Raw genomic sequence first — 65,042 nt, forward strand, 5'->3', positions numbered from 1 at the left:
CAAAAATAGAGGATGCTAGTCAAGAATCTACTGCGACTATTCAAAAAAAAAGTATTGCTGCTAGTCTAACCTCAATTGGAAAACCTGTAACAATATAAGATGCCCCTACTTCTTTTTCTTCTTTGGCTCAAAAAACCGCTGTCGGTCAAGGCCTGCCAAACACACTTGTGGGGTTGGCTTTCAGTGACTTATTGATTTCACCCCATAGCAGGATAGTCAGTCCTACGTATGGCCGGCACGGTCTATTTGGGGCTTGAACCATGACGGGCATGTTGTTTAAGTCGTACGAGTTGACGACTGTATCATTAGACGGCCCAAGATGCCCCTACTATCAATGAGAATAAAAAAGCGTTCGACTTCAGGCGAGGGGCATGTAGAAGCAGGGAGAAGACGGTTGGAAATACGCGGAATTACGCGGAAAGCGCGAGCGTGTTTTGGATTTTACAGTTTTGCACTCACACAATCACTCATGTTGTAAATGTGTTCGTTCACTTTCAGCCTACGTGCTCAGTTGGTTTTCTCGCAGCGGCATGCTGGTATCGGTGTTTCGCCGGCACTAGTGCAGCGAGTGTTCCTCTGTGCGCTCCCTTTCTTGCCACCACACGAAATCATCAGTTCAGCTCAAGCGTTCGCCGTAAAAGGCGCGTGTTAGCCCAGTCCGGGTGATCGAAGTTTCGCTAAGTGTTGAAGTGTTGTGCACATTGAAATGAAGCTGCGCTTAATTTCATCATTTATCAAAATGTGTGATTTGCGCCTGCTTTATTTCAATGTTTTTTTTCTGTATTGAACATCAACAACGGGATCCATGCAGTTAGGCGGCTATTTGAAATACGAAGTTTTTTAAAATATAGAATGTGTGTGGTTTTCAGCAAGATTGTGTGAAGCTATGTACAGGCGGTCCCCGAGATACACGGTTAATGGGGACCGAAAACGGCCGCAAAATACCGCGTATCTCGAATTTCCGCGTAAGTCGAATCTCGTGATTTCCAGCCAAAAATATCACTAATTTTCGTGCAAATTTGCAAGTAGGGGGCGTTTTTTAGTCACTTTATGAATTATTTGCTATGATTCTGAATGAATGTGACAGTTTTAAACCTTTTGGAAATAGTTTAACATTCGATCAATAGGGAAGTTATCAGAAATTTACAATTGATGGTCAAATCAGTACAATCTGCTCAAAGAACTGTCAAATTTAGAAAACGCGTACAAGAGGGTACCGTGTATCTCGGGGACCGCCTGTATTTAAATGTGCTTTATTTGCAATAAAAGTGATAAAATATAAACCAACTTAATGTGTACAAGTTTTGTTTTGATTCGGGTGCACCAAGTGTTTATTTCTTGTTCACAAATAATTATTTCTATTTATTAGCTCAATGAAACGATCTAGTTCCTCAGTTAGCTGTCTCGAAGCGAATGCCCGATGTCGTCACAATCTCGTTCGGTGTCGGCGCCTTGGATAACGATCGAGGTGTATGTACGGCTGGTGCCCTGTACATCGGTGTATATAGTTTGGCAGGTGTGCCCATCAAACAGTGTATACACGCTGGGTGTACATACACAACGGCTGGTTTTGGGCTCAAAATTAAAAATGGCGGATGGAGCGCTACGCCGAAGAGAATGCGCTGTCTTGCTGCCTTGAAAATCAAGGTGGATTTAAAAATATCAGGTGGTGGACTCTAGTGCTTTTTGACAATTCGTCACTTGACGTAAGGTCCCCAGGATTCAAAACTTGTTTACATTATTAAATTTGTTCATATATATTTATCCATCCCATTTTTTCGATTAAAATTCTTTAAAAATATATTACGAACTTTGCGAGTTTCATTTAACATTAAAACATAGATAAAAGTGTGTTATTTTGGTTATTCAGTGAATTTATTCTATAATTTATGGTGTTTTCGACAGTTTTGATGATAAAAACTAAGAGAAATCATTATTTTTTTCAATCTTCACATTAATTCCTCATTATCTACTAGGAGCATGGACAATTTACACGAGATTAGAACTCTTACTCACATGATTTTAAATTTGTGCATAAACAAATCATCAAATCTTTTGTTAATATATCTCATTTTTCTATAAAATCAATAGACACACAAAAATGCACATAATAATAATGAAATCTGTTCTATTTGCCAAGCTTGTGTGCGTAAACTAATGGTAAACGGTTTTTAAAATGACGTAAAGTCCCTCAACTATGGCGACCCCAAAGGCTCTTCTGTGGCCCCAAAGGCCAAAGGTGGTGGACCTGATATTTTTAATCCACCTGTTGAAAATACAGAGGCGCTCTCGCTGTGAAGAACGCTCGCTCGCGTTGTTTCATCGTATTTCCTCATGCCCCTTCCTTCCAGTTTCTTTCGGCTTGCGCTGCGCTGTACTGGTACCCCATCCCACGTGTTTTCAGCGAATTGCGCTGCACTGGACGACACGGACTTGGTGCACCCGTATCATAACAAAAACATGAACACATCAAAGTTTGGTTTATATTTTATCACTTTTATGCATATAAAAGCACATTTAAATACATAGCTTCACACAATCTTGCTGAAAACCACACACATTCTTTATCTTTAAAAAAAATCGTCGTATTTCAAATAGCCGCCTAACTGCATGGATCCCGTTGTTGATGTTCAATACAGAAAAAAAAACATTGAAATAAAGCAGCGCAAATCACACATTTGGGATAAATAATGATGAAAGATAAGCGCAGCTTCATTTCAATGTGCACAACACTTCAACACTTAGCGAAACTTCGATCACCCGGGACTTAGGCTAACACGCGCGCATCCTTTTACGGCGAACGCTTGAGCTGAATGATGATTTCATGTGGTGGCAAGAAAGGGAGCGCACAGAGGAACACTCGCTGCACTAGTGCGAGCGAAACACCGATACCAACCTTCCCTTGCGAGAAAACCAAACTGAGCGCGTAGGCTGAAAGTGAACGCACACATTTACACATATGTGATTGTGTGAGTGCAAAAACTGTGTAGAAAGGCCGGATCCCCAACGCGTGTTTCTACCTACCCCTCGCCTGAAATTTTTTTTCTCTTAGTCTGTCGGGGTAGAAATGAAAAGGAAAAGGTTAGGTTCTCCCACATCAAATTTAGACAAAATCTGTGATTTTCGGTAGGAAAAATGAAAAATCGGTAGTTTTAGGGTATTTACAGTGAACCCTCTCTTATTTGACACCTCTCCAATTTGAGAAACCTCTCTTATTTGAACATTTTTCACAGTCCCTTGATTTCCAGGGCATTTTTGTCCCTCTAATTTGGAAAACCTCTGAAATCTGTATCCCTCTTATTTGAGTATGGTGTTGCCATGGTTATTGAAAAATGTATGCTCAAATTAGCGATTCTGTTCGCAGTTTCCTATAGCAACAGTTAAGGCTGCATACTAAATGTTCTGTCTCTTTCTTGTTTGTATGGACCTCTCATTCACTTTAAACCTCTGTAATTTGAAAACCCCTCTTATTCGACAGTCCCATCGCCTCTCAAATAAGAGAGGGTTCACTGTATCTGTGAATCGGTAGGCTAATCAAAAATCGGTAGGAATACAGATAAATCGTTATTTCTGGTCACTCTGAACATCATACACCATTAACCTTTAACCCGGCGCTCTAGCACCAATCGAACACGACATCGAACATGAAAAATGTATGGGATTTGACATGTTTGTCTTGTTTGTTTGTTTGTGTCTGACAGTGCACCTCCATATGCGCCGCCTAAGTTGGCAACCGGATACCCGGGTATTTTTTTCAGCTTCGAACTGCAATAACTCTTGATTCATTGCTTTTATTGATGTTGGATCCCAGTTACCACAGGGATAATGGAACACATAGCAACACTTAGAAGGCATAGCAACCATGCGGTATAAAAGGAGCCGATAGCTCATCACCGCTTTACTCTTAAGTTGACTTTCAAATACAAAACTTTAACTAGAAGCTGTGTGCAATAGTCCGAGTAGTTCGGACATATCAATTGACCTGAAATTTTCCGTAGCCTCCCAACTTTTAATTTATGATTTTTTGGTGCATAAGTTGTAATTTTAAACAGCCTGTAAGTATTTTATTTTTATTTTTTTTTAACTTTACCACGTAAGTTGGCTACCAGCATACCCGGGTATTCCATACATTTTAATGAATTTTTTTAACGGGTATTCTTAATGAATAAATGAAATAGAAGAGAATATATGGTCGGCATTACTTGCTTACAGCATTAAAATATAGAAAGCATTGTTTACCTATGAAAATCGTGATTTTTTTACATCAAAACGTGTGGAATATCCGGGTATGCCGGTTGCCAACTTACGTGTGTAAATCTGGTTGCCAACTCTACGGTTAGGAGGGATATAGATTTCAGGCTGGAAATAGACGAACCGAGATCGTCGCGGTACCGCGAAATTCGCGCCTTGTTTAGAACAGTTGTAGAACAGTTGGGCTGTCAAATCTTCCGCAACTCCAATCGTGCCTGCTGTTTCGCAGGGATACCCAACTTTGGTATTACTGAGATTTTTGCGGTAGCGCGAACCGATTATTTTTACTTTTTCTGGCGGAGTTGTTTGAAAACACGTGTCGAGAAATGGATTTTGTATTTTATTTTGCATAAACTATGTGAAATAAACAATGTGATTCGCAAATTGATCGAAAAATATTTCTTCTTGGCACATTCAATCGTCATCAGACCTCGGATGGTTGCATACACGAACCGCGATTATCTCGCCTATCTGTCAGATTTTATAACATAATTGACAGCTCAAGTCATACGCGATTTTCGCGGTACCGTGATGTTCTCGGCTCGTCTATTTCTAGCCTCAGACATTTTCCAAAATTAGTGGAGAAAAAATATACTGAAAATAAAGGGGCTGTCAATAGAGGGTTTTACAAGTCATTTTGCAGTGTGCGCTGTTTATTTTGTCGCGCACGAAATTTACTTTGACTCATTGTGCGTACTTGAACTGGTCCTATGTTAATTTTATCCCGCCCAAGTTTAAGATTGATAGCCCTATCGAGGTGCAGGTTTTCCCAAAGTGGGTAGAAAGGAGGTGTCCTCATGTAGAACAATTGGGCATCGAGACTTTAGAAAAAAGCACAAAACCAGGATCGACGGGAGTTGTCAAATGCGACGAATGTTGCTGGTATTTAGATATGATATATGAATTGATTTCGTTTAATACACATTTTTTTAGCATTAAAAATTCGTATTTTGCATCCACACTCCATAAATCGACTTTTACACGTTATAATGTAGCTGCTGCCTGTAAACAAATATCGACGGCTGTTGTCAAACTGAATCTCAAAATGGCAACATGCCAAACGCTAAGAAGACACCTCCTCTATATTCCACCTTGGTTTTCTACATTATTTTACACAGTTTGACACATGTTATCAGAGTGACCAGAAATACCGATTTATCTGTATTCCTACCGATTTTTGATATGCCTACCGATTTACAGATGAGCCCCCTAAAACTACCGATTTTTCATTTATCCTACCGAAAATCACAGATTTTTTCGTAATACTGACCAAAAAGTCATATAACCATTTCCAAAATCATTTAATTTATTAAACTTTATATGGAAATCACTAGCAACAAGAACCAGAAATTCAACAGAGACAACAGAGACAAGGCCCGTGTCTGCACTTCATGAAATCGAACGCGCTGATAAAATTTTATATGCAATTTGACAGATAATGTAACCCGGTGCTCTAGCAGCAATAGCCCAAGCGATTCAAAACGCTCGAAAGTAGTAAGGAAAGTAGAATATGAAGTAGCCTTCTACTTCCCGTTCTAATTTTGTTGCTTAAAATCGGAAGAATTTAGAACATGTGGGTTCCAGGAAAGAGCAAAAAAATGAGTTCTCGCGTGTACACACACACACACACACACACACACACACACACACACACACACACACACACGACGACTCACTCACGCTTACGTTCTTGTTCTGCGCCCCTCCCCCTTCTCACTCGCCCCACAGATCTATTTTTAGATCATCACTTCCATATCGACGAGGGTCGATGTGACGATGTGTGTCCGTTGCGCGTGATATGGTCAGAAAAACTTTTTCTTTCTCACCAAATCTCTGACTTGCAGCGTCGGCGTTCCGATTGAACCATCGCGACTTTGATCAGTGCGCGTGGTTAAAACGACCTTTTGTATTATGTTGTACGTAGCGTGCGCGCCAAAATTTTAAGAGTGCGCGGAGAGTGAATGTGGTTTTTTGGGGGTGGGGGAATGAGATACAGAGACAAATTTCGCTGCACATGAACACATACATTCTCACTGACCGGGTTGAACTGCGAATACTCAGTTCTGAGAGAATATACTCGAGCGCTCGCGCATGAGTGCAAGCAAGCGTTTTATAGAGGTTAGAGGGAGACAAACGATTATGCTGCTCCAAGCTCTCTACTTTTGTTCCGTTGGAAGTATATACGACATCGAACATGAAAAATGTATAGGACATCACATGTTCGATTTGTGGGTTATCACATCGATCATGTAAAATCCAATATATTTTTCATGTTCGATGTCGCGTTCGATTGCTGCTAGAGCGTCCCAATCATTTGTTGGGTTAAATTCCCTAGTACAATTTTCAGATCGACACTTCAGAAAGGCCTCATGTGATCGCTATGAACCAAATCTAAACTATCTCCTTTAAATAAATGAAAGATGTTATTTTCTCGTGCTGCTGCTCTTCATGGGACAGATTAGCTTCCATCTCCGACAACCCCCCCCCCCCCCCCGCTCAACACTTCAAAGCCTACCGAAAACTACCGAAATAATCTTTAACTCCTACCGAAAACTACCGATAAAATTTGATGCGCCTACCGAAAACCGCGAAAATAATCTGGCCACTCTGCATGTTATGCGCGCAAACAGAAAGATGAAGACTTAAGCTTTAAAATGATGTGTCGTTTAACCCATAGCTCGTTTTATTCACTGAGAAATTAGCTTTTGAAAATGTATGTGTCAAAATGCGTAAAATAATGTAGAAAACATAGGATAACCTGCACCTTGATCGGGCTGTCATAACTAAACTTGGGCGGGATAAAATTAACAATGGACCAGTCCAAATACGCACTAGGGATCAAAGTGAATTTTGTGCTCGACAAATTATGCAGCACACATTGCAAAATAGCTTGTAAAACCCTGTAATGTTCAAATAAGAGAGGTCCTAAATTAGAGAGAGTTCACTGTAGATGCATCACAAAGCAGAAAGAGCAACCGGCCTCGGTTGGGAATTCGGAAATAGTGTCCGATTTCGAATACCAACCATCGTATGTACATGTCAGTCTGTTGAATAAAATAAAAAGTAGCTCACTTTTAATCACATCCATTTTATCCTTTTTATTTAAGACTATAACATGTGCAATTGAACGATTATCGAGTTGTGGAAGCATATGTGTAACTAGGTTGAATCTTGCGCATTTATTATGTCCCACTTCTCAATCGCAATCCATTGATTAAATCCCTACCGTCACTAATACAATCGCAAACGCATGCAGAAAAATCATATCTAGATAGATATTGGAAACATGTAATAATTCCAAAGGGATTTGCACCAATATATCTGTAAATGAACCAGCAGTTCGCAATCAACTTTAAGAGGCTTGTAGTCGAAATCATATTGATGCTGGAATGGCGGTGTTATTGTTCTAAAACAGGATATCATCATCGCCTTCGTCAAGAATGTTGGCTTGACTGCGTACATCTACACCTTCTTGTAACAGTGCTGCTCTCTTCTCCTCAGCTTTTTTCTTCGCAATACGTTTTTTGTCCTGATGTGATGATATAACAAAAACCGAAAATTAAGTGTAATTGTAAAGTAAAAATAACTTCAGGTAGATCAACTATTCGTACCTGAATTTTCTTCAAACGGTAAAATTCCTCACGTTCCAATTCGTCTAGCTCGGAGATGATGTAAGCCAAAGTACGATCAATTCTTGGAATAATCACTGTAATAAAGCAAAAACGGCATATGATGTCAATTAAGCTACTAACCAAATTTCCATCACATCATACCATGTTCAATAGCATTTACTCGACGATTAGTGATTTTAATCACCTCATCTAAAGTAACGAAAGATGTTTGAAGCGATGCCAGTTCTACCAACAATTTTACAGCACTCTGGTAATTCTTTTTTAATTTCTGAAGTTGTTGGCCACCCTTTGCTAATCCAGTCAATTCGTATGTGTCCGAGCCATCTTGGTAGGATTCAAAAACTGGTAGAGTTACTCCAGCAACGTTATCCTTCTTAGTTCGTATCTTAATTTGCGCTTTGGTAACATTCTGCAGAACAACCTGGTTAAAATCGCCAGAGGCAAATTTTGCTTCTGCCAGAGAGAAAGCGGCTTCTTTCATAACTTCACCCATAAGTGTTTTAGTCTGTTAAGTAAGCAGAATAGCAGAAAACGATTAAACGGAAGTTTTGTATAGAGTATGAATAAAATGCATATTACCTCGATTATCTTGCTTAAAATCATTCGGAAACGCATCTGTAGAGCATCAGCCTTTTTTTTTAGCAGTCCGTGGCCCTTGTGAGCGCCTGCAAGACGAGCTTTCATTTGCATTTGTGCGCTGCAAGCAAATAGAAATAAAAAGATCATTAAGAAAATTATTTCAGCAGAGAATATTTTCTTCTAAGGCAAAACATATCTACCCGCGAGATGGGAAAATTGGAATCCTATCCTTGGATGACATCGTGCGAACTGCAGATTTCTCTCGAAAAATTATTAAAACCTTAATTTATAAAAGCGAACCGTACACACGCAAATAAAATTCACGAGTAGCAAAATTTTAGATTGCTCTGGTCACAAGACCATATCACACCACACATACGCTCAAAGCTTGGATTTGTGAATGTATTTACCTATTGAAACATAGCTGGATCAATCGTAAATTTTGACAGACTTCCAGATACGGTTTACACCGTCTCATAAAATCAAGGTGGTTTAAAAATATCAGGTGCTGGAAAAGGGCCTTTCGGGGGTCGCCATAGTTGAGGGACTTTACGTGTTTTAAGGCCTTATAACCGTTGAAATAGACAAAAAGCGACAACGTCGCGCGCGACAAAAAATAGCTCATAATGTCACTCCGTGTAGATCAAAGTAGCACATTTGGCTCAGTCAACTAACTTGGTTTATATTTGAAAACACCCAAAAATGGGTTTAAATGTGTTCAAACCTTTTTTTTGTGTTTGGTATCAATCTTGCTTGTGAACAAACTGGATAATTCGATTATTTCGAATAAAGCAAAAATGTCGCGCGAGACGAGTAGCTCTGTTTGCAAAATTGAGTTACTTTTTGTCGCACGCGACGTCGTCGCGCGCGACGTTGTCGCTGTATGTCTATTTGAACGGTAAGACGAAGGAAAATACTGTCATTTGATTTTGGAATCTATCCTTCAAACAAGGTTTGACAGATAGATGGCAGTCGGAAAATCGGAATACGGCATGCTCAATTCCGATTTGCTCCCCAAGCTCCCGACCACGCTGGTTTTCGCTGGTCTTTTCGGGGATAATTCGTTAACGAATTATCCCCGAAAAGACCAACGAAATACAGATCATTTTCGGGGATAGTGAACACACGTGAAAGATGAACCCATGCAAAAAAGAGCTAAAAATAGAAATGAACATTCGGATTCACTCCCTCCACTCATGATCATGCTTCATCCTTGATGCTACCAACCACATCGCTAGTTCTACTTCGAATCACTTTGCCAGTTGCGCCACCATATTATTATTCATTATCGTGCTATTTACTGGTTTGGTTGTATGAAGGGGTACTGATACTAAAAGAATTAAAAGAAATAAATAAAACAATAAAAATAACAGATTAACTATTAAACACGCATTTCTAACAATGAGTAAATGGGTTTGAAGTTATTGGAGCTGGATGTTTTAAAAATTAAATAAAACTTTAAATCATTAAAAAAAAAACAAAAAAAATGGAATTGAACTCAGGTCGACCATGGTACAAACATTACACCATTAACATTTGACCATAACTAGTTCATGAACATGAATTGTTATCTATCACTTTTAAACCCTTCAAATATAGTACAATGAACAAAGAGATGTGTAAAAGTTCATCGATGCGTGTGAGAGAGTAGGGCTGATGAATAGAAAGAGATGGCATGAGTTTGTGTTCATTATCCCCGAAAAATTTCGCTTGGGTCGAGAGTAGATTTTTGCTGACAATAGCCGGCATCGCGAATAAATGAACACATTTTAACAGTCGTTTAAAGTTCATTTTGGTTTAACCGAGTTCATTTGTTGTTCATTTCTGTTAAAATAAACGATCGTCAAAACAGTTAACGACTGCTCGATATCGCATATAGGAAAACACGGGGAAAAAATCGAGCAGTATAATTAAACGACTGTTAATTTGTATCGCATACGCTCTTGACAGTCGTTTGTTTAATGCCAAATTCTAGCAATTTTAAACGACTCTGGTTAGTTTTTAACGACTGTTAATTTTGAACCATTTCTTTCGCGATGCCAGCTAATGTCGAGAGAACGTATTGGATTTCTTGATAATGATGAATAAAAACAACAAAAATGAGAAACAACGAATGAATCTTTCGGATAAAGCCAGGAAATTCAATAAATTAAATAATAAATGTGAAAGGTGACGGAACAATTCTTTTGCCTTATTACACGTACGAGAGGTATTTTTGTGCCAAAGTCTTAGTTTGACAGTTAAATGCCAATCGAGAAATGACAGTACAGGTGTCCCCCGAGATACGACTGTATTTGGCAAGATCTATTAAGGAGAACAGGTCGATGCAAAGCCCGTTGCTAGGTTGCCATTTTTAGCACGCTTTTGACAGTTTCATGAAAAAGTATTTACAAACAAACGGCTAATAGTTAACGCGCAAAAGTGGACGAATTTACTATTAGGAAGGTTATATTGGTTAAATTTCTTGCGGTCAATCACTTCTGGACAATAAAGGAGAAGTAATTGCAGTCTACTCTGTATCCAGAAACATTGATAACCTTTTTCATTGTTTGCCATTCCGTGACCACAAACCACTACCATTTGCAACGGTCCTGCTGGAAAAAGGAAAGTTTAACATGTTCAACTGGGTTAAAGAAGTCCTTTTTACTTTCAATTGAACACTGTGAGTAAAATGAAACATCCAATCGGCACACACTGGTACAATATGCATACCGTCATTTACTTATAATCCGGCTACGAATGATAAATGAGATCCTTGGATTGTATCAGTCATGTAATATTCTAAGTGGATTCTAATTCTTCAAATATTCTAACACGAATTGAATGTAAAATGCTGAACAAAACTCTCATTCACTCCATAGCAACGTCCATCGCTAAACATAAACAATGGGCCTGATCGGGAACGAAAGTCGATAACGGAGTGGATAATTTAGTCGATCGGTTAGCAAAATTCCAATGTTATCCAATTGCGTTTTCTCAATCAGAATCTTCGCTAACCGATCGGTTTGGCAGTGGAGTGGAATGGTGTTTACCGCCATAGCAACATGGTTAAAAAGTCGAGCAGTGGGATATGCAGTTGAAAACTTCATAAAATAAAAACCATTTCAGTCGGTTAGCCATATCTACTGCTCCTCCCCAGTTGATATAGCAGTGGAAAACTAAATAATATTAAAAACCATGTTTATCATCTCACAAAAAAGGATGTTTTATCGCTGTTTGAGTTATTTCGGTTCAATACAATAAACAATTTATGTGTTCTGTATCTGTTTTTATAAACAATTAAACACATAAATTTAGGTTTATAACAGGTATCCAGTTTTTATAGTTCAAGATTTCGTCACTTGGCTTTGAATCAAATACACTTGATTTTTTTTTTCTTGGGGGAGTGGGAGGTATTGGTCGGTATCCTTCATATATGGGCAACCTGTAGTCTTTGAGTCCCTTCGTCCATGGAGCCTCTATCGTTCACGGAGGCCCGCGATGAGAGTACTGTACACACCATATAACTGGACTTTATATCCACGGAGCTTCCCGCGACCACTCAGTCCGCTTACCGTTAAATCCGTCATTGCGGAGGGGGCGTTGTAGGTTTTAATTTAAGTGGCCAGATGACTTGGTAGCGTCAGTCGTTAAGGCCAGGATAATGGACTGGCGAGGCCGAGAGACCATGAGCGGCTTCGGACACTCGTTATTGCACGGAATAATTGTACCGCGTTGTTTCAAAATATTTTTGCACGAGAGCGTAAAATACGGACGTTTACGGATCCAACGTTCGCGGTGGCTGGAGTTGATGGGCGCACTTGGTACATGGCACAGGAAAAGGGTCAGCGAAGGCGGCTAGTTCAGAAAGGATTCAAGCCTCGTCCTCCAGTTCATACGATTTTATTTCATTTAGACTTGTTCAGCCAACAACCCGTTTTACACTTTACCCGGATTGTTTGAACAGGTTAACAGTCGGTACTGTCTAAGGCCGCTTCTGGTGTGGATTTTTCACTAGATGGTCCGTAAATAAGCCAAATTTATTATTCTATTCATTCCGCAAAACAACACCTCTAAATGTAAACAAAAGTGTGATTTACAGATAGGCAAAACCAATGGCTACTCAAATCGGAAAGAGTTATCCACCAGTGGAGAAATTATCCACTGGTGGAAAATAAATTCCACCAGTGGATTCGAGCATATTAACCGATCGGATAAATTTTATCGACTTTCGTTGGCGATCAGGCCCAATGTTCACTTTAACTGCCAAAATTTTCCCATGGCTTTCTGTCAATTTACTCTAAGCGCTTCGACCTGTTCTCTTTCAAGGACCTTGGTATTTGGGACCGGAAAAAAGTCCCAGCCAAGGTGGAATATATAATGAGGTGTAGTTATAGCGCTTTTGGCGATCCCCCCCCCCCCTGGGCTCCGATTTTGACAGATGGTTTTCCGCTTGTATATGTATTGATGGATTGTTTACGTTTTGCATGGTCAATATTTGGTGGAGATCAATTTGGGTGAATATTTTAGTTTATTAGAACACAGCCCGTGAATTAAAATGGAAATTTTCCTTCGAGAACTTGAAGCGTTCGCCAAACGCGGAAAACTAACTGCCAGTTTTCTTCGTCGATTCTTCTTCCACCTAGCTGTCAAAACGAGCTTATAACTTGACCTGATATCTTCACGGTCCTTGGTAGCATACTTTTTTTGAATAGTCGCAATAGATTCTTGACTAGCATCCTCTATGTTGGATTACGAGCAATGGATTATTGACTAGGAGCAATTGATTTCAGCAGGCCGGTTGCTGGCGCGGAGTGACCAGATTATTTTTAGAAGTTATTGGTAGGAAGTTTAAAGCAAATACGGTATTTTCCTGTAAAAACAACTTTTTATTCACTCATAAAACTCATTGAATTCCAATTCTATAGTTGAATGGTCAAAAGTCGGAAAATATTCTAAAAGAGTAAATTTTAAGTAAGAATATTACATACTATTATTGGTTATAAAATTTGAGTTTAAGTGTGCGCTATTGTAAACCGATATTCGATCAGAATTCGAAAGAACTACATATGGTCCCAAATAGCCAGAATTTCTTAAGCAGCTCATTTTGGCACGCTAAAGATCGCTGCTCTAATTCGCCTTTTGCAGTAGATAAACAGCATCAAAGTTCTAGGTGGGTCTTTCAAACAGCGCCTTAGCAGCTTCCTTATGCCACGATGCCAGGGATTATTTTTCTTTGTGTTTTATTTTCAAGCAAGCGTCATCGATGAAATAAATAACAAGATTTGTTTCGTTTAAACACATATGTATATTTTTAAATCCTTTGTATTGATGAATTACACAAAATTTTACACAATTTACTGATAATTCACAATCACTTCACTCAATATTCATTCTTCAATTAACGAATCTAACTTGTGCAGCAGCAATGAGATTATTGCCGCCGTCCATCTTTGACACTTTGACAAGAGCCACCTTGTACCGATGTCATGCATTAAAAAGCTATAAAGTTCCACCAAGTTCAGTACCCTTTCTTAACAAGCCTTCAAGTTCCATCACCAAAATAGCCAGCTGGTACTTTATAGCTGATTTGGGGCTGTTTAATGAAAATTCGTTCCGATATCGTACTTTGTGGCTGATTAAGAGATAGACGGTACTTTGCGGAACTATGGAGCTTTTTAACAGGCACATGGTACTCTTTGGAACTTTGCGGCTGATTAGCACTATGTGTAGAGTTCATGATAGAACCTTAAGGCTTGTTAAGAGTGTGTACCGAACTTGGTGGAACTTTATAGCTTTTTAATACATGACATCGGTACGAGGTGACTCCTGTCAAAGTGTCAAAGACTGGTGCCGTCGAGATGATTGACTTGCTGCTGCCCAAGCTAGTTAATTGAAGGAGTAATATTGAGTGAGGTGATTATGATTGTACAGTAAATTGTGTTACATTTTGTATAATCCATGGATATTAAGGATTTAAAAATATACACATGTTCACAAACAAAACAAATCCTGTTGTTTATTTCATCGATGACGCTTGCTTGAAAATAAAACACAAAGAAAAATAATCCCCGGCACCGTAGCATAGGGAAGCTGTTAAAGCGCTGTTTGAAAGACCCACCTAGAACTTTGATGCTGTTTATCTACTGCAAAAGGCGAATTAGAGCAGCGATCTTTAGCGTGCCAAAATGAGCTGCTTAAGCAATTCTGGCTATTTGGGCTTGAACCTTACACATAGTGCTAATCAGCCGCAAAGTTCCAAAGAGTGCCATGTGCCTGTTAACCGTAGAGTTGGCAACCAGATTTACACACGTAATTTGGCAACCGGCATACCCGGGTATTCCACACGTTTTGATGCAAAAAATTAACGATTTTCATAGGTAAACAATGCTTTCTATATTTTAATGCTGTAAGCAAGTAATGCCGACCATATATTCTCTTCTATTTCATTTATTAATTAAGTTTTTTCATTTTTTTGATTAAAATAACGGTCAAATTGAAATTTGGAATCGCTTGATTTTGACTCAAAAATAAGCACAATACGAAAAGAGGAAGAAGAGAAACGTCATTCTTCATACAAAATGTATGGAATACCCGGGTATGCTGGTTGCCAACTTACGTGGTAAAGTTAAAAAAAATCAAAATAAAATACTTACAGCCTGTTTAAAATTACAACTTATGCACCAAAAAATCATAAATTAAAAGTTGGGAGGCTACGGAAAATTTCAGGTCAATAAAAGCAATGAATCAAAAGTTATTGCAGTTCGAAGTTGAAAAAAATACCCGGGTAGCCGGTTGCCAACTTAAAGGTTAAAAAGCTCCATAGTTCCGCAAAGTACCGTCGATCTAAAGTACCGTCTAAAGTATTCTACACGTTTTGGTGCAAAACATTAACGATTTTCATAGGTAAACAATGCTTTCTATATTTTAATGCTGTAAGCAAGTAATACCGACCATATATTCTCTTCTATTTCATTTATTCATTAAGTTTTTTCATTTTATGATAAAACTAACGGTCAAATTGAAATTAGGAGTCGCTTGAATTTGACTCGAAAATAAGCACAATACGAAAAAAGGAAGAAGAGAAACGTCATTCTCCATACAAAATGTATGGTTTTGTGTTTCGGACTGGTGCACAATTGAGGATATTAAAGGACACACGCGGCTCTTCTGTATCAATCACTATATTCTAATATAATATAATATATATATATATATATATATATATATATATATATATATATATATATATATATATATATATATATATATATATATATATATATATATATATATATATATATATATATATGCTACAAGACTGTTGTGTGTGTCGGGTCGCAGCCTATGATCGAGTGCCGACCCTCGGTAGCCCGATCGCTCCCGAAACCCTTAGGCCCGTGGCAGCGCTCATCCGATGCGATTTTATCGGACGAAATTTATGGATTTGACAGATAACGTCGGACGTGCGATTCGTCGTACGACGGAATCAAAAATTTTTGATTCCGTCGGATCGTCGCATCCGATTTTATCTGTTATGCATGCAGATTATGTCATGCAGGTTATGTAGGAACAATATGAAATTATTTTTTATAATGGTTAAACCATTCAAATTTTCGCAATATGAGCCGAAATAGCGTTTGACAGAAGCGTCCGATAAAATCGCATCGGATAAGCGTTGCCACCGCCTTAACGGCCATTCGGACGGAATCATGCAGGTTATGTAGGAACAATATGAAATTATTTTTTATAATGGTTAACCATTCAAATTTTCGCAATATGAGCCGAAATAGCGTTTGACAGAAGCGTCCGATAAAATCGCATCGGATAAGCGTTGCCACCGCCCTTAACGGCCATTCGGACGTCGGATGCTGTCAGTTGCATGACAGCATCGAGTCGCGGTTAGGCCCGTGTCTGTGCTCCATCGCATGCGATTTTATCGCACGTGCTGTCAAACGCTTTTTGTATAATATTGCGATTATTTGGATGATTTTAATAATATAACGATTATGAAAAATTAAGTTGAGATTGTTCCTACAAAATATCACACATTTTTTGACAGATACAATCGGATGCGGCGTCCGACGAAATCAATTTTTTTTTATTCCGTCGTACGACGAAATCGCACGTCCGACGTTATCTGTCAAATCCCATATAATTTTGACAGGCCTTCCGATAAAATCGCATCCGATGGAGCACAGACACGGGCCTTACACTGCACCGTTTCTGTACACAACATATGAATACCGGGTATGCTGGTTGCCAACTTACGTGGTAAAGTTAAAAAAAAAATCAAAATAAAATACTTACAGGCTGTTTAAAATTACAACTTATACACCAAAAAATGATAAATTAAAAGTTGGGAGGCTACGGAAAATTTCAGGTGAATAAAAGCAATGAATCAAAAGTTATTGCAGTTCGAAGTTGAAAAAAATACCCGGTTATCCCGTTGCCAACTTAAAGGTTAAAATGACGTTAAGTCCCTCAACTATGGCGACCCCTCAAAGGCCCTTAACCACCATCTGATATTTTTAACCTTTGTTTCTATGACCAAAAATACACCCTCATCTTTATGACCACCTACCCGGGTAGGTAATACATTTTATAAGGGAATTTGTAATTTTATTGGTCAAAAAATTTATTGTTTAACTTATACTATGCAGCTATAATAACAATACTTGTTTTCATGTTATAAATTTATGAAGTATGGCTTTCAGTTACATAAATTGAATGCAAAGCAATTAGTTCAACTGACACTAATACACCGCCATGTCTTCCCGACTGTCGGGGCAATCATTTATTCTATGTGACTTTAGAAGAATATTAAGAGCTAGAAAACTTTTGGAATAGATTCTATAATTTAATTAAATTTGTTTATTTTAAATATTTTATATAATTACAAGATGAGAGATTGCGAGATTTAGCGTCATCGCTTTTCATCGCCAAATTCAAATTTGTCAAGAGACAGTTTAGCTTTTCATTTAGGATTAAACAATGTAAGGCATTTGCCATTTGTTAACTTAATCTAACCTAACCTAACAAAAACATAAATTATGAACTATTATTTACATCAAAAAGAGCCCTTAGAAGAAGGAACTCAGATTGTTGGGTTTTTTCTTTGATCCGTTCTGTCATTTCATAGGCGATTTCAGTTAGAGGTTTAGTGCCGGTTGAATCGTACAATTCTTCGAGCCTCATCCAGCGTGGGGCATTTGCGATTAGACGTAAAAAACGATTTAATCCCACCTGAACTTTGCGGATGTTTGTGTAAGCACTACGTTGCCATACAGGGATGCCGTACGTTGCCGCTGGTAAGATTAACTGCTTATATACAGCAATTTTGTTTTTTAGACACAGTCGGGAATTACGATTCAGCAAAGGGTAAAGTTTTTTCAGTAGTGTGATCATTCGAGTTGAAAGTTCCTTAGTGTGATGGTTATATAGGAGCTTGTTATCAATGATAAGACCAAGATATTTCACTTTCTGAAGCCAAGGGATTGATATTCCTCCTACAACTAGTTGATGAGTAGTGGGTTTCACTAGTTTATGTCTTAAGCGATGGGGGACAATCATGGCTTGTGTCTTGGTATTATTAATTCGTATCTTCCATTCAGAAGCATAGTCTTGCAAGATGTCCAAGGATCGTTGCGCACTACGCCTTAGTTCTGCTGGTGTTCTACCTTTTGAAGCAATAGCCGTGTCGTCTGCGAATAGAAACAACTCAGTGCCGTTCGGAAGAACAGGAAGATCCGCCGTAAACAGCAAATATAGAAGCGGCCCCAAAATACTGCCTTGTGGTACGCCAGCTGGAATACGTTGCACCTCAGATACATATGGCCCAAGGACAACTTGAAAGGTGCGCTGATGCAAATAATTCTTGATCATTTTAATCAGGTATAATGGAAGTTGGTACTGAAGGAGCTTGTGGATGAGCCCATCATGCCATACGTTGTCGAACGCCTTCTCTACATCTAGCATCACGATTGCAGTGGATCTTGAGATACGCTTGTTCTCTAATAAAGCATTTTGTAGGCGGATTAGTTGGTGAGTTGTTGAATGACCAGGCCGAAAACCAAACTGTTGTGGTGGTAAGATTTGAGACTCGTTGACAATGGTTCGCAGTCTCCAGAAGATCATCGTTTCAAACAGTTTGCCAAAAGAACTCAGCAGGCTGATCGGACGATAGCTGGAAGGTTGTGTGGGATCTTTACCGGGCTTGAGAATCGGGATCACTTTACCACTTTTCCAGGATTGTGGGAAAATGTTTAGTTCAAGGCAACCATTGAATATATTCATCAGCAATGACAGAGCTCGGATATTCAGACGTTTAAGGCAGATGTTGAAAATGCCATCAAAGCCTGGAGCTTTCATGTTCCGAAGACGTTTGATGGCAGCTTCGATCTCTGTGACTGTAACACGTTGTTCAGGTGGTAAAGTTGGTGGTACGTTATCAATTGCAGTGTTGGATGCAAAGACATCACTATCATGGGGACTATTGATCGAGAGTCCAATACGATGAGCCGCAGCAAATTGTTCAGCAAGAGCGTTGATCTTTTCAATAGGGGTAATAAGCAGTTTATCAAAAGTGGCGCTCTTTAATGGTGGTATCGGACGAGGTTTTTCCTTCAATAATTTCGCCATCTTCCAAAAGGCAGGTGAATGTGCTGGGAGTTGCTCAACTTTCCTAGCAAAGTTTGTGTTGCGGATTATAGCGACTCGGTTTGAGATGATGTGCGAGAGCATAGTCGCTTGTTGTTTTAAATGCTGGTCTCCACTTCTTTGGAATTGACGTCGAAGTGTATTTCGACGTTGGATCAGTTGATGAGTATGATCATCCAGGGTGATGAGTTCTCCACGTACTCTGATATTAGGGACACATATATTTATAGCTGTTTTGATGGAGTTCGTCAACATAGTAATGGCAGATTCAATTGCCATTGGTGACTGAAGTATTTCGATTGATGAAATGCCTCGGTCAACCAATACACCAAATCGGTCCCAATCAACATTTTGATAGTTTTTGCGACTCATTGGTGGTGCGCGGGATGTCTCAAAACCAAACTCAGTTATAATTGGAAAGTGATCTGAATACAATTCTTCAATTGTTGATGGTTTCAAGATCACAGTGTTGGTCAGAAATAAATCCAACGTGCTGGGAGCCCCACGAGGTGGTATACATGTTGGTTGGTCAGGGTACTCGATAATGAAGCTCCCCTCTTGGGCAATGTCAGTTAAAACTCTACCATTAGCGTTTTCGCGAATGTTATTCCATAACCTATGACGAGCATTCAGGTCTCCACCGATAATCGTCCGCATGTTGAGGTGTGTCAGAGTATGGAGATCTCTCCGTAGCGCTGGTGCTGTGTTGTTGGAGCACTGTTTTGGGCAATAGGCTGCAATAATACAAACTGACCCAGCACTGGTTGAAACTTGAACTCCTAGTGACTCAATCATCATTGTGTTGAAATCAGGTAGAAGTAAATGACGTATTCCATGACGCACAGCAATAGCTACCCCTCCACCACGGGAACTGATGCGGTCAAGTCGATGGATGGAAAAATCGCTACGATAAAAGCTGAGTTCAGGTTTCAGGTGAGTTTCAACAATAAGTGCGATATCAATGCGATACCGATGAAGAAAATCGCTTAAAGGAATTTTTTTAGCCCTCACCGACTGCGCGTTCCATAACACAATTCGGAGATTATCCATTAAGCATGAGTAATTCTCCGATAACGGCGAGTTGCTCAGTCTTGTTGCGGCATAGACGGATCTTCGATATCATCTTTTTAAAAATGTTAAAAAGCTCTTCCATAGAAAAAAGTTCCCCATCAGCAGCAGACGTTGATACGTCTGGGGCGTTTCGCGCATTCTCCAAACGTTGCGCGAGTGTGATGAAGCCAGGTGGGGAGCGTGTTACTTCTGGTACAGTACGATTTGATGGTAACACTATACTGCTCTGGGGAGGTGACGGTCGAATGGTGGGAGACGGTGTCACTGGAATAGATGTTATTGCTGGTGGAGCTGAAGCTAGTGGTTTCAAATTTATAGGCCGAATACCCAGGTTTGGCAAGTTCTTATGTTGTGTCTGACGACGAGACGCTTGTTGTCTAATCTCTACATACTTGGTTCGGCGAGGGCAGGTTTGATCATCAGCTCGGTGAGGGCCCGCGCAGTTTGAACATTTCAATGCTTCCTGCTGATCTTTGGTTGGACAGATGTCAGTGATGTGCTGACCTGCACATAGAGCACATCGTGGATTGATGTTGCAGTGCCGCGTACCGTGACCGAAGTCCTGGCATCGGTGACACTGCGTTGGACCCTTTTTATTTCCACGGTACGGTTCCCATCTAATAATTACTTGTTGAATGGTTCGGACCATCTCCAATTTTTTCAGTGAACAGGTTCCACGCTTAAAATGCACAAGATACAACCTGGAATGAATTGTATTAATGCGCCTTTTAATTTCAAACGTCTCGATGACGTCTAGTTGGTAAACTCCCCGGAGTTCTTCTTCTATTTCGTGAATTTCCATTTCTGGAAGTCCTCGTAGAACGGCCTTGAATGGACGATCTTGTTTGGCATCATGGGTGAAAAATTCAGCCTTGCGCTCATGCAGGTATTTTATAATATCGTCATATTCAGTCTTCGAACACGCGATGATTGAAGTACCAATTCCACTGAGTCGGAATTTCGGCTTGAACCCTCGTGATTGAAGCTCCGGACGAAGCTCAGTAATGGATATTGTTTTCACAACAATTGGTGGTGGTTTGTAAGTTGGTCCAGGGGACGTACTTACATTTTGACCTGCCAATGGAGCGGTAGGTACTGCAGGTGGATTGACCGACAGGCCGGTGGATGTTTTATCAGTAGACATTCGAATGGAGTTATTTTTCTTCCGACGAGTTACTACAGTAAATTCACTACGAATTGCCTCTTGATCCATGGTATCAGAGGTGCAGGTTTCAATTACACTCTTATTGTTTTCTGGCAGGTCAACTGCCATCCTCTTGCTAGCAGCATCCAAGGAAGAGACACGCCGCACGGAGCATTTCGATTCCTCGGAGTCCGATTCACTAGAGTCGTCTCTTACACGTTTCGTATGTTTTTTCCCCTTCCCCGACATAATCGAAGAAGAGGTTAAAATAAAATCAAATTCAAACAAAACCGGTTTTGTAAGCGATTTTTCGGGAGCACAAAAAATACGGTGTATACCCGTCAAAGGCTACTTGATCTCTCCGATTCTATAAATATAACTACATGCATTGCTATACAAATCATTACAAAATTAGCGACTAATTCAAACCAAAATCCTTTATTGTACCCAAGCGCCACAGATTAAGCTTAAACGACTGGAAAATTGAATATCCATAGGAAAAAAATGAAAGCTTCACAGCTTCATTGGTTTGATCAATAGATGGCGTATTACAACTCATCATTATATTGCTATCCTTTTCTTGCAATGTGTTTCGACAAGTTTCATCTTATAATGACCTATATAGCCTTCTAACTTTCTGAGCAAAAATCTATATGAATGGTCGTGTGGTCAGATACGTGGGTATCAACACCAACGACCATTACTCAAATCTCACTTGCTTCAGTACTGGTGGTTTCCGTTGGAGTTTAGTATTTAAACAATCGTATCGCTGTTCAAGTTCTAGCGATGCATAACTTCAATGCGAAACCATACAACAGTACAGAGGAAATGAGAAAGCTCTCCTCCAAGCGAGGAAGCTCCACAGGTTGGGGTATCCCACAAACAGATGGCGCCACCAGCTTTTTTGCTATTTTTAGAATGCATGAGTCGTTTGCCGTCTGCTAAACGAAGTCTTTCTATATTCCGTTTAGGTAGAGAATTTGAGGCGTTTAGAAGCCGTTTAGTGGTCGTTTAGTGGATTTGTGGCACTTGGGTATGTATTACCTACCCGGGTAGGTGGTTATAGAAGTTAGGGGTAAAAGTTGATTTTATTTTTTAAAGCACATTTAAAAAAAATTTAAAATTCTGAATTTTTTACCACTTTTTTAAAACATGTTTCTCTAGGCATTCTAATTTTTTTGGATCGATTCGATAATCCAGTAAAAAGTTATAATAAAAAGAATAAGCAAAACATACCCGGGTAGGTGGTTATAGAAATGAAGGTTAATCCACCTTGGACAAATCTCGAGTCGAACATGAGGGCGTTTCTACATACACCGAGACTACAGCTACAGCTACAGACTACACCGAGACTTTTAAAATGATGTTGAAAAAATCCATTTTAATCGCTAAAATGAAGTCAAAAAAGTTTCTTTTACTTTTTAATAATATTTCTCCGATTATTAGACGGCAAAAATGCAAACTAAAATTGATCGATCGCTATAAACTGCCAATTCATTTGTTTCTCAGCTCCATCGTTCTTTGCATGCCGAGGAGAATTCTCTCACCGAAAATGCTGTCAGTCGCTGTCAAAGCATGCTGTCAGTTATTTTCTCAGCTGCATTCTCGGTGTATGTAGAAACGCTCTGAGAGCGTTTCTACATACACCGAGACTGCAGCTGAGAGATGGCTGTGAGAGAATTGACAACCGGTTTCTCACGCTGGTGTGTGTAGAAGCTCTGAAAAGCGCCGAGATGAGACTTTTAAAATGATGTTGAAAAAATCCATTTTAATCGCTAAAATGAAGTCAAAAAAGTTTATTTTACTTTTTAATAATATTTCTACGATTATTAGACGGCAAAAATGCAAACTATAATTGATCGTTCGCCATAAACTACCAATTCAATTTTTCTCAGCTCCATCGTTCTTTGCATGCCGAGGAGAATTCTCTCACCGAAAATGCTGTCAGCCGCTGTCAAAGCATGCTGTCAGTTATTTTCTCAGCTGCTTTCTCGGTGTATGTAGAAACGCTCTGACAGTGGATTCTGTCTGTGAAGTTCGATACCCACCGGCAAGGTGGATTGAAGAAGATCAGGTGGTGGAATATAGAGCATTTTGACGTTTTGCGAGTTGACGTAAGGTCCCCAGATTTGGGGTTTGTTTACGTTGGGGTTTGTTTACATTTGATTTTGCAGTTGTTCCAGTTTTTATCGCAGGAAGCAGGAAGTTAAAAGTGTTTTCGTCATGCCTTGTAGCTGTTCAGTGATTTATTGCAATAATGGCCCATCTAAGGCCAAAAAGCTTGGATTAAATATCAAATTTCATAAATTTCCTCCCGGCGGAGATTTAAGAACAAAGTGGATACAGTTTTACGGACGCGAATCGGATTGGGAACCTTGTAACCGAGCTGTGATTTGTTCGCTTCATTTTAATGAGGAAGATTACCAAATGTTACCTCGCAAGTCTACAGAAACAAACCCTTATAGACTTTATCCACATGGTAGGTTCAGAGTAGTAATAGTAGTAGGTTTAGTTTGATTAAACAATAAATGTACTACACATATAATAATTGACATAACATTGGATTCGCAATGTGTTTCCTGTGTAATCGATTGTATTACTATTGTAGAGCTGAGTTAAAATATGTTCTTTGTCGGTAGTAAATGTATGTTTTGGGGAAAAAGAACTGAAAAAAACGAAACATATGGTTTGGCCTGTTCAAAATAGTAAATGCTTTATTTGTATTCTAAAATGTAATCAATTTTAACGAATCTGGACGGCACGAAGGCGTCGGAGGATACCGCTATGAAAAAAGGACGTTGATTGTTCTAAACAATTTTTGCATTAATTGTGATACCGCTAAAATAACAAAAACGTGTTTGATTTATTTAAACTTATATTTCAGTGGTTCCGTCCAAAACAGGCATTTCAACTACTGAAAGAGAATTAAGGGAAAATGAACAAAATACAGATGTTTGTGTTGAAGAAAGTAGGAATGAAAATGTTATCCAAATAGAACCAATGAATAATGTAGAAAGCCCCATGATAGTTGTTAGATCGAGCGATTTAGTAGATGCAGGAAAATCGCAGGAATCATTACAGGAGTTGCGTAAGGCAAACCATGTACTGAAAGAAAAACTGAACGATTGCTATAAAGAACTCAATGCGTTGAAAATCGAAAACAAAACATTAAAGAAGGAGCTTAAAAAAAAACAAAAGAAGGAGTATAGAACCGGTAGAGTTCGTTGCCAAAATAAAAAATATTTTCAAAGGGACTCTTTCCATCAATCAAATAGACCTGATCATGAAGGAAAAGAAGCGTGTGCAATGGACAATTGAAGAAATAAGCTCTGCACTGACGTTGCGTTATTTCGGAAAACGAGCCTATCGGTACATAGCAATAGACTTACACTATCCCTTGCCAGCTTTATCCACACTTCAAAAATATGCCAGAAAAATAAACCTCAAGCAAGGCGTATTGGTCGATGTTCTTGTTTTTATTGGCAATTTTTCAAGTGGATTGCCCAGACAAGATCGTGAATGTATTCTAAGTTTTGATGAAATGAAGATGCAAAGGGTTTTAGAATATGATCAATCAACGGATGAAATTTTAGGACCACATGATTATATACAAGTGGTAATGGCCAGAGGCTTATTTAGACAGTGGAAACAGATGTATGTTTGAGATGATATGTTTGAAATGGTCGATAACATGAGAGTGATAGGTACAAATAACCATCAAACATTTCAAAAATCAATCCTCATGCAAATAACTTCAATTAAAAAAATATTCGGAGATATGGTACAGAAGCATTCAATCAAGTACATTTCAACGAACAAGGTAATATTTTCGTCAAAAATGTTAAATGGTATCAATGTTTTACTGTTATATTTATTTTTCTCTTTCAGCAAAACCAAGATGTATTAGAAAACTTTTTTCTCAATTAAGACAACGTGGGGGTGTCTATGACCATCCTTCACCATTGGCTTGCCTATATAGAATAAGAAATATTATATTAGGCAAGTCTCCATCCGTCCTATTAAACCAAGCTCACATAGCAACCAAAGACAATGACGATGAGCAACAGATACCTGAAACAGACTCACATACTCACAGAAATGACCACCGCAATGAACACTTCGTGTCTGCTATCATGTATTCAAGAGCAAATATTGAACCATCTTTGCCAGACATGAACGTTGTAGAAAAGGATACAAATTTGTGTTATGATATGAATGATAATAGTAGTACCGATAGCAGCACAATAACAGAGTTTAATGAACAAGAGGAAGATGGATTTGAGTATGTTGTTGGATTCCTTGGTAGAAAATTTAAAGATAATTTTCCAGATCTATACTTAGGATGTTATACATTTGTAAACGATACCGAGCATAGTTATTCTAATCCTCCTTCTTTTGTTCAGCATCTGTCTGTTGGAGGTTTATTCCACCCATCTATAACATTTTTGGATGTATGCCGTGAAATGGAAACCATTTTTTAAAAAACGCATAAGAATGGACAGTTTTCAAACAAAAAAAGTATAGTAAGAATATTGGGCCGGTCTCATGGTACAGTCGTCAACTCGTACGATTAACAACATGCCCGTCATGGGTTCAAGCCCCAAATAGACCGTGCCGCCATACGTAGGACTGACTATCCTGCTATGGAAATCAATAAGTCACTGAAAGCCAACCCCACAGTGGGTTGGCAGGCCTTGACCGGCATCGGTTGTTGAGCCAAAGAAGAAGAAGAAGAATATTAACCAATAAGATAAGTAGGAAATGCCTGAACTGCCATTAGAAATTGTAAAAGCCTTCTCAAAACAGCGAATTATTATACGTATGCGCTTCTTCTTCTTCTTCTTCTTTGGCACAACAACCGCTGTCGGTCAAGGCCTGCCAGTACACCCCCACTAATGAGTGAGCTTGGCTTTCAGTGACTTATTGTTACCATAGCAGGATAGTCAGTCCTACGTATGGGGGCACGGTCTATTCGGGACTTGAACCCATGACGGGCATGTTGTTACGTCGTACGAGTTGACGACTGTACCACCGGACCGGCACCGGACGTATGCGCTACATTAATTTAAAAAATAAAGAGGAGTTAAACAAAAGGCAGGCATTGAAAAGGAAAGCACACGAAGAGAATAGAAAGGGAGCTAAAAAATGAGGAAAATTGAAAATTAGGGTATTTATGTTAATCATATAGTGCAATTTGTAAATCAGCCTGACGTTCGACCGAATTTCTATATCAAATTTAATTATATCTATTGCCAATTAAACATGTTTTTCAAATGTAATAAAAATCCCTAAACATTAATATAAACGAAAAAAAATCCCAGCATGCGGGTGAAAAAGTTTGCAATATGGAATATCAATAATTATAATCAAAGATATCGCCAATCTATGTTGAGATTTAACACTCTTTTCCACTAATTTTTGTTCATTTCATTGTCAAATTCAATCAAGTGAAATGCAACTGCACTGATTTTAACATTTGTTCTTGGACAAACGACTTAAACGATCCTAGTAGGATATTAAAAAAAAAAAAAACATTTTAAAATAAATCAACCTAGAGTAAACACAAGCGAAAACGGCGAGCGACCCTCAATGAACATATTATGTCCGAAAGTAAAACAATACGTTCGATGCTACATGTTCCTAAACATAAACATAATGCTCTCTATTGTTATTGAATATTCTAATTAATAAAATTATACCAGACATGTTCAACAACTAATGGCAAAACATACTGCCCAAATGTAATTGTTAATTGTTAGCAGTCAATTTACCAATATTAAATCAATCATACTGAGCTGGCTTGAATATCATCCAAGCCTCGTTCACCCGGTTATGATGGCCTCCACCTCAGGTTCGTAGAAATGGTTATATAATGGCTGGTATTATTGAATCCGTTCGTAGCGGCGGCGTACGTCCCGACACTCATTTTCCTAACGTACTAGATGGTTGCTACAGTTATTCACCGCGGCGTTGTAGGGCCGGGCTCAAGAAATGTGTCGCCATCCCTAGAATTTCATGTGAGCGCCGTACGTTCCCGCTACGAACGGATTCAATAATACCAGCCAATGTCCGGTTCCGCCTGTCGTTTCTTTCTAACTAGTGTTTCTAGCAATAGGTCTGCGGATTTATCTTATTATTTTGTATGCTTGGTATGTCTTGGATTGGCTTTTAGGCGACCCTGTGCCCTAGTGATGGGTGTTTCGGAGCGCACTAACGGCTCCGGAGCCGGCTCCACATTCACGGCTTCGCTTCAACGGCTCCTGCAACGGAGCCTTAGGTGAGGAGCCGGTTCCGGAGCCGTTGGTGACGAGCCAGCTCCGGAGCCGTTGAAGCGGGGCCGTTGGTGCAGAGCCGGCTCAGAAATTGTTTGGAGCCGACCTGAGCCGTCTCCGACTTCGGAGCCGTTTTGCCCATCACTACTGTGCACAATACTCCATTGGCTCCGCTATCCTCATTGATGCCCTTAATGCTCTTATCCTTGGCACTTTGATTGTATGTTCTATTATGATACTACCGCTATTCTCATCTGTTTTTTTGCATTACATCAGCGCAAGGATACGATCCAACACGCTATTAGCAATTTCATTCGTCATTTCATATCTCTTTTGTGGTCATTTTTTCATATCGAGGGTAGTTGCACAACTACTTGCTCGAAATCTTCTGGGGCCGAGGGGAGCCGTCGGAATCGTCGAAAAGTTCCAGCCGTCCAGAGCCGGCACCGGCTATCGTTGGTTTTATATAGCTGGAATCGAAGTCAGAGTAGGAATGTTTGGAAGCGGCCGTGAATGCAATTCTGGCAACCCATTACAATTCCAAATACGTAATGTATGAACATAGTTCGCGATCATTTCTCAGGGCTACAATACACTGTTCTAACCTAAAAATACAAAAAAAAGCTTGTAGCCGATCGCAAATCTATCAGTAAAAGATTCATTTTTCTTTTCATCTGTGAGCGAAGTTCATTGCTTTCCCGGATGGGAAATTATGTTGAAGTGCAGGAGTAGAATCAGGTTACGGAAGTATCCGTCGTTTTCACTACAGTATGCATGACGAAAACACAGCCTGTATACGTATGAACTATCCTAAAAAATACAGAAATCTAGAGGAGAAATGCAAAAAGATTATTAGATGATAATATTGTGCTCATCTATGAAATGAAATACGGTTAGGAAATACAGCGCTTCAATGGTGTTTTGTTGAACAATGGGGATGTCCATTTTAATTGCAGCCGGCAACTGATGGTCATATATCTTACATAATAAACAAGAATCCATTTTGATTCTGGCCGAAAATGAGCACTGCGCCACAACAGAACAAATGTTAATGCTTTTAAATAAAACACACAAAGACAAATACAATATATATATATATATATATATATATATATATATATATATATATATATATATATATATATATATATATATATATATATATATATATATATATATATATATATGTGTAAAATAATATGAACGCAGCTCGTATATCTATCACTGTTTATGGACGATGATTTTTGCAGCCGGCACGAGCGTTGTTTACATTCATGTGTAAAATGACATAAGGTCTCTCCAAGATGGCGACCCCCTAAAACCGCCAATCCACATCCTGATCTTCTTAAATCCACCTTGCCCACCTGGGTAAACGATTTTTTAAGCCCCCCCCCCTCCTCCCCAACCCTTCGTCAATCGAAGCAGCCCTGACAAGAAAAACGAGATAGTGTTCAGTGATCGGTCAAATATTCAAAAAATAAAATTTGTTTACATTTTGAACCGAACGATAGCTCGCATGATGTACAACGGCGAATGATTCAAAAAGCATACATCGGTGATGAAAGTGTTGTCCCGGCACACAATGCGAGGCTTGGTGAGGTACCTCTCGCTCTAATTTGTCTAGTTGTCTCGCTTCCTCCTATAGCGATTCTGTCGAGCTGAGCTTTCACGTCCCTCGCCACTGATCTCCTTGCTACCCCTCGCCAAAGATCGTCTGACGTCTCGCCTGACACCTTTCGTTGTGTTGGTGCTCTGCGGCTGCTGTCAATGTAGAAGTTAGGTTGTGTGTGTAAAATAAATGTAAACAGTGTTGTTGGCTGATCAAGTGTGGTAAGTTTTTTAATAACTATGTTCTTAATTTTACGTAAGTAAGTGCCATTTTAGCTAAAGTAAGTGGTAGAAATCCTGCCCAATGCGTGCTGGATCCATCGGAAGCGGTACACTCATGTACCAGCGTAGGAAAGTGGTGTGATGAACAACACAGCATACGACAGCGGGTAAGTGTTATTCTTCGACAATCGTGATAAAGAAACACTATTTTAATAGCCTATGGCCTCTTTTAACTTGCAGATATAATGCAGAAACGATATGTCCCTGCCGCAGGTGTTTGGGACAGTGCGTTGTGTTATGTATGATTCGGTAAGTTGTAAGCGGACCACGAAAGAAGAAGAAGAAGCTAGGGATTAGGCTGAAAGAAGAAGCTGCTTGGCGAAGCTAGGGATTAGGATGCTAATCATGGTGTTTATTCCTTTTTGCAGCCAATTTTCCTCTATCCTGAAACGTGGGTTTACGAGGAACCATTTAAGAACATCTCCGGAAGCTGTACGACGACGAGTCGAGCTCTACCAGCACAAAACGCCAGAGGCCCAGCTGACACCGGGTGCCCCGATTGCGCCAGACGGTGTCGAGCGCGCTCGTTCACAACGTCCGGGGCAGGAATTCAACCCTTCGGATCATTATCCTCTGCCTCACAATAGCTGCAGCAGCAACAGGACCAAACCGACCGCACTACTGATTGCGGTCAAATTTCCTGGCAGGAGAAAAAATCCCACAAGTGAGTTCCTTCTAGATGCACTATCGCTACATCTAGATCTGTTGTTTTATCTTCCCTCTAAAGCTTACTTACTTACTTATCCGGCACTACAACCGCTTTGCGGTCTTGGCCTGCCTCAGGAGTGTCCGAAACCGCTCACGGTCTCGCGCCTTCGTCTGCCAGTCCGTTATCCCGGCCTTAATGGCGGACGCCTCCACGCCATCTTGCCACCTCAATTTGGGCCTACCACGCCTCCTCTGTCCTTGTGGACGGCCTAAAAAGACTTTACGGGCTGGGTCGTCCGTTTCCATGCGTATAACATGGCCAGCCCACCGGAGCCTGGCGAGCTTTATACGCTGTACGACAGTGAGGTCGCCGTACATCCCGTATAGCTCGTCATTATAGCGGCTCCTCCATTGTCCTTCCACACATACGGGGCCAAGTATCCTTCTGAGCATCTTCCTCTCGAACGCAGCTAAGAGGGTTTCGTCAGATTTGGACATTGTCCATGTCTCAGAGGCGTATGTGAGTACTGGTACTATATAGGTACTATATAGTCCCAGCTTCGTCCGTCGCGACAGGTTCTTTGAGGTGAACTGATTTTTCAGGCTGTAGAATGACCGGTTGGCAGCCAGCATCCTTGCGCGCACCTCAGCTTCCATGCTGTTGTCGTTGCTGACCTTTGACCCAAGATAGGTGAATTGTGGGACGACTTCAAAAGTGCGTTCACCTATCTGCACGTCACGCCTACGTAGATTCTGATTATTTGTTGGTGGGCCCGCTGATGTTGCCACCATCAGTTTGGTCTTTGCCTCGTTTATCTGCAATCCGAGGCTCTCTGCCGCCTGCTCGATCCCTTGGTAGGCTTCTGCTACATAGGAGAGCCGCAGACCAATGATGTCTATATCATCAGCGTATGCCAGGATCTAGGTTGACTTATAGAAGATGGTTCCCGTAGTCTCCACCCTCGAGTCACGGATGGCCCTCTCTAGCGCCAGGTTGAATAAGAGACAAGCAAGCCCGTCCCCCTGGCGCAGACCCTTGGTGGTAGCAAAAGGTCCTGAGAGTTTTCCATCCACCCTCACCTGGCATGTGACGTTGGTCATAGTCATTCTAACTAGCCTTATCAGTTTGGCCGGGATTCCAAAAGAGCTCATAGCGTCATACAGTTTTACCCTGGCTATGCTATCATATGCGGCTTTGAAGACAATGAAGAGATGGTATGTGTCGTGTCTGTATTCAGCCATCTTCTCCAAGATCTGCCGCATGGTGAAGATCTGATCAGTGGTTGATTTTCCGTTTCGGAATCCTCTTTGATAGTTTCCGACTATCTCTTCGACGTGCGGGACAAGGCGATCCTGAAGGATCAGGGAGAATATTTTATAGGCGGTATTCAACACCGTAATACCCCTGTAGTTGTTGCAGTCCAACCTATCTCCCTTCTTGTATATGGGGTAGATGATGCCGAGATTCCAATCACAAGGCATCGATTCGCTATCCCACACCTCAGTAACAATTTGATGAATCTCGTTTTTTAGTCGTGCACCTCCATTCTTGACCAGTTCGGCTGCAATTCCGTCGGTTCCGGGTGCCTTGTTATTTTTCAGCCGACGGATAGCCTTTCGTGTTTCTTCTATGCTAGGTGGCAGTAGCATGTCACCATCTGCTAGTGACGCTTCTAGCTGTTCGCTAAACTGGTCATTGAGTAGTTCATCAAAGTACTGAGCCCACCGCGAGAGGACCTCTGGCTGGTAAGTAACCAGATCTCCATCCTTGTTGCGACAGCAGGTTACCTTAGGTACAACGTTGTTTCGGTGACCTGCTATCACTTGGTAAAACTTTCGTGTCGGTCCGTACGCCTCTCTGGTTTGCACGAGTTCCCGCATGTTTTGCTCTTCCAAAGCATGCTTCTTGGAGCGGTGAACTCTTTTCTCTTCGCGTCTGAGCCGTGAATATTCCTCTGCGCATGCCCGCGTTCTATGCCGTTGCTGCATTGCTCGGTATGCAGTATTCTTACGTTCGGTCATTTGTCTGCATTTATTTTTTTTATTTTGGCTTTCTGTAGTCGGTTGCTTCATGGGACTGGGTGACTGGCCCCGCGCCCACGTGACCGTTTTGTTTAGCGTCGGGTTGCCCCCCCGACGTTCAGGCAACCGGTTTCCCGGGATACCCACCCCCCTCCTGGTTCGCCATATGCCACCATCCGCCCAAGGGGTTGGGTCAAGCCCGTGTACCCAAGCTTGGATATGTGGTGACACATGTTACCACTCTGCACGACGAGGACGTGTCCGAATAGGAGTTGGATGGGAGAGCCTGTATTATCCCTCAAAGGGTGGTGCGTGGAGGCGTCCGCCGTGGTGCTCCCTCTAAAGCAAATGTTTTATATTCGCTCAGGTGTGTCGAACAAGCTCCTGACGAACCCCGAAAAGGCGACAAACATTCATCTCCGACGGCCTAAGATGTTCTTAGTGTTCAGTGGTGTGCGCGACCGTCAAAGAGTTAACATTAAATATTTGAATTAACAAGATAACACTATTATGGTGATGTCGTGTAGATATGCGCAAGTGGGTTAAGATTAAACTTAAGTACGCTTTAAGACATAAATCGATATGCCTAATTTCAAGTTAAGTGTTTTGAAATGCGCGTGTGTGTGAAGGGGCGGAATAAGCGCTAAGCAAACTAAGCGGCCGCTTGGGGCCGTGGGCTTGAGGGGCCCCAAAAATGGAACCCATCCCCAGCAAGTAAAATTGCTACTCAATCCTTCTCTAGTTTAGAGCATGTTCCTGTTAGACGCTACAACCACACCTACATTTATGTGACTGCTTAGGGCCTCCACTCGTATGTGCGGGTTTTACACAACATTTAAGATAAATAAATCTAGTTTATATTCTCATAAATCACTACGCATTTTTAAAGGGGGAATAATCATGATGACGCTATGAGCTCTTTTGGAATCCCGGCCAAACTGATAAGGCTAGTTAGAATGACTATGACCAACGTCACATGCCAGGTGAGGGTGGATGGAAAACTCTCAGGACCTTTTGCTACCACCAAGGGTCTGCGCCAGGGGGACGGGCTTGCTTGTCTCTTATTCAACCTGGCGCTAGAGAGGGCCATCCGTGACTCGAGGGTGGAGACTACGGGAACCATCTTCTATAAGTCAACCCAGATCCTGGCATACGCTGATGATATAGACATCATTGGTCTGCGGCTCTCCTATGTAGCAGAAGCTTACCAAGGGATCGAGCAGGCGGCAGAGAGCCTCGGATTGCAGATAAACGAGGCAAAGACCAAACTGATGGTGGCAACATCAGCGGGCCCACCAACAAATAATCAGAATCTACGTAGGCGTGACGTGCAGATAGGTGAACGCACTTTTGAAGTCGTCCCACAATTCACCTATCTTGGGTCAAAGGTCAGCAACGACAACAGCATGGAAGCTGAGGTGCGCGCAAGGATGCTGGCTGCCAACCGGTCATTCTACAGCCTGAAAAATCAGTTCACCTCAAAGAACCTGTCGCGACGGACGAAGCTGGGACTATATAGTACCTATATTTATTTATTTATTTATTTATTTATTTAATTAAATTGTCCGCCAAAGGCTTAACAATATGTTGCTTAAAAACTAAGGGGAGGAAGGAATGTGCGGGTTAACGAATTATGGAGTGGGAAGGGTGATAGTGTTGCGAAGGAGGGAGCGGAAACGGGGGGGTGGGATATGGTAGTCGAAGAGATCGGAACAGCAAGGATGCTACTAGTCTATCATTATATTGGATTAATCTGGTGGCTCTCGCTGTCCGCGATGGGTAGCCCATGTTTTATTACCAGTTGCTTACACGTTCAAACTGATGTGCACAGATCACGGCCCGATCCTGAGGGCTCACCGTTGAAAAAGGCGCTGTTAGCGTGCGATGTCCTCAGTGAGGATCTTGACACGGAACCGAGAGTGGCCGTTCTCTCTCCCCTCCTCCTCCTTCCCCCCCCCTGCATGTGTTTTTGTATGTGGCTTTCTCCTTTTTCTTCCTTATGTAGGTGGCTTTATAATCATGTTTTAAAAGAAATAAACTAAAGAGCTGTTGAACGACGTTTATATGTCGTTTTGCCGCACATTTTGTATTATTGTTGTGCGGATACGGCAGGTAAGGTATCTGGATGCATTTGAGATTTAAGGATTGTAAATAAAGGATACATAAAGGATGGTAATATCTGGCCCGTCATAGGTTCAAGTCTCATATAGACGGTCCCCTCGTAGTAAGGACTGGCCAGCCGGGTATGTGGAACTAAAAAGACGCTAAAGCTAGCAATGACTGGCATGACCAGGTAGATGGATACGACAAATAGAAGTAGAAGAAATGGGAAAATGGAAAGAAGCAGTTAGTAGAAGCTTCGGGTGAGACCTTTGTTGCTAAAGAAGAGGGAAATGTCGTTGCATGTGGATGGAATGATGAGGTTATGGGTGGTTCGGGTGATGAATGGTTGGGAGCGGAGATAAATGAATTGGCGAAGCCAGTTTATCTCTTTCCATGCGTTGTTTGAGGAATCAATTAAAATAGTCAAATCGTATTGAATTGTGGGTCAATTTTCGGGAAAATAAGGAAAGAAAAAAATGCGACATTTTTTAACACATGAATGCATTATCTCATACGGCCGATAAAACCAGCTTACATCGGGTCGAGATCAGTATTGGAGTATCACACATGATAAACAAAATCCGGTACGGAACTATTCCTTCACCTTCGCTCGTTTGAAATTGGCTTCATAACCGTTGATCGACATAGCGATCAAATGGCCACATCAGAAACGGCACGGAACGGCAACCACCGACAAACCGACGTGACACTGGTGTTACAAAAGTGTCCCACACGAAAGTACTGTCATTTACCAGTGAGGCGAACACTTCTGTCAAAGTAAGCTCTGTTCACTGCTGCTTCGATGCAAACAACTTTTCTAAATACAAATGGCGAAGGAAGTGTGAGGCAACATTTTGTGAGAATTATTGGACAAAACACCCAGGAAAATCATTTTATAAGTTTCTCAATCAATACAAAAGATGTGAGAAGTACATAAAACAATACGCATTGGAATTTGCGAAGAAAAACAAAAAGGGGGTTTTGCAGTTTTTTCTCTGTGTCAGTGTAGTAAGCGAATCATTATAGAGATGGCGCTAGTGTTTAACGTATTTTCATTTGAAATAAGGAGACAACTTTTGAAGCTTATTTTGTTCGAAGTGTCACGTCGGTTTGTCGGTGCGGCAACCACCAGCATAGCACAAATATTGCTTCAACACCAGAATTGATCGGCTCTCGCATCGTCAAGGTCATAGGTAAAACCAAATACACTACATATATATGTACCAATCGCCAATTCAAGATACATCTACAACCCTACCATATACCACCCAAGTAGCCTTAAGAAACTCTATTTGATTATTAATAGTTTTTTAAAGCCTTTAAAAATCAAATAGAGTTTCTTAAGAGGATATGACATTTGCCAGCGTTACATCATAACGACGTATTCCGTTACACTTGTTTTTTTTCGATTCGGGTTAATATAACACACAGTGTTTTTCAAATTTTATCTACACCATTTCCAATTTATTCAATATTCGGAAAATCATTTTTCAATCTTATTTATGTAATAATGCGTATTTATTTTTACACCAAACTATTTTTTTTATTAACTGTTTGAAAACTATGTGTTTTCTTTCATTCCTCTATTTGAATCTGCGGTGATAATAAAAAAGAATTTAAAAATAAAAAAATAATATTTCATATTTTCAAATAATATACGTGAAGAGTTTGATAAAGGGTATGCAATATTTGCAAATGAGAAAAAATTTCATAAAAATGTATATTTTCTTGGGCAAAATAATATGCTCTTGATGACGATAATTTTTGAGACATACTGTACATGGTCACGTACATGGCGCCTCCATTTCTTATGTCAAAAAGTTCGTCAAGCTTCGTGTTATCTTCACATGAGCTACATAAGTTTTATATTCCGCAGCATATTTGATTTGGATAGCGTTTGGACATCATGTTTTTCGTCCACGGCTGCAGCTGACCTCCATGCTGATATAATGGAAAAAAACCCATGGAATGAAAGAAACTTATGTGATACAGTGACAATATGCAGTGACAAAACGATGAAATGTCGAATAAAAGTATTTGTGGAGAATTTATGCATTTATTCCATGAAATATTAACACCTTCTGTTGTAACTTAACGAAGATCTAGAATGCATATAGAATGAGACAGAGCAATACAGCCATCTCTGTTGATTTGTTCGTTGAGTTTGACATTTTTCGTTAAAAATACCGGCAAAATTTTAATTTTTAACGAAGCATTGAAATTACTGCTGTTTGGAAAGCTAAAAGTAATACTTTTAGGCATACACTTTTAACCGTTTCTTAACAGGATTGTGCTACTTGGGCAGTATCAGCTGATGATCTATCGCACATATGCGAGCGGCGCGCAAATAAGAGGAAGGGGCCTGAAGGAAGAAAGAACAGGGGAAGGCACCGGGAGAGAGAGTGTGTGAGGTCAACATTTTTGGCCATTTAAATTTTGGGTGAAAACCCAATTCCGTGCTGTAAATAAACCAGTGACAGTTCGAACATGCGACCTGGGCACTGTGGGCCGCTCCACACTCTTTGTGTCAGTTTCAATTGGTGTTGTTTTCATTTATGGCGGTTTGTTTACATTTCGTTGCGGTTATCATCAGGTTCCCGTGGTTCGATATTCGGTCGAGCTTTCTTTTCGTCAACCTCATCGTGACGATCGTGGTGCTCGGTGGACTGTTGGCAACGATCGAAAAGCATCTGCCCACTGCCATCCGGCAGACGTTCCGGTATGACAAGCATGCACTGAAGGGATCATCGGACCGATTGGTGCCCCTGCTGGAGATCCTGAAGGTGTGGTTCATACATTTCTACGTCTTTGCTGCCCTCTGGTCGGTGGCCGGATTTGCCGTCATGATGTAGCCAGCGCGGGACTACATAATCGCCTTCCTCGATACGTTGGCAACCAACAAGCGTATGGTGTGCACCACGCCTACCGAGACGAAGGTTGCCATGACGCTGATCACGCTGCAGTGTTTGCGCCGCTTCTACGAGACCTGGTTCGTGCAAGTGTTCTCGAGCAAGCTGAAAATCACCCATCAGTGGTACGTGGAAAACATTCACAACTATCCGAAGCAAAGGAAAGCACTCGTCCCGTTCGTTCTGTGAGATCGACGGTGAGGATGCGGATAATATCATTCCGGTTGTTGGGCTTTTTTTTAGGATCGAAAAAATGGTAAGGTTTTTGTCCGGCTTTTTTAGGTCGCTGGTTTCCGGCTGATGGGATTCAGCTGGTTTTCCTGGATCGTCTGTGAATGCCTTGTTACACGGACCGGTCGTCGATGCACTCGAGGTGCACCGCATTGACAAGCGGCAGTAGCAGGATGCAATCGGCGTGGCCGAGCTGGCAGCGAAGCCGTTTCTCGGTGAGCCATTTACGCCGAATGAGGGTGGCCAAGAGCTGGCTGCATACGTTCGATTCGTTCGATATTCGTTACGCGCACAATCAAACTGTATAGCGATGCCGAGTGTGTCCGGCCATCGAGACTAGAAGCATAGCGGAAGCTACGTTGCTGCGTCTATTGTGGTGCGATGCGCTGTATGTTCCGGGTGTGTGATTGAATTTCATATATCATTGTTTAGTATTTGTATTATTGTTTTGTGAATGTAAAATACGGGTGAAGTATCTCGGTCGACAGCGTCACTGCGTTGTCGAAAGTGATTAATCTTTGCTCGATATGTGTTTGTGTTCGTGCTAGACATACGCATCGTTGTCCGTTTGTCAAGACGTGTACACGATTGTAAACGATTGATATCGCAGGCGGTAGTAGAGTAGTGTTTGTGTGCATTTGCTATTATCTTTTATTCATGTCTGTGGGATAATTTTTTAACTCTAAAACAGCTCGCCCGAATTTTGTTTTTACGGCATGGAGTGTTTAGCATGCTCCGCCGTAGTTTTAATAAACGATGACCCAATTTTGTGTGCGGGGAAATGTGGTGGCAACTTTCATCGTCGCTGTGTTACCCCCTCGCTCTCGAAAACAGCGGCCAAAATAATTAATGAGAATAAGAATGTGCTGTATATGTGTGATAGATGTTTAGAACACAAATTGGGCTTGGCGGGTATGGATGTAGATGTGAGTGGATCGTACGATTTACTCACACAATCCATAAAAAAATTGGAGTCGAATGTGAGTGTATGGATATCGAGTGCCTTGGAAAAGGGAATCGAGACTCTAAAAACTGAGCTCTGCGCACAAGTGGAACGCAAATTGGACCAAACATTGCGTGAAAGCTTGAGTGCGGTAGAATGCTCAAATAAGGCAAAGGAAGCCTTGCGTGCAACTTTTGACGATACTAAGGCCAGAGAAACAGTAGAGGATGAAAGTTGGGCTACAGTGACTAAGAAAAAAAAAGGACGAATAGTGGGAACAGTAATGTTCAAACCATTATTAATAGTTTTGACACGGGGAATGTTAATTCGACGCCCATTAATTCTGACAAGGTCACTGGACCCATTTTGGCAAACAAAAATAAGAATAGTAAGACTCTGGTTATTGTACCAAAGATGGGTCAATCTTGTGATAAGACAAGAGCTGACCTTCGCGCTAAGCTGGATCCAAGGAAGCAGCAGGTGTCGGAATTCCGTAACGGCAAGGACGGTCAGGTGTATGTTCAATGTTCTGCTCAGGTTAAATTAGATGAACTCAGGAAAGAAGTAGAAAACATTTTGGGAGATGAGTATGCAACGGATTTACCATTGTCACGTGTAAAGATAATTGGGATGAGCGAAAAATACACTGCCTCACATTTAGTAGATCTTTTAAAATCTCAAAATGAGGGAATACCCTGGAAACAAGTCAAGGTCATAGGAATGTTTGAAAATAAAATTTACAAGTACCAAAAATATAATGCGGTCTTGGAAATTGATTATAAGTCTGTCCTATGTCTGGAAAAATTAGGAAAAATAAATGTGGGATTTGATAGGTGTAAAATTTCGAAGTCCGTGCATGTTATGAGGTGTTATGGTTGTGGTCAATTTAATCACAAGAGCACCGAGTGCAAGAATAAGCAAGCTTGTTCAAAATGTTGTGATGAACACAAAACGTCTGAATGTACTTCATCTTCTTTGAAATGTGTGAATTGCGTGTTAGCAAACTCTGTTAGAAACCTTAAACTAGATGTAAGACATGCGGCCAATGATTATAATTGTCCGATGTTTAAAAAACAGATGGAAAGGCGTATGCAACTTTCTCAATAGCAGGTAGGGGAGGAGTTAGGACGGTTCAGAGAGATTTTATATTTCAATGTAGCCGGTCTTTCGTCCAACTACGCCATGTTTCGTGAGACAGTAGAGAAAGTTCAACCGTTGGTGGTCTTAATCTCTGAAACTCATGTGATTGAGGAAGAAGCATTTCAGCAGTTTCATATTAATGGTTATAGGGTTGTGTCGTGTTTGTCCCACTCACGTCATACAGGAGGTGTAGCTGTTTATGCCAGGAGCGAAATTGTCCTAAAGGTGATTTTTAATGAATCATTGGAGGGTAATTGGTTTCTTGGTGTTGCAGTTTCTAAGGGAATGACAGCAGGCAATTACGGGATATTGTATCATTCGCCAAGTGCAAGTGACTCAAGGTTTGTTGACATTTTGGAAGAATGGTTAGATAGGTTCTTGAATTTTAGCAAACTTAACATTATCGTCGGTGATTTCAATATTGACTGGTTAAATGTTGAAAAATCTGCGAAGTTGAAAAGCTTAATGGATTCAGTAAACATGAAACAAAAAGTTAACGAATTCACACGAATTGCTAGGCAGAGCAGAACATTGATCGATCAGGTTTACAGTAGCACAGACTCAATCAAGGTCACTACTGATCCGTTATTAAAAATATCGGATCATGAAACACTTGTTTTGAATATAAACGTGAAACGTGGTGAAACGATTCAACGAAAATTTAAATGCTGGAATAGGTACTCGAAATGCTCTTTGCAATCATGTGTCACAAGGTTTAAGGCAAGAAGCACCGAGCTTCAACGAAGCTGCAGATTTGTTATGGAACACATTGAAAAAAGCTATGAGCACCTTGGTTGAAGAGAAGACAATCTTGTCAAGAGAGACTAGGAGTTGATATATACTTTGGAAATTAGCCGTGCGAAACGGAAAAGAGACGAAGCATACCAACATTTTATTAGATCAAACTCAGGCTACGATTGGACTGAATACACTAGACTAAGGAATACATACAGCAGGAATCTCAAAACTACTCGTAGAAATTACTTTAGTGGTGAGATATCTAAGCATAAATGAAATAGCAAGGAGTTGTGGAAAGTGCTTAAAAGTTTACTAAGGCCAGAGGAATCACGCGTTTCTGTTGTAAAATTTGATGGGTTGGTAGAATCGGAAGATTCAATAATATGCCAGAAACTCAATTTGTTTTTTGTAAACAGTGTTTTAGATATAAATCAAAACATTGCTGATGCCAGAGCGCCTGATTCTTTGTTTTGTAATGATGCTCCAGGAAACCAATTCATATTTCAGAAAATAACAAAAGAGAAATTAAAAACTATTTGTTTCAGCCTGTCCAAAACAGCGGGCATAGGGAATGTTAACTGTAATACTATTCAGGATTGCTTCCATGTGGTAGGAGAGTCTCTTCTTAAAGTGATCAATCAGTCGCTGGAGGAGGGTATTTTTCCGAAGACTTGGAAGGAATCATTGGTAATACCTATTCCTAAAGTGAGCGGAGCTGCCAGTGCGGAAGAGTTTCGTCCCATCAATATGTTGCATGTACTCGAAAAGGTGCTGGAATTGGTGGTTAAGGAGCAATTGGTCCAGTTTCTAACTCGAAATGACCTGTTGATTAGTGAACAATCAGGATATCGACAGGGACACTCTTGTGAAACTGCTTTAAATCTTGTACTGGCGAGGTGGAAGGTGTTGATGGATCGAAAGGAATCGATAGTTGCCGTTTTCTTGGATCTAAAACGAGCATTTGAGACTATATCAAGACCGTTATGGCTGCAGACCTTAAGGCGTTTTGGTATTGTGGGGAAAGAGCTCAATTGGTTCGAAAATTATTTAAAAGACAGAACTCAGAGAACAGTTTTTGGAAACTCTATATCAGAGCCTATAGAAAATACCCTTGGAGTTCCGCAAGGAAGTGTTCTTGGACCAATTTTGTTTATAATGTATATCAATGACATGAAACAGGTTTTGAAGTCTTGTGAGATCAATCTTTTTGCCGATGATACTGTTTTGTTTATCTCGCACAAAGACATCAAGCAAGCAGAGTCTCTGATTAATTTCGATTTAAACGCTCTGGATGGTTGGCTTAGGTACAAAAAGCTAGCATTAAACGTTAAGAAGACTAGTTACATGGTAATGACTGCTGGTGTATTAGACAGTCCCCCATCCATCGTGATAAATAAGGAACCAATCGAAAGAGTCCGTCAGGTTAAATATCTGGGGGTTATTTTAGACGACAGATTGAAGTTCAACACTCACATAGACTGGGTCATCGCTAAAGTGGCATCAAAGTGTGGGGTTATTAGTAGGCTGGCAAAAGATCTCGATTTTTTTGGGGTAGTTAACCTCTATAAGTCACTGATTTCACCACATTTTGATTTTTGCTCGTCGATTCTGTTTCTTGGCAATAAGGGACAAATTAAAAGGCTTCAGAGATTTCAAAATCGTATTATGCGGTTAGCTTTAGGGTGTGGCCGACGTACGTCGTCTTTTGTTATGCTAGATATTCTTCAGTGGATGTCTGTAGAGCAGAGGATTGTGCATCAAACCATGACCTTTATATTTAAACTTTTGGGGGGCCTTTTGCCAGGGTATTTAAGGGAACGCATTGTCCGAGGATCTGATGTTCATCGGCACTGTACACGCAGAGCAAATGAGCCGAGGGTTCCCAACTTAATTTCACATGGTGCCAGAAACTCTTTGTTTTTCAAGGGGATTCAATTATACAACAGATTACCCGGAGAAATCAAGAATGCGAGTAACTTGCCAGACTTCAAACGTAGGTGTGCGGCATATGTTAAACAAACTGTTAATGTCATATTTGTGTAAAAGTCCTATGTCACTATGTTATGTACAACTGCACTTGTCATCATGAGCTTGATGATGATGATAAGATTTTTCTTTATATATGAAATCAAATTAGAAAAAATATATAACAAAGAGACAACATAAGTTTGAGACACGCGCGCGTACAAGTGGACAATCGGATTTAGTTTGGGAGAGCTTGCTGTCTGCATGTCTGGGAGGTCACAGCGAGATTCACTCATTGATGATTGTAAGTGGCCAATTCCAGATACATTAGGTTCTCCTGCATCGGAAGGTAGTGCCCTGGTGCCATCGTTGGTACCAGCGGAACTGGCCATATGCATGTTGCAGTGTGTCCTGATAATTTCCAATACATTAGGTTCTGCTGCTTCGGAAGGTAGTGCCCTGGAGCCGGTGTGGCACCAGTGGAACTGGCCATATGCATGTCGCAGTTATGTCCTGATGTGTTCGATGGAGTTGACCCGTTTTTTCTTGATGAAACTACGTCGGTCGTCTTGGGTGTGTGTATGACTTGGTGATTTCTTTTGAATAACGTCCGATGCCACCACTTGCTCGTAAATTTTTATTTTATTCAAAAACTACCTAAGAGTAATATTATCGTAAAGATACTTCCGTCCTTCTCAAACCTGTGTTGGGGTAAGAGGTGGGACTTATCATCATCATAATAATTTTCATACATGTTCTCTTTTGGTTGATCTAGTTGCCTCTTCAAGTGCAAATCTACGAACATGTTTAGAAGATTTGGCTCTTTCGGTCGCAACGTGTGCCGAGTCGCTGGGGATATTGGATTGTAAGGAATGATTATACTGTCCGCAGGAACCAGATGATGACATCACCAAGGAGCTAATGCGCTAAAGCTTATCAGGAGGAGGCGAGAATGGTTTGATGTTTTTGGCACAGCTCCCACGTATCATCCATACCACTGTAGAGTTGCGTACAAGTTCAGCAAAAGAGAGAGGGTCGCATGAGTGGATGAGCGCTGAGCGCACTGGCTCAAAGAGAGAATTGTGAGGGAGAGGAATTGATGGGAGCGTATATAAGCAGGTGCTCAAAGCAAAGAGAGGGCTTTTTGAAAAAAAAAAACAGTTGGACAGATAACTGTTGGACAGATAACAACCACATCAAATCAGTATGGCGCAGCCCTGAATATGTACAATGTCATTGTGGAAAAAGCGACTTACTCGACTTAGATATGCAAAGAAAACGGCTTAAAATGCTCGACTCGGCTTCTTTAATGGAAGTACTCAAATTAAGTGAACAGAAAAAACTGCGTTGATCTCGCTTTATTTGCCTTAATCCGGCTTAGTTTTTTTCTTTATTCAATTTTAGGGTACTGGTCGTGCGATTAAAAAAAATCCGTGTCTCTTTCCTTCGCTTATTTTGTCGCTACTGGCTTCGTGTCTTTTCATTCGTGTCGTGGCGGCCCTCTAGCGTTCGGTTCTGTGGTCCGTCGCAGGCGGCCATCTAGCGCTTGGTTCCATCCGTCTTGTCGGGCGGCTTGTGATGGTTGTCTGGCTGTCAACGTACACGGTGGTACACGTTGTTTACAATCAGAAAGTAAAAACAGCTTTGTGTCGCGGTGCGTTCGATTAGATTGCTTATTCACTAACCGCTATCCGAGGTTCCTTTAGGTTTACGCACATCTAACACCGCTATTTTCACCGAAGGGCGTTCGAATATACCGTGCATTGTTTGCACTGTCACTGACCGCACCTGTCCGTCTGTTGCTTTTAGCACCCCGATGATTCGTCCCTTTGGCCAGCTGTTGCGGGGGAGTTGCTCGTCGGCGATAACGACTATGTCGTCGATTTCCAGAGGTTTGGTGGGTTGGTTCCATTTCGGCCGTTGGGTAATCTGTGGAAGATAATCATGAACCCACCTTTTCCAGAACATATCGGTAATTTGCTGAGACGCTACCCAGTTTCTTCTCACAGCGCCCGGTGTGGCGTCTAGTGGGATCCATGATCTGATACCATTGCTGGAGCCCACCAGGAAGTGGTTTGGTGTCAGCACCGGAGATTCGTCGTCATCCAGTGGGACTGCTGTTAACGGCCGTGAATTCACTACATTTTCAATTTCGGTAAGAGCGTTTGCAAGGGTTTCATGACTTGGTCTCTTCTCTTTTAGAGCTACTGTAAGGTTCTTTTTCACGCTTTGTATCAGCCGCTCCCATGCGCCGCCCATGTGTGGTGCGGATGGTGTATTGAAGATCCATGTAATACCTGGGGTAGTTAATCCTTGTTCGATACCCGCATAGTCTGGTTTGTCCTTATGCTCGTGTACGATCTTGCTGGCTCCTTGGAAATTCGTGCCTCGATCGCTATAGATAGCGGCTGGTGTTCCTCTTCTGGCCCTGATGTTTCGAATGGCCATTATACATGAGTCAGTAGAAAGTGACGCCGCTAGTTCTACGTGGATTGCTCGCGTAGTGAGGCAGGTAGCTAGAACCCCCCAACGTTTTTCGACCCGTCTGCCGACCGTTACGAGTATCGGTCCGAAGTAGTCGATACCCATATGAGTGAAAGGGCGAGTGTATCCAGCGAGTCGAGCCTTGGGTAGCGATGCCATCATAGGTTCGAGGGGTTTTGCGTTTTGATTTTTGCATGCTTGGCATTGGGCGCGCGCACTGCGATACAGTGCCTTTAGCTTGGGAATCCTGAAGCGCTGGCGTATCTCGTTTAGTGCTGTTTCATGGCATTGGTGATTGTATCGTTCGTGGTAGTGTAGTAGGAGGATATTAGTGATTGGACTTCGCTTGGGGAGAATTATTGGATTTTCTGCATCATAGTTTGTGAATTCACAGGTCTGAATTCTGCTGCGTGATCTAAGCATTCCCTGTTAGTCCATGAATGGATTCATCTTTGAAATGCTACTCTCCTTTAACTCTACTGTGGGTTTACCACCTTGTGCGTGTTGGTTTTTAAAGAGAGACAGTTCCTTTTGGAATTCGGTTTGTTGTGCATGTCTGAAACAGTGTCGCTCTGCTTTTTCCAGTTCCTCTCCGGATAGCGTGTCTAATTGCATCGGCCTTTTTTCTATCTTTCTTTTTAGATTCCGGATGAATCGACACACAAAGGCTACGTGTCGTACTAGAGATGACCACTTTGAGAATCGTTTGGCATCTATTACTTCTCCTGGATCTGTGCTGTGTAGGAGAAAATGTGCGCGTAGTTCTGTGGCTGTTTTCGTTGGAGGTGGCGTCGATGGCCAGTCCGTCTTCGTCTTTTTTAGGAACGGTGGTCCATTGACCCATCTACTGGACGATTCGAGCGCATCCTTCGTCCATTTCGTGCCATCATCGGCGACGTTGTCCTTGGATGGTACCCATCTCCACTCGGAAATATCTGAGGATTGTAGGATTTCGCTAACTCGAAACGCTACAAATTGGTGATATTTCCTATGATCCGATGATAGCCAGTTGAGTACGTCCTCGGAGTCGGTCCAGAACATCCTCCTGTGGATAGTAAAGCTCACAGACCTTTGTACTGTCTCGGCAAGTCGAACGCCAATTACAGCTGCCTGCAGTTCCGACTTAGGGATTGATAGGAAGCTGATCGGTGCTACCTTCGTCTTTGCACTCACTATGCTACATTCTATGATACCTTTATCTTCGAAACGAAGGTAGCAGACTGCCGCGAAGCCCATCTCGCTCGCGTCTACAAACGTGTGGAGCTCTATTTCAGCGTCTGTTCCTGTTTGGTTTCTGAAACAGCGCGGTATTTTTAGGCCAGCTATCTCGGGCAAATCTTGTGTCCATTTTAGCCACTTTTCCTCCTGTTGGGGAGGGATACTGTCGTCCCAACCTATCGACGATCGCCACAGCTCCTGAATTATTACCTTTAGTCGCATGACGAAATGGGCTATGAATCCGAGTGGGTCAAAAATGGTCATTTGTACTCGTAGTAGTTGTCGCTTTGTTGGACCCTTTTCTTGTGGCATAGTTAGCTCCTTAAGTTTGTCGGATATACGGAACGTAAAGCAGTCATTTTTAACGTCCCACCACATTCCGAGTACCTTCTCTGTCTGGGTTTCTCCGATGTCTAGGTTTTTTTCTTCGGGAGCCGATGAGCCTAGGAGTGACCTACTGACTGTAGCTGAATTAGAGATCCAATTTCTCATTTCGAAGCCGGCTGCTGCGTGGATCTCTGCTACCTTTGTCGCTGTATTTATGGCTGCTGCTTCGGGTTCTGCACTGAGCAGCATGTCGTCTACGTAGTGCTGTTGAATAATAGCGTTGACTGCTTCGGGCTGTTGTGACATGTATTGCTCTGCATTATGATTTTTTACGTATTGGGCTATACTTGGCGAGCAGCACGCTCCGAAAATCATCACCTGCATTACGTACACTTCGGGCTCGTCTTCCAATTCTCCTTGTTGCCAGAAAAAACGTTGGCATTGTTGGTCGTCCTTCTTGACCAAGACTTGGTGAAACATCTCACGGATGTCACCGCACACTGCTATCTTATGTTCCCTGAATCGTATAAGTACAGATAGAAGACAGGTGATCTGATCTGGGCCCTTTAGCAGCATGGAATTTAGTGATACACCCTTTGTTTTAGCTGCTGCGTCCCACACTAATCTCAACTTTCCAGGCTTGTTTTGGTTAAATACGGGGAAAACGGGTAGGTACCATATACGAGAGTAAGAAGACATCAACTCACTTTTGCTAAGTTTTCTAATGTAGACTTTTTCCGTGTATTCTTTAAGCTTCTTTTTAACAGCGTTGTGAAGTTCAGGGTCGCGCGCCAGTTTCAGTTTGAGACAGTTCCAGCGTTTTCTGGCCATACCTTCGCTGTCGGGTAGCGTGACTCCATCGTACTTCCACAGCAGCCCTGCTTCGTATCGCCCTCCGTCCTTCCGGGTGATGGATGTCAGTCCTGCAGCTGCTCTTTGCTCTTCCTCCGGTTGTATGAGACTTCCTCTAAAGATGCCAAGGCTGTCAATTGAGAAGTATTGTTTTACGGCGTTGTGTAGTTCTTGCAGCGTGTCTTCGCATTTGCATCGGCTCACCTGATAGCAGTCCGCTGCAATGTCTGCCCTTTGCGATTCCTTACAGCTTCCGAAGATCAGCCATCCTAGTTTTGTGTTGACTGCCACCGGCTCGTTATATCCCCCTTCTAGGCTTTTCGTTGCAAAACCTAGGCTCGCGTTATCCAGACCAATTAGCAGTCGAGGGTGTGCATGGGCGTATGACTCCATGTCTACTCCATTTAGGTGTGGGTACCTTTTTCCTAATTCGATCAGGTTCAGCGTTTGGGAACGGATGGATAGGTTGGAGACAGTATGGGCGTCACTTATGGTGAAACGGTTGGGTTGTTTGGGGCCAGACGCCTCGAAACTGACACGTTTGAGTCGTCCTCTCTGTTAGATATTCCTGCAGTCCATTGCAGGCAGATAGGACTCGTTGGCCCATCTAATTCCAGCTCGTCCGCTAGGGACTTTTCTATAAGCGTCAGTTCGGAACCGTCGTCGAACATAGCGTACGTCTGTACACTTCCTGCGTGCCCATAGAGAATCACTGGTAGCACTCTAAGCAGTGTAGAGGTGCTTAGCTGATGTATATTGCATTGGTATGTAGCGTTCGTATGGGCGGCCTCATTTCTTTGCGCGGGGTGGAGTAGTGGGTGATGTCTTTGGTTGCATCCGTCCACTCCACAGTTCCTTCTGTAGTTGCACGTCCCTGCATGTTTCTTCAAGCATAAGAAACATACATTAGTAGATCGAGCGGCGTCCCATCGGGCATCGCTGTTGAAGCCCAAAAAACGCTCGCATCGTATGATCGTCGGGCACGTTCCGTAGCATATTACACACTTGGGTGGGAGCACCTTTGGCTGGTTTGCCCTTGTCTGATTACACACGTTTTTTTGCGATGTTACTGCGTCGTCATCTCGCATCAGCATACTGGCCTTCCCCACTATACCTTTAATCCAGGACGAGAAATCGTACAATGAAATTGCAGGTAAGTTTTCGCAGTATCCTCCCCAGCCGTACTTCATAGTCGATGGTAATTTGTTCACCAACGCGTCCAGGAGGGAGGAATCATAAAAAAAGGTCCCATGTCGGTCACCACAAGCTTGCACCGTAGATAAAATGTTTTTTATAGCCAGCCCGAAATCAACCACAGTTGATGGTCGGTCTAGGCAGGGGGTGGTCAGATCTCTTATGCGTTGTGCACACTGATCAATTATTCTCCTTGGCATTCCGAATCGCATTCTAAGCGTTTCGATTACCTCGTCCACGTTGCAGGGGTGAAGGAGAAGACCGTAGACCGCCTGATATGCTGGTCCCTTAAGGGAGGCTTTAAGACGTTGGATGTTTTCCCTGTTTGTCAGCCCACACATTTCTGTTGAATCTTCGAATGCAGCAAGGAAGTCCGGCCACTCTTCTGCGGATCCATCGAACATGGGGAGAACAGCTGGGATGATTTGTCGCGAAAGTATTTGTTGCTGTGTGGGCAGCGTGCGTTGGCAGCTAGAGGCGTCTCTCATGGATGGTGGAAGGTACTTTCTCATTAGGGAGGCTGTTCTCTCGTTGTACGTGTTCTGCTGGCTATTCTCATTTGAAAACCTCACTGAGCTAGGATGGTGCTTGCGTGTTTCATTCTCTCTCGGGTAGGCGACCCTCTCCGATTCTGCACGTCCATCTACGACCTTTCTCGCGGGTTTGTCGTCCCGAAGGGTTTGAGTTTTAGCTAGGAACGTCTTGCTCTCTCGCATTGGGCTTACCTGCTTGAGTGCCCGTGAGTGGCTTAGGGTGTCTCCCTGAGTTTTCCTTCTGAGTGCTCTCTCTTCCTTGGGTTGGAGTGGACGCGTGGTTGGGTTTCTCCATAATTGTGCACTCACCTGGTGAAGCGGGTTGGGACGACGCTACGGGCTTCTTGCTCATGGCATGCGCCGATGGCTCGATCGTTTTACACTGCATACTCTCGGCTGCATCTCCACTGACCCATGCTGCAACTCGATCGTCACCGTCGATAGCAAGCTCATCCAGGAGCGATGCCGTGTCTTCCGTGTTGGCGAGAAGAATCTCGTACCGGCGCCTCGTAAACCTCCTCTTAGATTCGAATTCCCGTCTCTCGATCTCCTCCTCCTCCGCCATCTGCTCCAACAGCAGATCCAAACGCGTCTTATTCACTCTGCTACCAGATCTAGAACTGGGAGCGACGGGGTAGACCGGTGGGTGTTGCGGCGTTGAGGACGGTCCCGCCACCGCCGCCATTGGAGTTGCCGATATAGGGCTTGAAGCCGCGGGGAGTCCTGCCTCCTCTCCACCATTCCGCTCCTTACACGGGCGGCAAATCCAGCTCTTTTCTTCCACGGCGTTAGATACACTTACGCACGTGTAGTGGTGCCACATATCACAGAGGTCACATGCTACGACGTTGTCCTCCTTCTGCTGCCCGCACGTGCCGCATTTCACCTCACTCGCGCTCAGACTCTCTCTTGCGTTCGCCATCGCGCACTTTTATAACGTAGATCGTCCTTGCTCTCAAACGTAAACCACGGATTTTTTTTAATTTGTGGAAAAAGCGACTTACTCGACTTAGATATGCAAAGAAAACGGCTTAAAATGCTTCGACTCGGCTTCTTTAATGGAAGTACTCAAATTAAGTGAACAGAAAAAACTGCGTTGATCTCGCTTTATTTGCCTTAATCCGGCTTAGTTTTTTTCTTTATTCAATTTTAGGGTACTGGTCGTGCGATTAAAAAAAATCCGTGTCTCTTTCCTTCGCTTATTTTGTCGCTACTGGCTTCGTGTCTTTTCATTCGTGTCGTGGCGGCCCTCTAGCGTTCGGTTCTGTGGTCCGTCGCAGGCGGCCATCTAGCGCTTGGTTCCATCCGTCTTGTCGGGCGGCTTGTGATGGTTGTCTGGCTGTCAAGGCTGTTTTGACAACAGTCATCCTGCTCGGGTTGGATGATGACGGTCTCCCGCTCGGTATATCTTGACGGCAGTATAACGCAAGGCAAGTATACATATAGTTTCAGTACGTTTAATAAGTATAAAGAATGTTAATATCTTTGTTTCTTATTCAAATTTTCAGATTCAAATGAACAATATACAAGGTGTACTAAACATACACTGGAATCTGTTTGGAACGGGTCTAGTAAAAGTATTTGTTAGTGGTGCGTGCATATTATTATGTGCATCTATATTTTTCCTATCTTGTTACCGATCGAACCGACCGAACCCAGTAGAATAAAAAATATGATTATATTACATATCCCAAATGTGGTTACTACACCCCAATGCCAAATGAAAGAAAAACAAATAGGCTATCAATTGGTGAGTAATGCGATATATTTATACAATTTCAGTTAAAAAAAATGAGTAGTATATTTGATGCAATAATTATATATGTGTTTGTATAATGAATAATTTCAACATGTAAATAACATTATAGTGCAATATATACTTGCAATAGTGTCACGATTGTGTGCATGATTGTGTACACATTTCCAAATCAGCTTCATTATCTGTTCCATTAGATAATTTGTTAACTGATTCAAATTTCAATTACAGTTTCCTTATGCTTGTTGCGTGGTTTTAACTATAACGGAACCATGGCCGTTAATAATACTCCAAGATTTTGTTAATATATAGTTACGTGCACCATAGTGACACGCAAGGCTCACCTCACCGCTTGAATTGACCATTCATCCGCTGAACCAGCGGAGAACATCGGACGATCGCGACCAAGAAGAAATACTGTTCTATGGATTACGCACCTGCGGCAAGTGCTAGGATCGATTGTCTATAACCAATTGTCTTGTCAGCATTTTGTTCGACCCGAGAACCGCAGCCAACACAACGAGCGTAACAAACAACGGCCTCACATACGGTCTAACACAACATTTGGTTTTATGATTAGCAAATCTGATGTTAATTATTACTCAAAGTGTGTGCTTCCTCACGAGTATACGTAAATTATTTTTTTTACCCAAATGGTGTTGCTCATCAAACACATAATTATATGCTTCAATAGTCCATGCGTATATTAAGCACAATAAAATCTTATATCTAATTAAACCAAACTAATACTAATACTAATCCTATGCTAACGTAAAACAAAAGAAAAAAATAAAGCACTGGTCACATTACAAGGCAAAAAGGGAGGTACATGATGCATAAAATAAACTCATCCATTCTATTCCGTTTGGTGAGTGTTTTGCTCAGCAATCTCATTCACCAGATGTTTCATGATGTGTGCGTTGAAGGACGTGCGTGAGTTACTGAGCACTTGCCTGTCACGGGTTAGCATGATACAACATTAATGTTTCGTCTATATGCTTGGCTATCGTAGGATGTTGCACAGTGACTGTTTTTTACAGTTAGATGAAGGAAAACGAATACATTAGAAAATGAAATAGAATGTAAAATAAACAATATAACGTTTAAAAAAACATAAGAGATACAGTAAAAAGTAAATGAGCATGTGGTTACTCACCGATAGTGTGTTGTGGCATGTGTACTGAAAAACGATTCGCTATCATTTCGCGTGCAATTCCAACATGTAGCACGAACTCATGCGGTAGGGAACATGCAAAAAATAAAATAAAGAAACATTTAAGTTTACAAATTTTGTTACCGTCTTGTACTGGTGATGTGAAATAACTTACCGCAGGGACGAGGGACGTTTCCTTTAAGAGGATAAGAGACGTTTCCTTTCTTATCGTGAACACTGTCGGATGGTTGGCGTTGTAGATTCCTTTTCCCGCTGCCACTTAAATCCGGATCGACGCGTAGGTCGGCGAGCTCGTGCGGCAAGAGGCATGCAAATAGTAAGAAAAATAAAAAATAAAAAATAAAAAATATTAATAAACTGCCTACATTGTCTCGTGCAAACCGATCGCTATGATGTATCAATACTTACCGCAGGGGAAACCCCCTCGACTAGTGAGGTGTGCTACCGCTTCGGGAAATCGGTCGGATGGTATGCGGAGTACTAGATATATCCCTTATCCCGCTTGCCACTTAAAACCAGATAGAAGCGTAGGTCGGCGAGCTCGTGCGGCAGAAGGCATGCAAATAGTGTTAGGAATGGGAGGAAATTGTGTTATCATCTCGTGCAAGCCGATCGCTATGATCTAGAAATACTTACCGCAGGGGAAACCCCCCGATAAAAAAAAACGCTGTTTTCAACTGCGCTGCCTAAAAACAAAATCTTAGAAAGGAATTTGTTTTAAAATTTAATTTCTTTTTTTTTACAAGGAGGGGAAATGTTGAATTTACTAAGGTGCATTCTAAGGTGCCATCAAAACCTCCTCCTTGGGTCCGTTTCGCAGCTAAGCTTCTCTGGACCAAATGAGAATCTGCTTTGAGTGTACCTGGTTAAAAAATTGTTATCATCTGGATTGAGGAAATTTCTGGAGTGGTTGACACACTCGTGGGGATATCCAAGCTCCTCCAGCCCATTATAACCTTAAGAGATCGGTCATAATTTTCGTTCCAGGTTCAACTTGCCGAACCACCAGATCGCTCAAAACGGCAAGCGAGCGTTTCGGGACACGCTCCAGGAAAATGGCCTCAGTTTCCCGGCATATCCCACCCACAAGCCACTGAGAACCGGAACTACCGACCCGGCCGACGTTGTACTTTCGACGAGTGATGACAGTTTCGTCGATTTCCACCATCATGCCAGGGCCCCCTATCTTCTCTCGTGTACGATCGAATGTTTCCCAAAGAAAACTTCGGATCGTATCGTACCACGCGAGAACCGTGTTGTGGGAGAGGTCAGTCTCCAACGCACAACGAGTTGAGTTGGCCCCATTGGCCCACTCGTAACAACAACGCACAAGGCTCCTAAGCGAAGCCTTGTGGTTGGCAAATATGGACCTGTCCCGGATGCTGCTGGTCCCGCCGCATTTGTAGTCGGGACATACATAGCTGTAGCCGTCGATGCTTTTGTAGGGAGTTAGCTTCATACCCTTTGGACATCTCGGGCACAATTGAACGGCTGCAGAAGAGCCCGCTTTGCATCCAGTCGAACGCTTGTTTACGGTCCTGAAAAATATCAGAAAGCATATCAGTATTGTAAGCCATTTTTAATTGCCTCTTTGCGCTTTGAAAAATATGCACAAGTGGCGCCAAATACTGTGTATGTGTGCGGTATATCGATGGGGATACAAACCAGGGTTAAGATATGGGTGAACAACGGTAGCACTGCTTAAATTTGCAAATGTATGAGCTGGTTTAAAATAAAATATTTATTGCGGATACACATTGAAAGGGATTAATAATTAATGCAGAAAATAAATTTATTTACTAAAATATACTTTCGTTATATTTTTATTTATGAGTTTTCAAATATTATCATTTCATGAACACTGTCCGTCCCACAGTTACCTTTGCAATTACCGTTATTTTTAAAAATTCACATACGCACGCAGGCAATCAATGATATCGTAGTGTACGTGGTTAGCTCTCATACTGAAAAGGTAAACAAACCATTTCAGTTTGTTTACCACTAGCAAAAAGGTGTTTTGTGGGATTTGTTATAATTAAGCTATTCATTGTATTATTATACACTCTTATAATAAGCATCAATAGCTGTATTTACTAATCAGCAACGGTGGTAGCCTTAGAAATAACTCTAATCAAAGTAATAAGTACGCAAGCCACTTTACCTTTTAGAAATTACTCTAATCAAAGTAATAAGTACGCAAGCCACTTTACCTGTCATAGGACCGGTCGTACTTGGTTAAAATGTTGTAGTTTGGTAATTTGTATTTTTTTTAATTATTTTGTTGAAAGTCCAAACCACAAATCGCTAGGTATTAGGTATTATTACCCTTAAAAGCTAAATCTACATTTAGATCCTGCTCGCGTAAACCTTTACAAGTCGCAGGAGACACAAACAGCGTTTCATCTCGATCTCGATATCGGGGTTCGATGCTGCCGGAACTTAACCCGAAAATGAGCCAACTTTCAATCACCGTAACACGGTTACCTTGAGGTATGTAGCCAGATATATGTTGTGTGTGAATACCATTTCTAATAGCGTTAACCTCTTCCCTGAACACGATCATCCCAGCGACGGTTGCAATCGCCTTAGCTGTATCCGACCGGCAGATCCTCCGGACCATCTTTGGCGGTGTGATGGCTTGCTGAGGATTACAGAGGACTGTTGAGTGCTGTCGTAATAGAATACGATTACTTTAGCTTATTAACAGCATGCTGGCCTTATATCCCAGCAAGAAAGGTTACCACAATATTTATCAGTGCGACACGACGTTAGCTGGATGAAGTGTAGCATAACTTGTCTGCGTTACGATGCATACTTCGCTGGAGCTGCAGCCAGGATCCCAAAATTTGGCAACCTATAACACTGGCAGGACTGTGAAAAGGAAGTGCTGATTCGAAGGAAAGTGAAATGCTAGTACTATTCTAGCAATTTAAAATCCGTAATTTACAATTGTTTATACTATCACTAAAAGGAAAGGTTATCGTTTTGACATTGACATTATTTATTCCATTTATCTACTAATAATATGCTTCTCTCGCTTTTGTTTGGTCCTTTTCAGATCTTTGAGACCTTCTGCACAAGAGCTATGGCTGCTCATTTTCCGCGATGTACCGTCAAATGTTCAGGCGAACTTTCCTGCGCTGCCGTTACACGTTGTCACCATGCCAAACAACATGCCGACGTCTATGCACCCGACGTCACAGCAGAGCTGCTCTGTTGCTAAGGAGTTTACGAAGGACATACTTGGAGTGTAGGCGTTTCAGGAAGGTATACACTTGATTGCCCACCTGCCTGTGATTGAAACCACATGTACCATCTGCTATGTACACGTCATAGCATATCTGCTATGCAGAACACATTATAAACCACTACCAAATATAGACTCTTAGCAACACATTTTAATAATTTTAGCAAACTAGTTCAGGTCACACCGTTCATACAAAAACAACCAAAAACACACAATACAAGCAAAACAGGCGTTACTGCAATTGAGTAAGGTAGACCAAGAACGCATCACATCGTATAGCCAATAGCGCAGCGTAAGGAAAGGAAAGACACACTTTAAGCCTAGGCAGAAACAGCATACGCATTATAACACAACACACTCAAAGCAATATTTCTGTAAGTCTCCACACACACAAAACTCACACTTTACCACATACTTAGTACTCCAGCACCCAAAACAACTTAGTTGACAAAAACCAGAGTTTTTATTTTTGTGTTTCGGACAAGGTGCAAAATTGAGGGATTAGGGACACTCGCGGATCAAACACTTATATTCTAATACAATAAGATAAACGTGATCGGGACTGTGTGTGATCGGGTCGTAGTCTATGATCGAGTGCCCTTCTCGGTAGCCCGATCGCTCCCGAAACCCTAAAGGCCTTCCACGATCTCAGATGCTGTCAGTTGCAGGACACGGATCAATAGGAAAATTAATCACCAGTATTATAATTAGAACGCCACAAAATATTGTACCAAATCAATAACTTTTCGTAGTATAGTATAAATAAACCACCCCGATCATAGCAATTTAGATTCATTCGAACTGCCAACATAGGTCGTTAAACTTCCTAAAACTTTGTCAACCAACTTATTTCATGACCTTAGTTTCGTTCCCCTACCCTAAGTAAGGCTTCTAAGCTCAAACGGTTCCAAATGTACCCCCGGGTGTTCGTGATTGCCTGGACATTCAGATGACAAAGATCACTAATCCGCTTCGTACCAGTTCACTCTGGCTTTACTGATTACACATAGCATGATAGTCAGTCCTAAATATGGGGCACAGTCCATTGTAAATAACATGATATTTACGGTATATTATACATATCTTATTAGCAAGAGTGTTACGTAGTATTGGATAAAATGAATTAGATTCGATTTAAATAGCCATGAACTATACATGTAAACAATGACTTTTTTAAACAAACTCACGTATCTTTCGAAAATAAGAAATAAGACCGCAACATTGTACGCGAAGCACCAGCTCTCATTATTATCATCATCTTAATTAAGAAATAAATAGATAAAACGAACCATATCAAATCTGATCAGTTGTACCACTCATCAGTAAAGCACTCCTTCGTAGTGCACATAAATTAAAATGAAAAGTAAACGAAAGTTATAGCTATAGTGCGATCCTTAGGATAAACGCAAAATGCCCCGCAATGTATAGGAAATTGTACATGAACGCATAAATTTTCAGTAAGCTTAACGAACCAAAGTTATAAATGGCACCGAAGGTAATAATCTATTCTTCCGATAACGCAAGGAAAGCGAACGGAAAAAAGGTCAAACAACTGTCGACGCGATTCAATTCCACACAGGACACACTGTCATAGTAGATTCAAGTAATAAAATACAAAGAGATAGTAAAAACCAAACGATTATTGTAATAAAATAAAGCAACAAATCCCACAAAACCCTTTTGCTAGTGGTAAACAAACTGAAGGTTTGTTTACTTTTCAGTATGAGAGCTAACCACGTACACTACGATATCATTGATTCCCTGCGTGCGTATGTGAATTTTTAAAAATAACGGTAATTGCAAAGGTAACTGTGGGACGGACAGTGTTCATGAAATGATAATATTTGAAAACTCATAATAAAAATATAACGAAAGTATATTTTAGTAAATAATTTATTTTCTGCATTAATTATTAATCCCTTTCAATGTGTATCCGCAATAAATATTTTATTTTAAACCAGCTCATACATTTGCAAATTTAAGCAGTGCTACCGTTGTTCACCCATATCTTAACCCTGGTTGTATCCCCATCGATATACCGCACACATACACAGTATTTGGCGCCACTTGTGCATATTTTTCAAAGCGCAAAGAGGCAATTAAAAATGGCTTACAATACTGATATGCTTTCTGATATTTTTCAGGACCGTAAACAAGCGTTCGACTGGATGCAAAAGCGGGCTCTTCTGCCGGTTCAATTGTGCCCGAGATGTCCAAAGGGTATGAAGCTAACTCCCTACAAAAGCATCGACGGCTACAGCTATGTATGTCCCGACTACAAATGCGGCGGGACCAGCAGCATCCGGGACAGGTCCATATTTGCAACCACAAGGCTTCGCTTAGGAGCCTTGTGCGTTGTTGTTACGAGTGGGCCAATGGGGCCAACTCAACTCGTTGTGCGTTGGAGACTGACCTCTCCCACAACACGGTTCTCGCGTGGTACGATACGATCCGAAGTTCTTTGGGAAACATTCGATCGTACACGAGAGAAGATAGGGGGCCCTGGCATGATGGTGGAAATCGACGAAACTGTCATCACTCGTCGAAAGTACAACGTCGGCCGGTCGGTAGTTCCGGTTCTCAGTGGCTTGTGGGTGGGATATGCCGGGAAACTGAGGCCATTTTCCTGGAGCGTGTCCCGAAACGCTCGCTTGCCGTTTTGAGCGATCTGGTGGTTCGGCAAGTTGAACCTGGAACGAAAATTATGACCGATAAGGTTATAATGGGCTGGAGGAGCTTGGATATCCCCACGAGTGTGTCAACCACTCCAGAAATTTCCTCAATCCAGATGATAACAATTTTTTAACCAGGTACACTCAAAGCAGATTCTCATTTGGTCCAGAGAAGCTTAGCTGCGAAACGGACCCAAGGAGGAGGTTTTGATGGCACTTAGAATGCACCTTAGTAAATTCAACATTTCCCCTCCTTGTAAAAAAAAAGAAATTAAATTTTAAAACAAATTCCTTTCTAAGATTTTGTTTTTAGGCAGCGCAGTTGAAACAGCGTTTTTTTTTTTATCGGGGTTTTCCCCTGCGGTAAGTATTTCTAGATCATAGCGATCGGCTTGCACGAGATGATAACACAATTTCCTCCCATTCCTAACACTATTTGCATGCCTTCTGCCGCACGAGCTCGCCGACCTACGCTTCTATCTGGTTTTAAGTGGCAAGCGGGATAAGGATATATCTAGTACTCCGCATACCATCCGACCGATTTCCCGAAGCGGTAGCACACCTCACTAGTCGAGGGGGTTTCCCCTGCGGTAAGTATTGATACATCATAGCGATCGGTTTGCACGAGACAATGTAGGCAGTTTATTAATATTTTTATTTTTATTTTTTATTTTTCTTACTATTTGCATGCCTCTTGCCGCACGAGCTCGCCGACCTACGCGTCGATCCGGATTTAAGTGGCAGCGGGAAAAGGAATCTACAACGCCAACCATCCGACAGTGTTCACGATAAGAAAGGAAACGTCTCTTATCCTCTTAAGGAAACGTCCCTCGTCCCTGCGGTAAGTTATTTCACATCACCAGTACAAGACGGTAACAAAATTTGTAAACTTAAATGTTTCTTTATTTATTTTGCATGTTCCCTACCGCATGAGTTCGTGCTACATGTTGGAATTGCACGCGAAATGATAGCGAATCGTTTTTCAGTACACATGCCACAACACACTATCGGTGAGTAACCACATGCTCATTTACTTTTTACTGTATCTCTTATGTTTTTTTAAACGTTATATTGTTTATTTTACATTCTATTTCATTTTCTAAGGTAAGTATTCGTTTCCTTCATCTAACTGTAAAAAACAGTCACTGTGCAACATCCTACGATAGCCAAGCATATAGACGAAACATTAATGTTGTATCATGCTAACCCGTGACAGGCAAGTGCTCAGTAACTCACGCACGTCCTTCAACGCACACATCATGAAACATCTGGTGAATGAGATTGCTGAGCAAAACACTCACCAAACGGAATAGAATGGATGAGTTTATTTTATGCATCATGTACCTCCCTTTTTGCCTTGTAATGTGACCAGTGCCTTATTTTTTTCTTTGTTTTACGTTAGCATAGGATTAGTATTAGTATTAGTTTGGTTTAATTAGATATAAGATTTTATTGTGCTTAATATACGCATGGACTATTGAAGCATATAATTATGGTTGATGAGCAACACCATTTGGGTAAAAAAAATAATTTACGTATACTCGTGAGGAAGCACACACTTTGAGTAATAATTAACATCAGATTTGCTAATCATAAAACCAAACGTTGGGTTAGAGCGTATGTGAGGCCGTTGTTTGTTACGCTCGTTGTGTTGGCTGCGGTTCTCGGTCGAACAAAATGCTGACAAGACAATTGGTTATAGACAATCGATCCTAGCACTTGCCGCAGGTGCGTAATCCATAGAACAGTATTTCTTCTTGGTCGCGATCGTCCGATGTTCTCCGCTGGTTCAGCGGATGAATGGTCAATTCAAGCGGTGAGGTGAGCCTTGCGTGTCACTATGGTGCACGTAACTATATATTAACAAAATCTTGGAGTATTATTAACGGCCATGGTTCCGTTATAGTTAAAACCACGCAACAAGCATAAGGAAACTGTAATTGAAATTTGAATCAGTTAACAAATTATCTAATGGAACAGATAATGAAGCTGATTTGGAAATGTGTACACAATCATGCACACAATCGTGACACTATTGCAAGTATATATTGCACTATAATGTTATTTACATGTTGAAATTATTCATTATACAAACACATATATAATTATTGCATCAAATATACTACTCATTTTTTTTAACTGAAATTGTATAAATATATCGCATTACTCACCAATTGATAGCCTATTTGTTTTTCTTTCATTGGCATTGGGGTGTAGTAACCACATTTGGATATGTAATATAATCATATTTTTTATTCTACTGGGTTCGGTCGGTTCGATCGGTAACAAGATAGGAAAAATATAGATGCACATAATAATATGCACGCACCACTAACAAATACTTTTACTAGACCCGTTCCAAACAGATTCCAGTGTATGTTTAGTACACCTTGTATATTGTTCATTTGAATCTGAAAATTTGAATAAGAAACAAAGATATTAACATTCTTTATACTTATTAAACGTACTGAAACTATATGTATACTTGCCTTGCGTTATACTGCCGTCAAGATATACCGAGCGGGAGACCGTCATCATCCACCCGAGCAGGATGACGTTGTACATTCAGGGCTGCGCCATACTGATTTGATGTGGTTGTAGAATCCTGCCCGTTAGTTCGGTGCTGTTAATAGTTATCTGTCCAACTGTTTTTTTTTCCAAAAAGCCCTCTCTTTGCTTTGAGCACCTGCTTATATACGCTCTCATCAATTCCTCTCCCTCACAATTCTCTCTTTGAGCCAGTGCGCTCAGCGCTCATCCACTCATGCGACCCTCTCTCTTTTGCTGAACTTGTACGCAACTCTACAGTGGTATGGATGATACGTGGGAGCTGTGCCAAAAACATCAAACCATTCTCGCCTCCTCCTGATAAGCTTTAGCGCATTAGCTCCTTGGTGGATGTCATCATCTGGTTCCTGCGGACAGTATAATCATTCCTTACAATCCAATATCCCCAGCGACTCGCACACGTTGCGACCGAAAGAGCCAAATCTTCTAACATGTTCGTAGATTTGCACTTGAAGAGGCAACTAGATCAACCAAAGAGAACATGTATGAAAATTATTTGATGATGATAAGTCCCATCTTACCCAACAGGTTTGAGAGGACGGAAGTATCTACGATAATATTACTCTTAGGTAGTTTTGAATAAAATAAAATTTACGAGCAAGGTGGCATCGGACGTTATCAAACGAAATCACCAAGTCATAAACACACTAGTGATGGGTAATACAATTTTTTTCGGAGTCGGATCGATACGACTCCGGCCCCTCGGAGTCGGACTCGGAACACGGACTGTTTAGCGGGGGGGGGGGAGTGCATACGGGAAAACATCGGACTAATCATCCGTGCCGGATCAGTCCGGATTACGGTAACTCCGGATTACTCGGATTACTCCGGATCACTCCGGATTACTCCGATACTCCGGATCACTCCGGATCACTCCGCGATACCGGAATGACTTCCAATATCTTTAGACAATCTTGATGAGGTCATTGATTTAAGTCGTACATCGAATAGTACGAAAACTGATCCGGACTGATCGGATGATCCGACTGACCTACTGATCCGGAGTGATCGGAGTGATCAGAGTGATGCGGAGTGATCCGGAGCGATCCGGAGTGATCGGAGTAATCGGAGTGATCCGGAGTATCCGGAGTAATCCGGACTGATCCGGAGTCGAATCCAGTTATGATCGGACGGAGCAATTTTGCGCACCGGAGTCGGAGTTGATCCATGACGCTCGGATCACCCATCACTAACACACACCCAAGACGACCGACGTAGTCAGCAAAAAAACGGGTCAACTCCATCGAACACATCAGGACATAACTGCGACATGCATATGGCCAGTTCCATGGTGCCACACCGGCTCCAGGGCACTACCTTCCGAAGCAGCAGAACCTAATGTATCTGGAATTGGCCACTTACAATCACTCAATGAGTGAATCTCGCTGTGACCTCCCAGACATGCAGACAGCAAGCTCTCCCAAACTAAATCCGATTGTCACTGTACGCGCGCGTGTCTCAAACTTATGTTGTCTCTTTGTTTATATATTTTTTCTAATTTGATTTCATATATAAGAAAAATCTTATCATCATCATCAAGCTCATGATGACAAGTGCAGTTGTACATAACATAGTGACATAGGACTTTTACACAAATATGACATTACACAGTTTGTTAACATATGCCGCACACCTACGTTTGAGTCTGGCAAGTTACTCGCATTCTGATTTCTCCGGGTAATCTTTTGTATAATTGAATCCCCTTGAAAAACAAAGAGTTTCTGGCACCATGTGAAATTAGTTGGGAACCCTCGGCTCATTTGCTCTGCGTGTACAGTGCCGATGAACATCAGATCCTCGGACAATGCGTTCCTTAAATACCCTGGCAAAAGGCCCCCCAAAGTTTAAATATAAAGGTCATGGTTTGATGCACAATCCTCTGCTCTACAGACATCCACTGAAGAATATCTAGCATAACAAAAGACGACGTACGTCGGCCACACCCTAAAGCTAACCGCATAATACGATTTTGAAATCTCTGAAGCCTTTTAATTTGTCCCTTATTGCCAAGAAACAGAATCGACGAGCAAAAAATCAAAATGTGGTGAAATCAGTGACTTATAGAGGTTAACTAACCCAAAAAAATCGAGATCTTTTGCCAGCCTACTAATAACCCCACACTTTGATGCCACTTTAGCGATGACCCAGTCTATGTGAGTGTTGAACTTCAATCTGTCGTCTAAAATAACCCCCAGATATTTAACCTGACGGACTCTTTCGATTGGTTCCTTATTTATCACGATGGATGGGGGACTGTCTAATACACCAGCAGTCATTACCATGTAACTAGTCTTCTTAACGTTTAATGCTAGCTTTTTGTACCTAAGCCAACCATCCAGAGCGTTTAAATCGAAATTAATCAGAGACTCTGCTGCTTGATGTCTTTGTGCGAGATAAACAAAAACAGTATTCGGCCAAAAGATTGATCTCACAAGACTTCAAAACCTGTTTCATGTCATTGATATACATTATAAACAAAATTTGGTCCAAGAACACTTCCTTGCGGAACTCCAAGGGTATTTTCTATAGGCTCTGATATAGAGTTTCCAAAAACTGTTCTCTGAGTTCTGTCTTTTAAATAATTTTCGAACCAATTGAGCTCTTTCCCCACAATACCAAAACGCCTTAAGGTCTGCAGCCATAACGGTCTTGATATAGTCTCAAATGCTCGTTTAGATCCAATCCAAGAAAACGGCAACTATCGATTCCTTTCGATCCATCAACACTTCCACCTGCCCCAGTACAAGATTTAAAGCAGTTTCACAAGAGTGTCCCTGTCGATATCTGATTGTTCACTAATCAACAGGTCATTTCGAGTTAGAAACTGGACCAATTGCTCCTTAACCACCAATTCCAGCACCTTTTCGAGTACATGCAACATATTGATGGGACGAAACTCTCCGCACTGGCAGCTCCGCTCACTTTAGGAAGGTATTACCAATGATTCCTTCCAAGTCTTCGGAAAAATACCCTCCTCCAGCGACTGATTGATCACTTAAGAAGAGACTCTCCCCACATGGAAGCAATCCTGAATAGTATTACAGTTAACATTCCCTATGCCCCTGTTTTGGACAGGCTGAAACAAATAGTTTTTATTTTCTTTTGTTATTTTCTGAAATATGAATTGGTTTCCTGGAGCATCATTACAAAACAAAGAATCAGGCGCTCTGGCATCAGCAATGTTTTGATTATATCTAAAACACTGTTTACAAAAAACAAATTGAGTTTCTGGCATATTATTGAATCTTCCGATTCTACCAACCCATCAATTTTACAACAGAAACGCGTGATTCCTCTGGCCTTAGTAAACTTTTAAGCACTTTCCACAACTCCTTGCTATTTCATTTATGCTTAGATCTCACCACTAAAGTAATTTCTACGAGTAGTTTTGAGATTCCTGTGTATGTATTCCTTAGTCTAGTGTATTCAGTCCAATCGTAGCCTGAGTTTGATCTAATAAAAATGTTGGTATGCTTCGTCTCTTTTCCGTTTCGCCACGGCTAATTTCCAAAGTATATATCAACTCCTAGTCTCTCTTGACAAGATGGTCTCTCTTCAACAAGGTGATCATAGCTTTTTTCAATGTGTTCCTAACAAATCTGCAGCTTCGTTGAAGCTCGGTGCTTCTTGCCTTAAACCTTGTGACACATGATTGCAAGAGCATTTCGAGTACCTATTCCAGCATTTAAATTTTCGTGAATCGTTTCACCACGTTTCACGTTATATTCAAAACAAGTGTTTAATGATCCGATATTTTTTAATAACGGATCAGTAGTGACCTGATGAGTCTGTGCTACTGAAACTGATCGATCAATGTTCTGCTCTGCCTAGCAATTCGTGTGAATTCGTTAACTTTTTGTTTCATGTTTACTGAATCCATTAAGCTTTTCAACTTCGCAGATTTTTCAACATTTAACCAGTCAATATTGAAATCACCGACGATATGTTAAGTTTGCTAAAATTCAAGAACCTATCTAACCATTCTTCCAAAATGTCACAAACTTGAGTCACTTGCACTTGGCGAATGATACAATATCCCGTAATTGCCTGCTGTCATTCCCTTGAAACTGCAACACCAAAGAAACCAATTACCTCCATGATTCTTAAAAATCACCTTTAGGACAATTTCGCTCCTGGCATAAACAGCTACACCTCCTGTATGACGTGAGTGGGACAAACACGACACAACCCTATAACCATTAATATGAAACTGCTGAAATGCTTCTTCCTCAATCACATGAGTTTCAGAGATTAAGACCACCAACGGTTGAACTTTCTCTACTGTCTCACGAAACATGGCGTAGTTGGACAAAAGACCGGCTACATTGAAATATAAATCTCTCTGAACCGTCCTAAACTCCTCCCCTACCTGCTATTGAGAAAGTTGCATACGCCTTTCCATCTGTTTTTTAAACATCGGACAATTATAATCATTGGCCGCATGTCTTACATCTAGTTTAAGGTTTCTAACAGAGTTTGCTAACACGCAATTCACACATTTCAAAGAAGATGAAGTACATTCAGACGTTTTGTGTTCATCACAACATTTTGAACAAGCTTGCTTATTCTTGCACTCGGTGCTCTCTGTGATATTAAATTGACCACAACCAAACACCTCATAACATGCACGGACTTCGAATTTTACACCTATCAAATCCCCACATTTATTTTCCTAATTTTTCCAGACATAGGACAGACTATAATCAATTTCCAAGACCGCATTATATTTTTGGTACTTGTAAATTATTTTCAAACATTCCTATGACCTTGACTTGTTTCCAGGGTATTCCCTCATTTTGAGATTTTAAAGATCTACTAAATGTGAGGCAGTGTATTTTTCG

The 65,042-nt window shown here is 41.4% G+C and overlaps 2 protein-coding genes across 5 annotated transcripts; one reads left to right on the forward strand and one right to left on the reverse strand.

Annotated features, from left to right (window-relative positions):
- Nucleotides 1-7,323: 7,323 nt before the first annotated feature.
- On the reverse strand, nt 7,324-8,974 carry LOC121601833 (V-type proton ATPase subunit D 1). The gene is made up of 5 exons (XM_041930632.1): nt 8,663-8,974; nt 8,463-8,580; nt 8,025-8,388; nt 7,863-7,957; nt 7,324-7,780 (listed from the first exon to the last, which is right to left on the reverse strand). Exons 1-5 carry the CDS (start codon nt 8,701-8,703, stop codon nt 7,658-7,660), a joined length of 741 nt encoding a protein of 246 aa, XP_041786566.1. The 5' UTR covers nt 8,704-8,974; the 3' UTR covers nt 7,324-7,657.
- A 20,416-nt stretch (nt 8,975-29,390) lies between these two features.
- On the forward strand, nt 29,391-47,570 carry LOC121601832. Of its 4 annotated transcripts, none has more exons than XM_041930631.1 (4): nt 29,391-29,584; nt 29,658-29,726; nt 29,846-30,141; nt 45,303-47,570. In XM_041930631.1, exons 1-4 carry the CDS (start codon nt 29,559-29,561, stop codon nt 45,311-45,313), a joined length of 402 nt encoding a protein of 133 aa, XP_041786565.1. In that variant the 5' UTR covers nt 29,391-29,558; the 3' UTR covers nt 45,314-47,570. The 4 variants fall into 4 exon arrangements, 1 of the variants encoding a protein (XP_041786565.1); XR_006006203.1 differs by lacking the exons at nt 29,391-29,584; nt 29,658-29,726; nt 29,846-30,141 and adding exons at nt 37,200-37,284; nt 37,442-37,789; nt 42,952-44,331; XR_006006205.1 differs by lacking the exons at nt 29,391-29,584; nt 29,658-29,726; nt 29,846-30,141 and adding exons at nt 37,197-37,284; nt 43,986-44,331.
- Nucleotides 47,571-65,042: the final 17,472 nt, after the last annotated feature.

This window comes from Anopheles merus, unplaced genomic scaffold (genome assembly GCF_017562075.2).
Source record: "Anopheles merus strain MAF unplaced genomic scaffold, AmerM5.1 LNR4000198, whole genome shotgun sequence".
NCBI classification, from domain to species: Eukaryota; Metazoa; Arthropoda; class Insecta; order Diptera; family Culicidae; genus Anopheles; species Anopheles merus.

Excerpts from the sequence above, each read along its gene's own strand:
- LOC121601833 (XM_041930632.1), bottom strand. The coding sequence starts at position 8,703 with ATGTCATCCAAGGATAGGATTCCAATTTTCCCATCTCGCGG. Across the intron at positions 8,581-8,662 it reads CCAATTTTCCCATCTCGCGG|CGCACAAATGCAAATGAAAG; the intron begins GTAGATATGTTT and ends ATTTGCTTGCAG. Across the intron at positions 7,958-8,024 it reads AGTAAATGCTATTGAACATG|TGATTATTCCAAGAATTGAT; the intron begins GTATGATGTGAT and ends GCTTTATTACAG.
- LOC121601832 (XM_041930631.1), top strand. The coding sequence starts at position 29,559 with ATGAACAACACAGCATACGACAGCGG. Across the intron at positions 29,585-29,657 it reads AACACAGCATACGACAGCGG|ATATAATGCAGAAACGATAT; the intron begins GTAAGTGTTATT and ends TTTAACTTGCAG. Across the intron at positions 29,727-29,845 it reads GTTGTGTTATGTATGATTCG|CCAATTTTCCTCTATCCTGA; the intron begins GTAAGTTGTAAG and ends TCCTTTTTGCAG.